A 72,089-nucleotide genomic window follows, 5' to 3' on the forward strand; every position below is an offset into this window, starting at 1 on the left:
AGTATTCCCAGGGCAATACCTCTGACTTCACATCTTCTGGTAGCTCTGGGCCATGCTAGGATCTCTTGGCCACAGAGGGTCCCCGTGGAAGGCTAAAGTCAACTCCATCATCTGATGGGCAAGGGTAGAAATCCCAGCTCTGCCGTATGTGCCATCTTGGGAATGTCACTTAACCTCTCTGAGCACTGGTATCCTCAGACAGTGATGTTCTGAATTCAGTGACATACTAAATCAAAGGTCTTAGCCCAGTACCAGTAATCCCTAACTATGGGTTATATATTTAGCAGTAGTAGTAGTGATAGTATTCTGCCTGGCTACTAGTCAGATAGTTTCCTGTTAAATAATAATCACTCAGGCAATCTAGTTCCTATAATTTTTGGAGATTTCCTAATATAGTTAGCTAAAAGCTGAAGTGTATCTTGACAAAGTCACTAGAACCCACAAGACCCACATGATGGGGCCCCAGTTACTTTTAACCTTGCAGTCCTCATTTCCTCTTAAAGTAGAAAGTCTGTAAGATGGCCACAGTGACTCCTCCAACCCCTCCAAAATGTCCCTTGCAGTGTGACTTGTCCACTTTTCCCAATAAGAGGTACAACTTACTTCTCCACCCCTTGAGTCTGTGTTGGCCTTGGGACTTGCTACGATAAGTAGAAAGTGGCAAAAGAAAGGCTGGGGGACTTGGGAGGCATGGCTCTAGAGGGCTGGAAGCACCTACTCAGGTTGCTGCTGGTGATGTCTGTGTAAAGAAGTCTGAGCTAGCTTCCTTGAAAGGGAGAGGCCACCTGGTGAGAGAGATCTGGCCAACAGTCAACACCAGCGCCAGAGCAAACCATCTCAGATCGTCTGGCTCCTGTTGAGCCATTGGTACCCATAAGATCAGTAGAAGGACTGTCCAGCTGAGCTGTGCCCAGACTGCTGACCCACAGAATCAAGAGATAACAATTGACTGGTTTTAAGCCTCTAAGATTTGGGGTGATTTGTTCCACAGAAACAGATAGCTGATACAACTCTCTTCAGGCACGATGGCCTCCTCGCAGTTTCTCAAGCACGCGAGGCTCAGTTCTAACTCAGGGCCTTTGCACTAGACTCCCTCTCCCTGCAGTGCTTTCCCCCAAAATGCCTTCTGCATGGCTAGCTCTCTCACATTCTTTAAGTGTCCAATCAAAAGTCTCTTTTCCAGTGAGCCTTCCCTGACTCCATAACTGAATTTGCAACCCTTTCCCCTGACACTTTTACCTCCCTCCCTTACCCCCTTGACCCATGTGGCACATCCCTATCTAACATAGTACATATTTAACTATTTGGGTTGTTTGCTTCTGTCTCTTGCAGTGGAAAGAGAGCCCCACGAGGGCAGTTTTCATTGGTTTGGTCCTAAAACACTACCTAGCACAGTATGCTCCATTAGCTTGTGTAAGCTTGGCTGCTGTAACAAAGAGATCCAATAACAATCCAGTGGCTTAAAACATATAAGCAGTTATTTCTCTCAGATCTGAGGTGAGCTCTCCAGGATGGCAAGTGGTTCTGTTCCACGAGAACTTTCAGAGACTTGAATTCCTCCATCTGAATTCTCCATTGCATCCCCTGCATACTTGAGTCTGGGTGGCAGGAAACCTCTCCAGCCAAACTCACAAGCAGCAAAAAGTGAACCCACTTGGGTATCTTAAGTCACAGACCTCAAGTTGGCACAAATCTCGTGAAGCCATTCATACCCACATAGGAGGCTGAGGCCAGGGTCTGTCTGGGCAGCCTTTTGCCCAGCTACAAGTCTATTACCATGGGGAGGTAAAGAAGAGACTTTGAGTACTAGCAATAGACTTGGCAACCATTCCATCAGTAATGGACAGCTTTCCCAGGAACTGCTCTTAAGGAACTTGTACCAAAATAACTAACATTGGAACTAACAAAAAAGGAGAAACAAATTATATGCACGCACCACTTTTTCTGCACCACTCTCAGGCTTAGCTGAGAGACATATGGATTAGCTGGTAGTATCCACAGCCACATACCAAGGGCTAGCTGAAAGTCAGAAGAGAATACAAGCATCTAATCTTGCGTTAAGCAGGAAATCAGATTGACAGAGAGAGCTATAATGCTGGAGAGCATACAATGGATGTGGAGCCACCATTCCTGGTTCAAGTCCAACTCTGCCTCTGGTTGGCTGGTTTGTACACTAATCAACTAACCATTCTGATCATTCAGATGATCATCTGATGATCATCTGATCATCATTATTTCTAGGGGAATAACCTAGAAAATCAGGAAATACTCTCAGAGGGTTGTTGAGGATGAAGTTAAATAGCGAATATGAAAGCAGACTGGAGGCTAGAAGGCCGCAGAAATGTTAGATGTGATCTGAACCAGACAAAGAGAGGTACCAAGCAACCAGCTTAGGGCAATTTTGGTCTTTAGGAAATCTGCACTTCTCTGAATTAGAAAATTCTCCTCTGATATGGCAGTCATACCTCTTACTACTTGGTGGTAAGGAGAAAAATAAATGTAGTGCATTTCATGACCATCTTAGAGGTAATATTTGGATTATTTTACAGTTTATTTTCTTTGTGGTGTTGCTGTAAATGTAAACACAGGCACTATATTTATTTGATGCACTCGCACAGGCCAGACTTGCTTAGAAGTCTGTGAGCCTCAGAGAAAAAAGGAACAGGGAATACATTCAAGTAGTTCTGTCCAAAAGATGGCCCAATAAATCAGAGGAGGCACAGGAATGGGGAGGACCAGCTATGCTCAATCCACTGTGTACCTTGAACCAAACTCCATGGTCCTGTTTTGAAACGGAAATGGCGAGGCCTTACCAGAGCCAGCTGGAGTGGTGACTCCCTTCATGGAAGTTTAGACTGCCCTTTGAGGTTCTCATTAATTAACTATTTTTCAGGAACTTTTAAGAGAATAACCTTGAAAATGCTTCAAAATATATTTGTTTATATGAAATTCATAACTCTACCAAGAGAACTGGCATTATTTTTAAAACAAAGCCTTACAGAAGATCTTATGCAAAGCTCAAAGCAGGGAATGGGAGAACCTTAGCTGTGTACTGCTGCCCCAGTATCATAAAGGACTTTTATAAGTCAGTCACCCTTTGTGTTGCATTATCCAGAGCTTTACTTGTAAAAAGGAAACATTGAAATGAGCCATTTTTTAACCTAAATAAGGAATGATTTGATTATCTATTACCTGGTTACATTGATATATACACATATATTGATAAAGTAAGTTTTAATATGTGTACAATAGACATCAACAATCCAAACAAAAGACTCTGAAACAAAGACATTTAAAGACTTGAAATCCAGAACAAGAAACACATTAGAATTTAATCAACATAAAAGGCTCTGCAACACTGGCTCAGTTTTTGTTTACATGCAAGGTTCTCTAACCACTCAAAAAAGACAATTTTTAAGTTTTTAGATTGAATTTGAAACTACAGATTTACCAGTGAATTTACTGCAGCACGAACCAATCACCAAGAACCTTTTCACTGATCAGCCACTGATTGCTCCCAAGTGGACCTTAAACTGACTCTGTCTCTTTCTACTCAGATTTACTGGTCTCCTCTAATTTCCCAAGTACTTGCCAGTCCCATAACATTCCTAAGTCTGGCAACACCCACATTCCCAGCCACAACAGCCAGGTTCTCGAATGCATCATCACTATCTGCAGAAAACCAATCAGTTAATGCCATAGTGATTATAAAACAGTGCTATTATTATAAAATAAAACAATTAGTAAATGATTTAGCCCTTCTCCCTTAAATCATTGATAGCAGTTGTCTTATTAACCATGTCCTCTAACATCAGTATTAGTCACACTTTGTTTCATAGATCCCCAGGTCTGAATTAAATGGTTCTGCTTCAGGGGAATCCAAAAAGACACATCGATTGTGAAGTTTCACTGTCACATAGTCAGTTGATACAATTTCCCACATGCTGGATACTTTGGGGAAAAGAAGCAGAAACAACATCAGCCTTTGTACCTTGACCTCTTGCCTACTATTACTCTTGAAGTCATGTGTATGCAATCAGACCTTTAATAAGAGACTCAGATTTGCCAAAGGAAAAACTTGACCTCAGTCAGGAACTGATTTCACTAGGGATGAACGAAGAAGAATAAAAATGCATTTGATTCCTCATAAGCTCTCCCTAACAACGTAAGGTCAACGGTGTAAAATAGATATTTTATTAAAGTAAAGAGTCTCTTGGCTCTAACTCCTCAAGTGCAGCTAAAGAAAACAGAAGACCAGTCACGCTATTTCTGTTCATTGCAAAGCTCAGTGTGGCATGTAAAAGAAAAAGGGAAGGTCTAGCTGATCTTGAGGCTGAACTGCCACCAAGGCCTAAAGACTAGACGACAAACAGCCAGAAAATTGTAGGAAACTAATTTTCTACAAATTCAAACCAAACTTTGACATGTCAAATGATGTCAGTATAACTAAAGCTCTAGTTGGGACATTTTATTGTTTAACATGAAATCTCTTTAGCACACAGGACATGATATCATCTAACAGAATACAATACAGTTCAAGGCAGGGAGATGCTCAAAAACAATAGAAATGGAAAAAAATAGAAAACTGATTTTCAAATTTTCAAGGACATCATTGAAAAGTAAACTTGAATATAAGCTAAAAAGCTGAAGGGCGTTTGATGTGCTTTTTGTAAACATTATTAAGATTATTTTTCTTGTCAGAGAGAAAACACTTCTTTCCCTTTGACAGGAAGGAAGGGTACACGGAATTGCTCAGGGTAGGATGACCTCTATTTTCTGTTTGAAGTAGGACACAAGGGTATGTGCTCAGGGGTGAGACCTCTACAGAGTATCATGATGAACAAACACACGCAGCAATAGATCTCACAAATCACCAAGAAGAATGTGCCCACTGTGAGTTATTAAATTAGAATGAGGTTTTTCTTCCTTGTTGTTATGAAGTATATTTTAAGGCAGGCTCTCAAAATAATGTCAATAACATAGAATCGTCATGTGAGTATCCTAATACCAGAATTCTGAGAAAGTAGGGGAGATGACATTGGCCCCTTCATTTATTTACTTGCTTTTAGAATGTCATGGGTGTTGCTGTTAACATATGCCTGTTTAAGTGGATTTATGAATTACATTATCTGGTTTTACTAAATTAGACCTAAGAAAAAGGACAAGTAGGTTAAAACCATTCCTTCACAAACACCCCAAGTTGAGGGTGATAACAATACAGAAGGTACAAGCCAACAAGAGAAAGGCAGTGCTGCCCCTTCTTCCTCGCCCATCGAGCTTTCTCATCCACAATATGATGAAGTACAGTCAGCAATGATCTAGTTAGATTTGTAAGAAGCTGGCCAAAAGGGAATACAAATTTATTAGTTAGATCATATGAGTTATGAGATTACAAATGAATCATTGAAGAGGAAACTTGAACTTAGTGTGTACTGTGATTTAAAATATAAACTAATGATAGCACGCTCAGTAAGAGAAATAAAAATAAGTATGCAAAATATGGAGAAATTATCTACAATTTTTAAAAGATATTTAAAGCTATGAATAGTCAACATAGTACTTTACAAATTTTAATTAACTTAATGAGAAATATGTGTAAGTCTTGCCTGCAATCTCTTGCTTAATGTTAAAAGAAAAAAATGCCAAATAGCTTTGAGAAAACACTTGTTCTTTCTACTGTAAAAAAATGTTGAAGTAATATACAGAAACAAATATGTCAACAATATATAAATCATTCATTCTTCACCAAACACTATCATAAGATGTATATAAAACAGTAAGTTTATTTAAAGCATTAAAAGATGGAGTGAATCCTGTTACGCAGTTGGGAGATTTGCTAATACCATTTTGCTATAAAGATATGTATTAGTCAAGATGGGCTATTTGTAACACGCAACCTCAAAAATCCCAATGTTGTAAAGCAATGAAGATCTATTTCTTATGCATTCAATGTCCACTGAAAGTCCTCTTGAACAGGACATTTTATTGAGTGTCTGTCCTCTAAGGATTAACTGTGGAGACCCAGGCTCATACCAGCACGTGCACAGAGGGGGAACCAAGCAGAAGATCAAGAGAGATGGAGTCTGGATGCAGCTCCTTTCATTACTGCCCATGTCCCATTGACCAGGACCCAGTTATATTGTTGCATCTTAATGCAAAGGAGCTGAGAAGTGCAGTCTCTCCACGTGACTAGGAGGAAAATTAAAAGTGTTTCAAACTGTCATGATATACTTCTAACATGTCTAAGTTTATGGTATTGATCAATTTTGTTTCAAGAGAAAAATTTTGTGAGCCTTTAAAGAATAGATATGCCAAAGAAAGGATATTCTAACACAAAAGGAAGTAAAAAATAAAAACAACATTTTATCAAAAAACTTTTATCAGAATGAAAAAACAAAAAAATCTACTGAGTAAGGCTATAGAGATAGCACCAGACATAAAATCAATCTATTGCATAATTCGTAGGCAATGTACTTCAGTAAGGAGATTAAATTCAAAGTGAACAAAGTTAGTAATGTAGTAAACATAATAAAAAAAACCAGAGCTTTAAAATGTTATCAAACCTTAACAATAATTCATAATGAGAGGGGGAGTGATTATAAACACTTTTATGCCACACTGATGTTTATTGATTAAAGCATGGCAGAGTACACAAAAGCTGTCAAATTTCATAATGAGTTGTGAATCATTTCTTCTACTAAAAGACAAGCATTCCAAATCTGTTGACATTTTCTGTGATATGTGGCTCTCATCTCATAGATACTTGTGCCACTTCTGCAATGGTGGATGAGCAATAAAAAATTCAACAACTCATTGATGATGAAAACTCTCAGGAAATTTGGAATAGAAGACAACTTCCTAATATGATATAGCTTACATCATATTTAATGGTGAAATATCAGGTATGTTCCCTCCAACATAGGAAACAAAGCAAGGACTTCTACTTTTACCACTTCTCTTCAGCATTACACTGAAAGTGGTAAAAACAGAAATTCTTGCTTTGTTCCCTGTGTTGGAGGGAATGTGCCCAATATTTCACCATTGAAGGAAGATAAAGAAAAAAAAAGCATACAGATTGGGAAAGAAGAAAGAAAACTGCCTTTATTTGTAGACATGATCATCCATGTAGAAAATCTTAAGTAATCTACGAAAAAATATCTAATAGAAGTAAACATGAGTTTAGCATGATTCCAGGATACAAGATCAATATACACAAATATCAAATACATTTTATGTACTATCAAAGAACAATTGCAATATTAAACATTGCATTCATATTAGCATCAAAAATACTTATGAATACATGTAACAAAACATGCTCTGACGTGCATGCTTAAAACCTCAAAACAATGCTAAGAGAAACTAATGAAGACCTAAGTAAATAGAGAGATATATCACGTCTATGGATCAGAAAAATCAATACTGTTAAGATGTCAATTCCACCCAAATTGCTTTATAGGTGTGATGAAATCCCAATCAAAATCTCACCAGGATTTTTTTTTCGGAAATTAACAAACTGATTCTAAAATTCATATGAAATGAAAAGGTTGTTAATCAAAACAATTTTGTAAAAGAACAGTTAAAAACTTACTATCTGATTTGAAGACTCGCTATAAAATTACAGAAATCAGCACAGTCTGATATTGATGTAAGGATAGATATAGTGATCAATGGAATGGAATAGAGTTCAAAACTAAACCCAAACATATAACAATTTGACAGAAATGCCAAGGTAATTCAATGGAAAATGGGTAGTCTTTTATCTAAATTGAATATCCTTATGAAAAACAATGAACATTAACCCTTATCTCACACATATACAAAAATTATCTGAAAGAACCAGAGAGCTAAATGTAAAAGATAAAACCATTGATCATGTAAAAAATAAAGAAAAAAATCTTTGTGGCTTTGTGTTAGGCAAAAACTTTTAGACAGGACACAAAAGCATGAGCCATAAAATTAAAATTTGATAAATTGGACTTTATCAAAATTTAAAACTTTTGCTTCTAAAAAGCCACTACTAACTAAGAGAATGAAAGTCACAGACTTGTATCTGATAAAGGTATTCCATCCATAATATATGAAGAATACTTACAACCCAATATTAAAAAGATATACAATCCACCAGTTAATAGAGAAATACAAATTTAAACCACAATGAGATATCACTACATACCCAGTAGAATGACCAAAATTAAGAAGACTGGCAATACCAGGTTGGTGAGGATTGGGAGCAAATGGAAGTCTTATATATTTCTGGTTTGAATGCAAAATGGTATGGCCATGATGAAAATCAGTTAGTAGTTCCTCATATAGTTGAATCTATACTTATCATATGACCCAGCAATCCCTCGCCTAGGTATTTACCCAAGAGAAATAAATACATATAATCTCACAGATTCACACTTGAATGTCCATAGCAGCTTTATTAGTAATAGCCAAAAACTAGAAACAGTGCTCACATCACCAATGGTGAGCCCTGATGAAGGTGGTGCATCCATACAATGAAACACTGCTCAGCAGTAAAATAAACAACTGATATATGCAACAGCATGAATGAATCTCAAAAGCATTTATGCTCAGTGAAAGCAGCCAGATTCAAAACCATAAGATGCGATTTATAGTACACTTTAGAAAAAACAAAGGGATATCATGCAGATCAGTGGTTGCCAGGGTGGTAGGGGAGAGGAGCAGGTGAGAGGGGAGCATTCTATAGCATGGTCATTGCAGACAGTCACAGGAATGGATGCATTTCAAAACGCATCAAATTATATACCTACAATTGGTGATCTTTATTTTATGTAAAGTATATCTCAATAAAACTTTTAAATATTTCTTTGGGATTTGGATGTTTATTGTTATTATAATGCAAGTTGAAGTTAAATAAATTTGAAAATGATAGTGTATTTATTTTCTATTGTTATGTTATAAATTACTACAAATTTAGCAGCTTAAAATAGACTCACAAAGTTCTGGCAGGCTTGACTGGGTTCTGTGTTCTGCATCTCACAGGTCAAAATGAAAGTGTCAGCCATCTGGAGGCTCTTGGGGAGAATCTACTTCCAGGCTCATTCAGGTCGTTGGTAGAATTAATTTCCTCATGTTGTAAGACTGAGGTTCTCATTTCCCTGACATGTAGCCCCCTCCACCTTCAAGCCAGAAATGGTATACACAGTCCTTGTGCTTTGAATTTCTCTGCTTTACCCTCTATCTTCCTCTCTGCTTTTAAGGGCTCTTGTGATTATACTAGACCCACCTGGATAATCCAGGATACTCTCCCTCTTTTAGAGTCAACTGATTAGTAACCTTAATGACATCTGCAATGCTTCTTTTGCCATCTAAAGTAACATATTCACAGTCCCAGGGATTGTTGTGTGAATCTTGGGGACCATAATGTTGTCCTCACAGACAGCCCACTACCACTGATCAAGATAAAAGTTAACTAATAGGCATTCAGGGCAGCCTACTTGAGCCAGACTGGGCTAAATGCCTCAAAGTCATCACTGCAGTTTATCTTCCCAGCTGCCTTACAAGTTGGGCACTATTTCTTTGGTCACTTTCCAGCGTGGAAAATGAGCATGGAAAGGTTTGCAAGTTACCAAGATCATTCAGCTAGTTAATAACAAGGCAGACATTAGATTTAGATCTATGTGGTTGCAAAACACTAAACTGATGGCGGCTGTATTTTGGTCACTATGTCATTCTTGCTAGCTCAATTTTATTTTAATAAAAAGTAACCACAGCCTCTCACCAATCCCTCATTCAGAATTGCTTGCATTTTTCCTTCACAATACCTTGTACAGCATGCAGTATTTTTTTGTTTGTTTTCTGGGTTTTTTATTTTTGGCAAGGAAGACTGGCCCTGAGCTAACATCTGTTGCCAATCTTCCTCTTTTTGCTTGAGAAAGAGTGGCCCTGAGCTAACACATGCACCAATCTTCCTCTATTTCGTATGTGGGATGCTGCCACAGCATGGCTTCATAAACAGTATGTAGTTCCACACCCGGGATCTGAAACTGTGAACCCCAGGCTGCCAAAGTGGAGGGCGTGAACTTAACCGTTATGTCACCAGGCCAGCCCATTATCTATTTTTTAAAATAATTTAATCAGCACCTGTCTTTTCAGCCAGCCCTAGCTGTCTAGTGGTTAAGATTCAGTGCTCTTACCACTGCAGCCTAGGTTCGTTTCTTGGTCAGGGAACCACATCACCCCTCTGTCAGTTGTCATACTGTGAGAACTGCATGTTGCTGTGATGCTGAAAGCTGTGACACCATTACTTGAAATACTAGAAGGGTCACCCATGGTGGACAGTTTTCAGTGGAGCTTCCAGACTAAGACATCTAAAAAGGGGGACTTGCCATGCACTGCTGAAAAAACTGGCCAAGAAAACCCTATAAATAGCACTTGAGCATTGTCTGATACAGCACCAGAAGGTGAGAGGATGGCCCAAAGACCAGGCAGGGTTCCGCTGTACACAGGGTTGTGCTGTACACAGGGTCACTAGGAGCTAGAATTGACTTGATGATGCTACCAACAACAAAAATCTGTCTTTTCACTAAGTGACAATTGTCCTGATGGGGACCATATCTGCCTGATTAGTATCATATCTCCATGTCCCAGTTGTTGCTTTGTTCATGGTAAAGGGCTCAATACATAGTTATTGAATGACTGACTGAATAAACGAATGAGCAAGTGATTAGCATATAAGTATACACCCCTCTTCTGTTATCCTCTCCAAATGTTGACCATTACCACCTGCCTTTAAGATGATGAGAGAGAACAATGACAGTATGAGTCAAGCTAAAGGCATGTACTTACGTCCCAGGCCTGCTCCCTCAAAAATTAATTGCAACATCCTACCAGTGCATCTCTGGAAAGGATTGCTAGGACCTGTCACCTGTCTGTTCTTCTCACTTCTGAAGAGAGCCCATTATTTTATATTAATACAGGTCATATCTTATCTCACCACTAGATTTAAATGAGTGAACAAACTGAGCTCACCCTTACTCTAGATTTTAGGAAGCATTGCCTGGACTAGCATGTCCCAGAGCTGAATTTCTTATGGCACCACACAGCACAGAGTATGGTCTGCTGGCACTAGCACACATACCAGTTTACCATGTGATTTTACAACAGAGATGGTCAAAAGCCAGGAGGTAGGAACCAGGATAATTCATGAGTACATAATTTGATGCACTGGGCACACAGTGGGCACTCAAAATATTGGCTAAATGAATGAATTCAACAAGTGCACCACATGGAATCTGATCCCATCATAAAAAAAAGTCTTTCTCCCTGAAAAAGAGTAAAGGCATATCCATAAATAAAGGGACAACGAGAAGTTGGCGTCAAGATGGAGGTGTAGGCAAATTCTAAACTCACCTCCTCCCATGAACACAACCAAGTTACAACTATTCTTGGAACAATTACCCCTGAGAGAGAACTGAAAACTGGATAAAAAGAACCCCCACAAGAAGGGACAGTCCTGACTGAGGCAGAAGAGGCAGAAATTCCTTTCTGGACAGAAAAAAGCCACCTTCACAAGCTGTGGCACTTCTTAGCCAGCCAGGAGCAATCCTAAGTTACGCAGCCTTTCCTGGAGGAGCAGGGGATCTGAGTAGGGGAACGTTACTGCCATAAGGATCCTTCAGATTTAGCACAACTGAGAGGAGTGGCATAATATCTGGCTTTGCTAGCTACTAACTACAACGGGGAACAACCCTAGAAAACCTATTGCACATAAGTGGAAAAAAAGTGAGCTCTTAAACGGCCCACACACAAACTTACCTGTTTCAAAAGAAGCAGCCTAAATTCACCAGAAAGGAAGGTGCACAGTCCTTTGGTGAAAAGAGACTCACCAGATGGGCTCTGGGTGCATCTTGGTAAGAGGTGAGACCTCTCCAGGGACTGAGACATTTGTGGCAACCATTATTGTGACCTACTATGGGAATGCTGATACAGATGCTGGCAGATGCCATTGAAGCTCTCCACCCAGGCCTGTTAGCCCAGCGTCTGCTCCACCCAATAGAGTCCCAATTTAATACAGCTTGGCCAGGGCAGGCTGCCTAGGAACTGGCCCCATCCAACAGCAAGCCCTCAGGCAACTTTCCAGCATGCATAGACTGGGCGCCTGGATCCTCTGTAGGCCGGTGAGGGGGCAAGCATCTGCGGGGCAGGGTGTGCATGAAGAGCTGGTGGAGTGGGTGGGGCATTGGTGGAATGTGAGGGCCCCTGGAGTGGGGCAAGTGGGTATGCTCCAGGGGGTCGGGATATGTGCATGGGCCAGGACTGTGTTGATGGTGTGTGTGGACCTGTGGACCATGAGGTTTATCAGCAGCAGAGGCCTGTGCTTCTATTTGAGAAATGGCCACATAGGGGATCGGCCCTGCCTTCCAAAGCCTGAAACAATTGAGTGTTCCAGTGCCTGGGGCCAGCCCCACTCAGCTGCAATCCTGAGAGAGTTGACAACAGCCTTGTAGGCTGGAAGCCTACATCAGTTGTAAGCCCTTGAGCCTAGCTGCCAGCCACACTGGGGGCCTACTCACTTAACAGAAAAACTGTAGCAGGAATGTGCTACTAGCCCTTGCAGACAACTGTACTGGGGCTCTCCAAATCCGATAAAGTGACTGAAGGGTCCACAGCAGCCACACACAGCTGTAGCACAACAACTAGCTGGCCAGGGGGATTGCCTAGACTCCCAGGGCACCTACAACAAAAGAAACCCTTCCACAACAGAAGGACACATGAAGCCCACACAGGGATCACTCCTGGAACATTTGGAACTGGTGACGAGAGAGCGGCACACTGTTGTGACTGAAAAGGCATCTCTTATGTAAGTCCACGTCTCCAACATCAGGAGACATAGCTGACCCACCCAATACACAGATATAAGCACAGAGAAAGAGGCAAAAGGAGGAGGCAAAGGAGTATGTTCCAAGCAAGGGAACAGGACAAAACCCCAGAAAAAGAACTAAACGAAACAAATAAACAATCTACCTGACAAAGAGTTCAAACAAAAAGTCATAAGGAGGCTCACTGATCCTGGGAGAAGAATGGATGAACACAGTGAGAACATCAACAAAGAATTGGAAAATATAAAGAAGAACCAATTCAATACTACAAATGAAAACTTCACTACAGGGACTCAATAACAGATTAGATGACACAAAAGAACAGATCAGTGAGGTGGACAAAAGACTAGAGGAAATCACTCAAGCTGAACAGATAAAAGAAAAAAGAATTAAAGAGAAAGAGAACAGTCTCAGGGAACTCTGGGACAACATCAAGCACACTAACATTTGTATTATAGATGGCCCAGAAGGAGACGAGAAAGACATAGGGACAGAGAATCCTTTTGAAGAAATAATAGCTGAAAAAGTTCCTAAGCTAAGGAAGGAAACAGATATCCAGCTACAGGAAGCACAGAGAGCACCAAACAAGACAAACCCTGAGAAGCCCACACCAAGACACATTATAATTAAAATATCAAGAATTAAAGATAAAGAAGGAATCCTAAAAGCCACAAGAGAAAGGCAACATACAAAGGAAACCCAATAAGGTTATCAGATGACTTCTCAGCAGAAACCTTAAAGGCTAGAAGGGAGTGATACAATATGTTTAAAGTGCTGAAAGGAAAAACCTACAGCCAAGAATACACTACCTAGTAAGGTTATCCTTCAGAATGGAAGGAGAGAGAAAGAGTTTCCCAGACACACAAAAACTAAAGGAGTCTACTGCCAAGAAACCAGTCTTACAAGAAATGTTAAAGGGACTTATTTAAGTGAGAAAGAGAAGACCACAAATATGAATAAGAAAATTATCACAGCAAAGAAAGAGGAGGATTGGCAATAGTTAACTCAGGGCTAATCTTCTTCAAAAAAAATTATCAAAAAAAGCAATAAAATCACTGATACAAGCAAAAATACAGTAAAGGTAGCAGATCAAACACCTATGAAGATAATATGGAGGTCAAAAGGTAAAAGTACTAAAATTACGTATTTCAATGATAAGAGGGTAGTAGATACACACACAAACAAAAAGAGGTTAGATGTGATATAAAAAACATAAAATGTGGGAGCAGGGGAGCAAAAGAGTAGAGCTTAGAGAAATAGGTCCAACTAAAGAGACTATCAACTCAATATAGATCGCTATATACGTAGATTATTATACATGAATTTCACGGTAATACAAACCAAAAACCTATAATAAATACACAAATAATTAAGAGAAAGGAACTCAAGCATAACACTAAATAAAGGCATCAAACCACAAGGGAAGGGAGCAAGAGAAAAAGAAAGGAACAAAGAACTACAAAAACATCCAGAAAAAAGTAACAAAATGGCAATAAGTACATATTTATCAATAGCTACTTTAAATTTCAATGGACTGCCTCCTCAAATCAAAGGGCATAGGGTGGTCAATTGGTTAAAGAAAACGACCCACATATATGCTGCATACAAGAGATATACTTCCGATCTAAAATCACTCACAAACTGAAAGTAAAGGAATGGAAAAAGATACTCCATGCAAATGGCAAAGAAAAGAAAGCTGGGGTAGAAATACTTATATTGGACAAAATAGACTTTAAAAACAAGAAACAGGGCCAGTCCCATGGCTGAGTGGTTAAGTTTGCGCGCGCTGCTTTGGCAGCTTGGGGTTTCACTGGTTCAGATTCCAGGAATGGCCATGGCACTGCTCGTCAGGCCATGGTGAGGTGGCATCCGCATAGCACAATCTGAGACACTCACAACTAGAATATACAATTATGTACAGGGGGCCTTTGGGGAGAAGAAGGGAAAAAAAGGACTGGCAACAGATGTTAGCTCAGGAGCCAATCTAAAAAGAACACAAGAAACAAAGAAGGGGACTATATAATGATAAAGGGAACAATCCAACAAGAGGATATAACACTTGTAAATATCTATGCATCCAAAATAGGAGCACCTACATATACAAAGCAATTATTAACAGACATAAAAGGAGAAATAGACAGTAAAACAATAACAGGAGGGAACTTGGACACTCCACGTACACCAATGAATAGATATCATCCAAACAGCAGACCAATAAGGAAACATTGGCCTTAAACGACACATTAGACTAGATGGACTTAGTGAATATATACAGAACATTCCATCCCCAGAATACACTTTCTTTTCAAATACACATGGAACATTCTCCAGGACTGATCACATATTAGGCCACAAAACAAGTCTCAATAAATTTAAGAAGACTGAAATAATACCAAACATCTTTTCTGACCACAACAGTATGAAACTAGAAATCAATCACAGGAAGAAAACCTGAAAAGCCACAAATAGGTGGACATTAAACAAAATGCTACTGAACAATGATTGGGTCAATGAAGAAACCGAAAGAGATATCAAAAAGTACCTGGAGACAAATGAAAATGAAAATACGACATGTCAAAAGCTATGGAATACAGCAAAAGTGGTTCTAAGAGAGAAGTTTCAGGCTTACCTCAACAAATAAGAAAAATACCACATAAACAATCTAATAGTGCACCTAAAGGAACTGGAAAAAGAAGAACAAACAAAGCCCAAAATCAGCAGAAGGAAGGAAATAATAAAAATCAAAGCAGAAATAAATGAAATAGAGACTGAAAAAAAATAGGAAAAACTCAATGAAACCAAGGGCTTATTCTTTGAAAAGATAAACAAAATTGACAAACCTTTAGCTAGACTCACAAGGAAAAAAGAGAGAAGGCTCAAATAAATAAAATCAGAAATGAAAGATGAGAAATTACAATGGATAACTCAGAAATACAAAAGATTATAAGCAAATACTATGAAAAGTTATATGCCAACAAATTGGATAATCTAGAAGAAATGGATAAATTCTTAGAATCATAGAACCTTCCAAAACTGAATAAAGAAGAAATAGAGAATTTGAATAGACCAATCACCAGTAAGGAGACTGAAACAATAATCAAAAACCTCCCCCAAAAGAAAAGTCCAGGACCAGATGGCTTCCCTGATGAATTCTACCAAACATTCAAAGAAGAGTAATACCTATCCTTCTCAAACTGTTCCACAAAATGGAAGAGGAGGGGAAGATTCCTAACTCATTCTACAAAGCCAACATAACCCTGATACCAAAACCAGACAAGGACCACACAAAAAAAGAAAATTACAGGCCAATATCACTAATGAACATCAATGCAAACATCCTCAACAAAATACTAGCAAATCAAATACAACAATACATTAAAAAGATCACACACCATGATCAAGTGGGATTTATTCCACGGATGCAGGGATGATTCAACATCCACAAATCAATCAACGTGATACACCACATTAACAAAATGAAGAATGCAAATCACATGATCATCTCAATAGATGCAGAGAAAGCATTTGAGAAGTTACAGCATCCATTTATGATAAAAACTCTAAATAAAATGGGTATAGAAGAAAAGTACCTCAACATAATAAAGGCCATATATGACAAACCCACAGTTAATATAATTCTCAATGGAGAAAAACTGAAAGCTATCCCTCTAAGAACAGAAACCAGACAAGGATGCCCACTTTCATTGCTCTTATTTAACATAGTATTGGCAGTCTTAGCCAGAGCAATCAGGCAAGAAAAAGAAATAAAAAGGAGCCAAATTGGAAAGGAAGAAGTGAAACTGTCACTATTTGCAGATGACATGATCTTATATATAGAAAACCCTAAAGAATCCACTAAAAAACTTTTAGAAATAATAAATAAATATGGTAAAGTTGTAGGATACAAAATCAACATACAAAAATCAGTTGTGTTTCTATACACTAACAACGAAGTAGCAGAAAGAAAAATTAAGAATATAATCCAATTTACAACTGCAACAAAAAGAATAAAATATCTAGGAATAAACTTAACCAAGGAGGTGAAAGATCTCTACACTGAAAACTATACAACATTGTTGAAAGAAATTGAAGATACAAAGAAATCGAAAGATATTCCATGGTCTTGGATTGGAAGAATTAACATAGTTAAAATGTCCATACTTCCTCAAGCAACATACAAATTCAATGCAATCTCTATCAAAGTTTCAACAACATTTTTCACAGAAATAGACCAAAAAATCCTAAAATTTCTATGGAACAACAAAAGACCCCGAATAGTCAAAGGATTCCTGAGAAATGAACATAGCTGGAGGTATCACACTCTCTGATTTCAAAATATACTACAAATCTATAGTAACCAAAACAGCATGGCACTGGCACAAAAATAGTCACACAGATCAATGGAACAGAACCGAGAGCCCAGAAATAAATCCACACATCTATGGACAGCTAAGTTTCAACAAGGGAGCCAAGAACATACAATGGAGAAAGGAAAGTCTCTTCAATAAACGGTGTTGGAAAACTGGACAGCCACATGCAAAAGAATGAAAGTAGACCATTATCTTACACCTACACAAAAATTAACTCAAATGTATTAAAGACTTGAATATAAGACTTGGAACTATTAAACTTCTAGAAGAAAACATAGGCAGTACACTCTTCAACATCAGTCTTAGCAGCATATTTTCAAGTACTATGTCTGACTAGGCCAGGGAAACAAGAGAAAAAATAAACAAATGAGTCTACATTAAACTGAAAAGCTTCTGCATAGCAAAGGAAACCATCAACAAAACAAAAAGACAACCTAACAATTGGGAGAAGACATGTGCAAAGAATATATCAGATAAGGGGTTAATATCCAAAATATATAAAGAACTCATACATCTCAACAACAAAAAAAACTAACAACCCTATGAAAAAATGGGCAAAAGATCTAAACATACATTTCTCTAAAGGAGATATACAGATGGCTGAGAGGCACATGAAAAGATGTTCAATATCGTCAATTATTAGGGAAATGCAAATCAAAACTACAATGAGATATCCACTCACTCCCATCTGAATGGCTATAATTAGGAAGACAGGAAACAATAAGTGTTGGAGAGGATGTGGAGAGAAGAGAACCTTCATACACTGCTGGTGGGAGTGCAAACTGGTGCAGCCACTATGGAAATAATATGGAGATTCCTCAAAAAGTTAAGAATAGATGTACCATATGATCTAGCTATTCCACTGCTGGGTACTTACCCAAAGAACACAAAAACACGAATGCATAAAGATACATGCACAACTATGTTCATCACAGCATTATTCACAATAACCAAGATGTGGAAGTAACCTAAGTGCCCATCCAGGGACAAATGGATAAAAAAAAATGGGGCATATTTACACACTGGAATACTACTCAGCCATAAGAAATGATGAAATCCAGCCATTTGTGACAACACGGATGGACCTTGAAGGTATTATGCTCAGTGAAATAAGTCAGAGGGAGAAAGTTAAATACCGTATGATCTCACTCCTAAGTAGAAGATAACAAAAATGACAAACACATACATAGAAACAGAGATTGGATTGGTGGTTACCAGAGGGAAAGAGGGGAGGGAGGAGAGTGAAAGGGCTGATTAGACACATGTGCGTGGTGTTAGATTGTAATTAGTCTTTGGGTGGTGAACATGAGGTAATCTACAGAGAAATCGAAATATATAGCAATGCACACCTGAAATTTACACAATGTTATAAACCAATGTTACCACACACAAAACACAGGATAACCATGTTGCTGAACCCTTTCTACAATTTTGAATATGGAATTTCCCTTCTTTATTTGCCTGTGTTTCTAGTATTACAAAGACAATGTCCCTTTGATGCTACTAAATTTAACCCCCTGTTAAAGATTAGATCAGAGGAGAAAGGATATTTTTAAAATATAGTTACATTTCTTAAGTGCTAAACAAAGTGTGCTCTGAGTGGCTCGGTTGGCAATTGTTATTTATTTATTTATTTTTTTGGTAAGGAAGATTGGCCCTGAGCTAATATCTGTGCCAATCTTCCTCTATTTTGTATGTAGGACACTGCCACAGCATGGCTGATGAGTAGTGTGTAGGTCTGCCTAGGATCCGAACTCGCGAACACCAGGCCATCAAAGTGGAGGATGCAAACTTAACCACTATGCCACCAGACCATCCTGGCAATTGCAATTTTAATGAAATGCCAGAAAATACATCACCAGGGTTTTCTCTGACAGTCGTCTCCAAGCAGTGAGAACAGAGCAGCACCTGCTCCAGGTACAGCCTGTCCTGGGACAGCCACTTGGTATATTCTCTGCCAATATACGAGACAAGTTAGAAGAAAAATATCCAAAGTTCCTTCCTATGGCATGTCATAAATCTAGAACAAGAATCACAGAGAATTCGAACGCCTAAAGGATAATGTAGCCACTTTGAGTTTGCAGATGGAAACATGGCTTTGCTTAGATAATTTGAAATACCGAGAAAATATAAAAAAGTATCATGACACTGTAGATTGATACGTGACCGCAGTTTTTTGTAAGTCAAACATGGTTAATTTCTAACATTTCCATAAGGTTCAACCCATTGAAGAGGCTGTGTGTAGATGGATATCGACTTTAGTTTTGTTTTCCAGAATCACAAACATGAAGGACCCTTAAAGAAAGTGAAATCCAATTTTCTCATTTTAAAGCTTGTGTTTGTAGGATTAGGTATAACCGAAAGTAATTGAAAACCCCCAAATATCAACGGGATAAATGAGATAGAAGCTTATTTCACATTGCTGTCCAGGAGTGCCCACAATGTAAGGGACACAGCCCCTTCTAGTTTACCCCTCCACTCTGAGTGGCTCCAAGTCCCCAGTGAACCTCATGGTCTAAGATGGCTGCTGGAATTCCAGCCATTAAATACACAGAAGCTGGTCAGAGAAGAGGCTTACAAACCAGGGAGAGGTCAGGTCTTGGAGAAAAGTGGAAACTGTGCTACTGGGTTTGGACATTATTTTACAGGCACTGAGAAGGCATCTCAATATTAAGCAGAAGTAAGACATAGTTGGATTTGTGTTTTAGCTAAATCACTCTGGCAACCCTTTGGGTGGCTTGAATAAGCATGAGATGGAAGAAAGCAGGCTAATGCAGCAAAGAGGACAGTTAAAATGGGAGGTGCAGCTGTGTAGGCAGTGAGCACGGCCAACACTTTCTGAGAAGGTAAATGAGAAGAAAGGATAGAAGTTAAGACAATGACAAAAAGATAATGTGAGGTCAACAGGATTTTGACTTCCTTCTGGCTGTGAATAAACAGGTATGAGAAAAAAGGTAGCCTTTCTTTGGGAATAGCTACAGAAGAAGCAATGTCTTCACGGGAGAGGCAGGTTTCAGACAAGAAAGGTGGAGAGAAGGCTCTGTGCAAAGATGGGTCACGTAAGGTAAAGGTTCGCAATTGAGGAGGGATTTGTTGAGAGCAGTTGAAAGGTGTTAGAGACATCTAGGCTAAGAAATAAAGTCTAATAAGGGGGTGAGACTACTTGGAGACAGGCAATTCTGGGAGCTTCCTTTTTCTCTAAGTAATCAAGAATGATGGAGGTGGGGAATGTGGTTATGAGAGCCTGGTCTCAAATATTCAGATGGGTACAGGTCATTTTCTGGTCAGCATTGGCTCAGAGGTCCAGGCAGTGGCCTCCGGCCTGGTATGAGAGGATAAGCCTGGTCCTGTTTGATGTAGGAGGCGTGTGACAGCTGCAGAGGGCCACAATCAGTACCAGAGTGCTATGTGGCACTCCAGACTCCCCTGGAAAGCGGCAAGCGCTACTGTCCCTGTAGTTATGCAGATAGCACGGTTTGCCATGACTTAGCCAGGGGTGCCCATGACCCAGTATTCAGTGGGAGGAGCCTGGAAGGTTCTACCAGATTTCTTGGTTGGCTCTGCAAGGCCTGGAGGAGCAGCTTCCCTATTCAACGTGCTGACATTATTGAAGTTGCAATAATTACTTACCACATGCCACATCTTAATTTATAACCTTGTAAATTACATGTAAGATATAAGAATCCTATCCTTAGTAAACCTTAGGCATTTGCCTTACCCTTCAGTCACTTGGTTACGGTTTAAGAAAAATCATCTAGAAATGTAGTAACACCAGTGAACATTGAGCACATATTTTGGGAAAAGGTATTCTTTCCCACTCAGCCTCCTTCAAAGGCCCTGCTGTATGTTCAGAAGGGCCCTCCCAGATTGGGTGCTGCAGGGGAATTCAGGGCTCATACCTGCTCAGGTGAACTCTCCTACTTCTCTCCCTTAACACAGACGATAGAACATGAACTGTGTGGTCAACCTTCAGAGGTATAGACAGATAGATGTTAGATACAGAGACAAAAATAGACATATATATCTAGGAAGAGAGAAAGAGAGACAACATGTAATTGACAGTCTAGTAGGGAGGAGAAATTAGAGAAAGAAAGTAATCACTTATTGTGACAAGTCCTAGAAAGGCAATGGTCCTGGGGCAGAGAATGAGGATGTGTAGGGACGGATTCACTCTACATAGGCAAGTCAAAACCTGTCTGAAGAGCTGCCTTTGGGGTGAGATGAAGAATATGCAGAAGTCCTGGGGCAGACAGCTGGTTGGCTGGAGGTACTGAAAGCAGCTTGTCACCACAGTGTAGCAGCACAGGGGAAAGTGGTAAGAGAGAGCCCTCAAGATTCAACCACCCAAATGGTTGGCTAAAATCACCTCCAAATTTCTCATCTCTATCTCTACAAAATAAAAATGATAAAATTGAATTTAAATTATGTAAATAACTAACCTTTATATTTGCCTTTTATTAAAATAACTTCATAATAGATTTGTAATATACTTGGAAATCAATTCTATGATATCATTTCCTAAACAGCTTCCAAATGCCTGCATCATAAAAGGTCCATATTAAGTAAAACACTTTCATTAATTCAAGGTCCAAGCTATTTATCATGGCAAAATTCCAATAAATTGTGAGTCAAAGGGAAGATTATTTTGCATATAAAATTAAAGGAAGTATTTATAGCATTAATAATCACTTTAAGGTACTTTTGTATTTACAAAAGCATCCATCACAAAATTGCTTGAATTTTGGAAAGTTCTATGATCATTTCATGCACAGTAAAAACTGTATATAGAACAAATTAAATGCAGTTTTTTATTATTCTATTATTGATTGATTTGATATGACGTAACCGTTCAGGTTTGACTTACTCTGAAAAAGCCCTGGGGAAAGCAATCCTGTCTCTGCTCAACACAAATGACTAAAAACTACAAATAGAAATCTCAATTTGCCTTGAAACATGATTAGCTGACTCTGTCAGGCCTACAGTTAGTTTCTAAAGTCTAGAAATATTAAGTTCAAAAACTCACAAGAATGTAATGAACAACTTAAAGTTTACCGGTATGTTGACAAAACATGTCCCTAATAAATACCTTGTTTTCCCTGAGAAAGCTTTGCAAGAACTTTTGTAAGGTCAACTCTGCTGCCCACTGTCTTAGAGAAGAGCGTTTCACATAGCAATGCATTTGGAAATGTTTTGCTAAAAGAATAGAGGGAAAAAAGAACTCGGGGAGAGAGAAGAACAGGAGGAGGGCACCTCACAAAGTTTTCTTATCAAGTTAAGGAATTTTTGCCTTGTAGAACAGATTTGAGTCTTGTGTAGTATTATCCTTACATCATTTTTTCCACCATAAGGGGACACAGCTGATGGATCCTAGGCCTGAAGTTTGTGAAGAACTGATTAGCTCACCTATAGGTGCTCCCCAACAAGTTCCCTGTGTATGATGTCTGCAGAGATGCCTGGACACACCCATCAATGTGCTCCCCAAGACACGCCAGCAGGGCATCCATTCAGAACACATACGATGTGGTTCTTGACAAACCTACCTGTGTGAGACACTTGGGGCCCATGGCTACTCTTGGTAACTAATGACAACTGCTCTTTCAGCTTCTTCTCTTTTGGAATGAGCACAGCAACAGTCTCTATGAATTAAACATTTGCCACAACTCTGTAACATAACAAAAGCCACTAGGGTTTTACAGGTGAGTGTAATTAGAACAGATCCAGTCCTTCTCATTTGTTCTCTGTAATCTCATTAGAAATGTCACAGCTGCTAGACAAGAGGGCATATGGGAATACTATTTAACCAGAGAACTGTTGCAAACTCATAATCACTATCGTTTCATATTGGTTATCTGTACTCAGAGAATTTGCGTTAGGATAATACAGTCCCTGTCTTCACCAAGCACCCTTGACTCTGGTTTCAAACAGCATCCAACCTTTCATTTGACAAATGAAATAAGGGAGAAAATCAGAGACCTCAACACTGGAAGTCTTTCATTTTGGATTGTTACTCATGGTTGGCAGAATTTTCCTGCCTTCAGTCTAATGATGGCAGTATGTATACTATAAAATAATTTGTATTCAAAGGTATTTTCCTCTCTGAAATAAAACGTGGACATGAAGAATACTGTAGGTTTTGTGCTCTTGGCTGAGCTAACCCATTTTATTGCTGTCTCAACTCAAATATGGTGCCCCATCTGTGTTTAAAAAGAGCAGAAAGTCGTCCCACATTAAACATGTAAACACTATCCTTTGTTTGCTGTCGCAGAACCCATCTTTCAAATAACTAAAGAATCAATTTTTCTGGGATATTTTCCAGAAAAGCAAGATTGGGCTTGCCAAATGGTAGTTGTCAGCCTGTCCCTATTTGGGAGGCTGCCTCTTTAACTAGCTTCAACATTGCCCGTGTCTTTTCCAAGATTCCACTGACAGCCTCCACTCCCACTCCCAAGAATGTATGCGGGGGGAGGGAGAAAAGAACTAATCCAAGTTCCTCTTCCTCTCAGTATAACATCACCCAAAACTTGAAGATATCTTGTTCCAGACTCCCTCCTGGCATCACAGCAAAAGGACCAAGAGTGGCTCAGCCCAAAGGTCAAGCTCCTCACCTTCCTGCACCCCGTAAAATAATCGTCTGGATAACACACCTGCTAATGCTTGAAGCTCCTCCAAGTTCCCCCAGATCTCCCTGAAGCTTAAGGCTCGCTGGTGTAACATCCCTCACACAGCGTGCACAACATACTTTTATATCTTAATGATTCACGGTGCAGTCCACCCAAGGGGCTGTGAGCCCAAAAGACAGAAACCACTGAAAATCAAAACTCCGACATCAGCAATCAGAACACAGACTGTAAGGAGCTTAGGCCGGACTGCCAAGTGGGGACCTCGCACCCCCACCCCAGGAGCCAATAGGCGGCCGGCCCAGTCGTTGCCATGGCCACGCCTTGTGTTAGGGCCACGTACGCACCCCGCGGGCGCCCGGAAGCCAATCGGCGGCCCGCGGAGGCGTTGCCATGGCCGCTCAGTGTTAGGGACCCCGCGCTCGCGGTGGAGACCCGGCCCGGCTGCTCTGGCCCACGGCTCGTGATGGTCCGGATCTCTGCGCGCCCCTAGTCGCCGGCCGCTGCCTGATTCCCTGAGCGCCAGGCATGAATCGCAAGAAGCTGCAGAAGTTGACGGAAACCTTAACTAAAAATTGCAAGCACTGTAAGTAAGAATCAAGTGCTGGACGAGCGGAGACTCGGTCAGGTCTCGTGTCCTGCCGGGTCCTAATGTCCGGTCGCAGTCTGCTTCCCGCCTCCCGAGTCTGTGTGCTGCTGGAGTTCCGTCCACACCCACGCCTTCAAGAAAAGTCTGGAAGGAATTCTCGGGGGTTAGTGCCCCGGGGCAGGCACCAAGCCCTCCCATGATCCCAAGGACCAATATCCAGGCATCTAGTACCGCACTCCCACGCAGGCAGTTGCTTCTTAAACCCTCTGTGTAACTTACTTTTCCATTATAGAAACGTGATTTCTACACCTACGAGACACAAGTGGTTTTAGCCTCAGACACAGGTGTAAAATAAGTACTAAAATCCACCAGACTCAAGAAAAGTAGCACAACCAAATACACCTGCTTTCTAGCTCTTTTCAGATCAAATAAACTGGCAGAGTCCAAGTTCTGGAAACTTAGCAAGAGATCCATAAGGAAAATGGTTATCAATGGCTGAGTGTCCTTAGGAAAGATGAGTTGAAGTGGCACAGAAACCTGTATCTCAGAGCAAAGAGATTTGTTTGGAAACCAAAGACCTCAGCAAAGCTAAACACATGGTGGAGAATCTTCCCCACTCTAGACTTCCACTTTCCGATTGCTTGTGGGGTTGCAAGGTAAAGGAGACTTTGCAGACGACAAGATCAGCACTTATTAAAGCTATCTGCTCCAATCGCACACCCTAAAAGGCAGTCCTAGAATTTAATAGTTAACTTTAGGATTGTATTCAGACTGAAAAACAGAATTGTACTTGGGCAAGGAAGCTATGGATATGGTTTAGATGAGGAAGATGTTGTCTGATGAGCAAGCTTTTAAGTTATGTGCTGATTGCAAAACCACTGGCTACTTCAGGAGATAGGAGAAGCCCTATTTCCTGGAATATCCACATTGAGCAAAGAAGGAGGAACAAACATGTTTTAAGGTAGTTCTAGAGATTATTGGATCTGGTGCCTTCTAATCATCTTTAGTATCTAATGTAGTGAGTGGTAGGAAATGCTGTAAATAAAAGTTATGATGTGTATAGCATCTTAAACTTCTTAGAAAAAAGGCATCCTATAATTTAAGGTATTATTATGGTTATTATAATCTGATGAGAATTTTGTTCTGTTGTTATTTTTCTTAAGATACTTCCACGGGGCTGGCTACGTGGCTGAGTGGTTAAGTTCGTGCACTCTGCTGTGGCTGCCCAGGGTTTGGATCCTGGGCACGGACATGGCGCTGCTCGTCAGGCCACACTGAGGTGGCGTCCCACATCCCACAACTAGAAGGACCTGCAACTAACATATACAACTGTGTACAGGGGGGTTTGGGGAGATAAAGCAGGAAAAACAAAAAAAGATTGGCAACAGTCGTTAGCCCAGGTGCCAATCCTTAAAAAAAAATCAAAGATACTACCATTTCTGGGAAAAGACCAGATCTTCTTAAAATATCTAGTTAAAATTTTGAATAAACAATACAATAACTGCTATACACAATGCTGAATTTTATTTAGTCCCTGTTCAGTTAGTTAGCAACATATTGCAAGCAGACATTCTGTGAATAATCAAAAAGTGAATGCATTAAAAGATAAGTGAAAATGTGTCAGGAAAAACAGTCAACTCTTTTGATTTTTGTCCTTACATAAAATTTTTAGAGTGAGCCTTAAAAACCTTGATGATTACAAGTTGAATTCTATAGAAATAGTTACAAGTCATGGACATTATAATTTTAAATTTCTTTAAACAGAGGACCTTTCCTGTAATGTCAGATTTCCCTTTAGTTGTCAGATGATAAACCCACCAGGATGAAATCGATAAATTTTGTAGAATTTTTTTTTTTTTCGGAGAAGAAGAAAGTATCTTAAGTGATTGTCTAGTTAACCCACCATTCTGCAGATATGGTCCACAGAACACACTTAGACCAATCCAAGAAGATGAAAATCCATTCTTGAATTTCTCTTGATTTCATTTAGTATTGTACTCTAGAATTTAAGAAACATTTCAGCAAAAAAAGTTTTCTTATGGCTGATCTATGATCTTTCAGATAATAAATTAATCTAATATTCTTTACTTTTTATTTCAGCTGAGATGGAAAAATGGCTTATCAACATCTCCACTGCTAGCATCTCATATATATGAACAGAGTGCACCGTTTTTCATGCAGACATTTTTCCCCAATTACTAACAGCTCGTTTTCTTTTTAGAGTTTTTTTGTGTGTGTGTGGTTAAATATATAGAACACAAAACTTACCATTTTAAGTGTACAGCTCTGTGGCATTAAGTACAAACATTTTATTGTGCAACCATTACCACCATCCATCTCCAGAACTTTTTCATCCATCCTTTTCAGCTGGAACTCTGTACCCAGTAAACAGTAACTCCTCTTTTCCCTCTTCCCCAAGCCCCTGGCAGCCACCGTTCTACTTTCATGTAAGTGAAATCAAACAATATTTGCCCCTTTTTGTCTGACTTATTTCACTCAGCATAATGTCTTCAGGGTTCATCCATGTTCTACCATGTGTCAAAATTTCCTTCCTTTTTAAGGCTGAATAATATTCCCTTGTATGCATATACCACACTTTGTTTATCCCTTCGTCCATCGATGGAAACTTGGGTTGCTTTAACCTTTTGGCTACTGTGAATAATGTTGCTATGAACAATGTCATACAAGTATCTTGAGTCCCTGCTTTCACTTCTTCTGGGTGTGTGTATACCCAGAAGTGGAATCACTGGATCACATAGTGTTCCTATATTTAAATTTTTGAGAAATTGACATACCATTTTCTACAGGAACTACTATTTTTAAAATTATAACTGTTATATTCCTTTCTACTATTTAATCAATTTATTTACTAATCATTTAATTTCTAGAATTTTCAGTGTTCCTCTTAAATTGTGGTACCCAAAACCGGAAATCACACTCAAGCCTGTCCTGATCTGTAGGATTAGTTGTGATTTCTTTGTTCTTATGCTGTCTTCTTTTATATGCACACAGGTTTTGTCCTTGTTTTTAAAAGTACGCAGCCATAATTTTGTCTTGTTTTGAAATAATATCTTCCCAATCTTCCATCTATACTTCATATTTAAACTTACTTTTATGTTTTTAATGCCAGTCAATAATGCTTCCACCTACAAACCTCAGATGTGGATTGGAACACAAATAATTAGCTCAAGTATTTAAAACATCACCCTTTATGCAATTATGTGTATGGGCAAGTATGCATGTGTGTGTATATCCTATAAGTAAAGATTTCCTTCCTCCAGAGTACTACTGAATAGTTAAGAACCATAATGGGTGCTGTAATATGCCTAAACACTTCTTTGTTGGAAAATAGGTGATTCTCATTTCCAAAATCTGGGTTATGAATTAACTAAGGCTAATGTGAAATGAAATTTTTGCCTGGTTTTCAGAAGCCTGTATCTATTCCCAAGGAAAAGTTAAGTTGTAAATTTCATGAATACCTATAATCAAAATGCTGGGAAAAAAGTTACCATTCTTGAACATTACCATGCTTACTTTGAATCATACTTCTACTGCCTGGTAAAGTTTAAGACCTGACTCCATAATCATTATTCAGGTAACTTGGCTAATATTATCTTCTTTTTTTCCTAAATGTGACTCAACTTACATGTGTTTAATATTCAGCTCCTGTTTAAGGGAAGGCTGTTTCTCTCATTTTAGTGGAGAGTCCTCTGTAGTGGCCATCCTCTATTGACTTAAGGATCATGTGTCTCAAAACAGGGTATTCTGTTGAAAACTACATATTTGATGGCTTTGCTGTTGTTTGTCTATAAATTCATTACTGCAAAATTTAAGTTGGAAATTAAAGATTAAAATGTGTTTTTGTTATATCTTACTTTTACTCTTTCACAGTTGATAAATTTGAAGTGAAATGTCTTATAAACCTTTTCTATACCTTGGTGGGAGATGTAACAGAGCGGCAAGGTGTGGTCATTGGACTAGATCGTAATGCATTTCGAAACATCCTGCACGTGACATTTGGAATGACAGATGACATGATTATGGACAGAGGTAAGAAGAAATACAATATTCAAATGGGCCAAATCCAGCCATGACTCAAAAAAAAAGTTTGGAGTTTGGACATATTCTTGATAGGAAGCTTAATGTTCTGTAGTCCCAATTTCACTTGAATATAAAAATTTAATTTTTATATTTATATAAATTTATATTTTATATAAATATATATTCATATTTTGTATTTAAGAAGAGGACAAAGTCAGCTTGAATAACTAGGTTTCCCTTACTTTATATCAGAAAACCCAAAATATTTTTATTTATTTCAATAAAAATTAAGATATCATCCCGTCTATCATGTAATAGCATTACTTTTCTTGAATGAGAAAAATATAAAATTTTATATTAATATAAATTTAATATACCAATATATTTTTTAATATTTATTGATTAATATATTTAGAGTCTCAGAATTTACTTTGTTCCCACAAAATATGAAGGGAAAATGTGTAAGTTTAAATAAAAGCTTTTCAGTGTTACACTATTTTAGTTTCCTCCTTTGTCAAATGAGAATGTTGGACTATATGATCCGAAAGTTTTGTCTAAATTTTAAAAGTGAATAGTATCAATGTAGATATATTACTCAAAGTAAAAATGCAGCACAAGTGTTGTATTTTACTTCTCTCTTTTTAGTATTCCGAGGATTTGATAAAGACAACGATGGTTGTGTAAACGTATCAGAGTGGATTTATGGATTATCACTGTTTCTTCGAGGAACTTTGGAAGAAAAAATGAAATGTAAGGTTTCAATTTACCCTATTGGCTTGTATATTATGATTAACATATCTAAAGAATTTAAATCAGTGTTCTCTAACACCACCAAGGAAGTAGATTTGTCTGTTGGTTGGTTGGTTTGAATCCTCATTAGCCTCTTTTGTAGAGCAAATTCAAGTCAATGATAAGGGTTGAAAAAAATTAATGAAAAGGAAAATCAAGAGATTCTGAGAAGTAATTCATGCCAAGCAAGACTGCATAGGCATAAATTACACATGCTAATTATACGCATATACATTTACATACTAAGGTATTAAGTATTTTACATATTTCATTACTTGCATTGTAGCCATAAAAGCAGAGAAAATTGATTCAAATGTTCTGATTTTTAATTAATTCCAACGAACTCTGTTCAAGAGTCATATTTCAATCAGTTTTCCAAGAGTTTCAAGGTGAAAATGTTCAAGTATTATTCTTTGGCATGCTTTTTCATAGCTGAGCGTAAAGAGACTTTTTCTAAGGATTGGTGAATATATTCAATAGGTATACATTAAGCATTTACTATGGATATTAGATTGCACTAAGGCCTGTGGGGTTGATAAGAGCATCAACAAGGTAGACCTTGGCCTTGAAAACTTTATCAGAGCAAATGTTACCCTAGTGATGGTATCACATTCATAATTGGTTATTTTTTTAAAAGATTGCTTTGAAGTGTTTGATTTGAATGGTGATGGATTCATTTCAAAGGAGGAAATGTTCCACATGTTGAAGAACAGCCTTCTCAAACAGCCATCTGAAGAAGACCCTGATGAAGGAATTAAAGATTTGGTTGAAATAACACTTAAGAAGATGGTAAATATGGGTAATTTAGAGTTTTATATTGAAATTTGCAGGCAAGATATGGCATAGAAAATTCAAATTATTGTAACTGTCAGTTTCCTGCTTGGTGAAATAAAACACCTCCATTGTGCTCTTTTATTACAATGTTAAAAGTTCTTTTCAGTTTCACTATTTAGTCTCTTGTTTGCTAACACCTTTCTTCTATTAACATTTGACCATGAAAAAGACAGTACGTATTTGCACTAAGTATTTTACATGTTGACTGACATATGACTGGTCACCTCCTAGGACCATGACCATGATGGGAAGCTGTCTTTCGCAGACTATGAACAAGCTGTGAGAGAAGAGACTCTTCTACTGGAAGCTTTTGGACCATGTCTACCTGATCCAAAGGTAATGATAGTACTTTCACTGAACAGTGACCAAAATATAATGTAGGATCAACAACCCAGGACTACTTGGTTTGGTGAGTTATGGGTCAGATGACTCACATTCACCCACAGAGAACAGCTTCTTTTTTTTTTTTAAGTGTATTTTATTTTATTTATTTTTTGTTTATTTATTTTTTTTGAGGAAGATTAGCCCTGAGCTAACTACTGCCAATCCTCCTCTTTTTGTTGAGGAAGCATGGCCCTGAGCTAACATTCTGCCCATCTTCCTCTACTTTATATGTGGGATGCCTACCACAGCATGGCGTGCCAAGCAGTGCCATGTCCACACCCGGGATCTGAACCAGCGAACCCCCGGCCACTGAGAAGCGGAACGTGCGAACTTAACCGCTGTGCCACCGGGCTGGCCCCGAGAATAGCTTCTAAATAGAGAAAGCCCACTGAAGAAGAACCTGGTGGTTCATTTCATAGTACTATTGTAGCCCAGTGCTGTTTCTTTTCATTCATTAACTTATTCATTCATGTAAGAAACAATTATTGAAGCTTAATGTGTGCCAGAAACACGGATGAAAGGCTCAATGACTGCACTCAAGGGCTAATATTTTCCTGGGAAAAGCCAACAGGAAAATAATTACACAACAGGGTGATAAATATTACTATAATAATAGTTAATGACTTGTACAATGCTTCATCTATGCTAGGCAGTGTCATAAGCACTAAGCCATATTGCCTCATTTAATCCCCCTAACAGCCCTATGAAGTAGGTAGTATTATTATCCTCATTTTGTAGGTGAGGAACTTCAGAGAAGCTCAGAGAGTTTAGGCAACTTGCCCAAGTACACTCACCAATTATGGAGTACTCTGGGTACCCTGGTGCTAGGTCCATAGTAATATGTATAGAGTGTGGTGGTGTAATCAAGAAGAGAGCAACTAAACCAGCGTATGGAATGGCTGGTAGGACAGGGAAGGCTTACTTAGGTTTTTAAGGACATAATAGTCAGCCAGGTCAAAATGGATAAGAACAGTCTAAACAAAGGGAATGACATATGCATGAGAGAAAGAGAGAGAGAGAGAGAGCAAGAGATACAAATGAATCTGTATTGGAAGAGTGTTTGGTGTGTATGAAACTGATGATGAGGTTGGAGAAGCACAGAAGGGCCAAGTCCTTTGGATCATGGGGCTTTGATTTTGTCTTGAACGTAATGAGGATTCATTGGAAGATTTTAAGCAGGTGTAGTGATGTGATGTATAAATATCACCATATACCCACCCCCAATCTCTAGTCTGTATCTCCAGCTGCCTATTCAACATGTCCAAAAGGTAATAAACTCTTGGTTTTCCCCCAAAACTTGCCCTTCACCCAGTGTTTCCTATTTCAAAAAATGACAGCCCCGTACACTCAGTTGTTCAATCAAAAACCTAGCAGTCATTCCTAATTTGTGTCTTATAACACTATTAGCTACTCCTTCAAAATATATCTTTAAATGTAGCCTCTTCTCCACATGTCCATTGGCCACCAACCTAAATCAAGCTGTCATCATCTGTCACCTAGCCTAGATCATTAGCTTTCTTGCTTCCACTGTTGTCACTCTAATGACTATTCTCCACAGTATCTAGTATATTTAAAAAAACATAAATGCTATCACGCCCCTCTGCTTACTCAAAGCCCTCCAGTGGGTTCTGAAGTCTGTACGGTGGCCCCTTTGTCTCTGTCCAACCACATCTCCTACTATCTCCCATTTCTCTTGCCCCTGGAGCTACCCCAGCTGCCTCACTGTTCCTCCCTAGGTACCTTTACACTTACTGTAGCCTTGGTCTAGAACGTCCCTTCCCTAGACATTCACATGCCTCAGATGCTCACTTCATTCAGTCTCTGCTCAGATGCCATTGACCATCTTAATTACTCCTCCCCCCGATCCCCTAACCCTGCTTCTTTTTTCTTCATTGTTCTTATCACTACATAGAATATATTTACTTATTGTCTTTCTCAACACAAAGATGTAAGCACCCTGAGGGCAGGAAGTTGGTCTTTTTTTCTGCCATATCCCCATATACCTTGTATAGCACATCGTAGGTGCCTAGTAAATGTTGAGTGGATGGATGGATAGATGGATGGATGGATGGAAGGACAGCTAGGTGGCTAGATCTCAGAAGTGCCTGATGGAGAGTTCTGGATGTCTCTCCTCCCATCTGCTCAGGAACTGATTCATCATTTGCCTTTATCTTTGCCCTCTATCTTCAACCTTTTCTCTCACTACTAAAACTTTCCTATCAGAATTTAAACAGGTTGAAACCTGTCCTATCTGAAAAACAGAACAGAAGGAAGAAAGAGAGAAAAAGGGGAGAGAGAAAGAGAGAGAAATAAGGGAGGGAGGGAGGGAGGGAGGAAGAACAGGAAAAGAAAGGAAGGAAGGAAAGAAAAGGAGAAAACTTAAGGTAATTCCACACCTATTTCTATTTCCTATCCAATGACTTTCTTTTTCAAGACAGCTAAGTATCTTGAAAGAATTGTTCATATTTGTGACCTACACTACCATTGCTTCTTCCTGTTCACCTCTGAAACTGCTCTTTCAGTGGTCGCTCCCCCACCCCCACCCCACCTTGTTAATAAATCCCAAGGGTTCAGCTCTTGGGTTCTTGTCTTACTGAACCTCTTCTCTTCCCTAACTCCGGCTCTCAGTCCAGCTTCTCCTGCTTCAGGAAGCATCTCTGCTGCCCACTGCAGCCTGGCTCTGACATAATTAGTCCTTCTGGACTCCCCAAATCCACTGTGTGCTTACCCTATTGCAGCCCTCATTGCAGTGAATTAAGCTCTCCAGTTTCTACCACTGGGCTGGAGGCTCCTGGAGAGCTGGGTCACATGGTCTTGCTCATCTTTGTCCACTCAGACCAACATTGTGTTTGGAATATAGTCAGAACTATCCCTGTCTGTGAGTGAAAAATGCATGAGCATCACAAGTTCTTGATTCCTACCCTTCTTCAGTTATCTTGTGTCTCTTTGAATATTAAGAGTTTGCTTTGTTATTCCTTTTTTTGGAAGTCTGTACTAATTTGAGCACTTTTATTTTACAGAGCCGGATGGAATTTGAAACCCAAGTATTCAAAGATCCAAATGAATTCAATGATATGTGAATACCTAAGTGTCTGTGTTGTCTCAAGTGAGTAAATAAGGAGGCGTACACGAATTGTGTATTTTTTCTACTTAGCTCAGAAAGATGGTGTTAAATGTTTGGGAGTGTTTAGGGTTAGGGGATGGGGTTCACTTATATATATCATTCAACTTTAGTATAAGATACAAGTAAAATAGATGGAAGACAAGAAGTTCCTTATTAGATGCTGTTGGGTTTGGCAAGACAAGTTAGCATTGCTAGAGATATTTTATCATGTAAACTATTGAAGCACATAGCTGTCATAAAAATGTTTGTATTAATGGAATGAATAGAAAGATTATAAAATCATGAATTATTAGGGCAAATATTCATGTCAGAAAGATGTTGGGTTTTATGTTTAACAATCATTGAAACTCCTGAATTTCCTTTGGAGCAATAAATAATTAAGATGCCCTCAAAAGAATAATGAAGTGGGCATTTAGCATTTAAACACCTTTCTGCTAGGCATTGAGGGGGATTCAGAGAGATGAAAGAAACATGGAACCTGTTTTAATATGATCTATATTATTGTTTGAGACTTTGCCATCACCGTGTGTCTAGACTTGAAAGATCTGAAGACAGGGGTCTCAGCATACCCATCTGTCTGTTTGTCATGGCAGTTAGTACTGTCCTCTGCACAGAGTGGGCCTTCAATAAATACTGTGGATTGAAAAGCACAAAGTACCACAAGATCAGTCTAAACTCTCAGTGAGCAGAGGAAGTCTAAATTCTCGGTGAGCAGAAGAGGAAATTGCTGTTTATGGGGTTTAATGGATAACACACGGGTACAGCTTTCAGTTTATCTCTGGAGTCATCTCAGTTGCCTTCTCCCATTGCAGTTGGTTGGAGAGACCCCTCTCTGTTCTGGCTCCCTCTGTCTCTCCACCTCAATCCCACTCTTCATCCCCATGCCCCCACCTGGATGCACCTCAGTGGCACCCACTCCCCCAATCTGGGATTGCCATTGTTCCCTCCTTATAGGGATCTATCACACTGTGCTCCACCGGCTATTAGCTCATGAAGATAGACCTGCCTTCCCCTCTGCTTCCCACTATCGAGCAGGTGCCTCTGGGCATAGGATGGAAGTGTGAGAAAGAGAAGGCCTAGTTATGTTCCTCTGAGCTCCTATTTACCTCCTTAGTAAACACATGCAAGCAGCTAAGAGTGGTTGTACTCAGACATCTCTTCTGTCCATATGGAAACATTGAAAGGCTGCTTAAAATCCCTTTTGTTACTAGAAACATATTATTAAGTTCAAACAAAAGAGTACATATATGTAAAAAAAAATGGACTGTTACAAATAAAGGGAGTAAGCAATTCCATGAAATAAAGGATGTTTTACATCCAAATATTTTCTTAAAATTTTAGATTCTTACATAGATGGACTTTGACACAATTTTTCTATCTTGAATAAGTATAAATAATGCAACATACAATGCTTTTGATTTTTTAAATTTTGTTTTTCTCATTACAAAATAATAGAGGTTCACTGAAGAATATTTCAGAAGTTTAGGAAATTAAAAAATAAAATTAAAATATTCATTAATATTCTGGTATAGATTCTTTCAGGCTTAATGCACTTGTAAATATACCTATATTTATGCACAGAGTATCCCTATATTTTTTAGTTGATTACACTGAAAATGCTCTATTGTAAGCAGCTTTTTTATGTACCACTCTCTCAAGAACATTTTCTCAGGTCATGGAATATTTGTCTACAGCCTGACTTGTAATGGCTATGTGGTGTTCCATCATGACAGACCATTAAACCACTTCCCCGCCATTGGCATTTCTGTTGTTCTCACATTTTTGCTGTTATAAGCAATTCCCAAAATGAACCCTCCTTGTGGATAAATCTTTTCACATGCATCATTGCTTGCTTGCTTACATGTAAGTTTGTAAAAGTAGGAATGTTGGGTTAGAGGCCTGCATAATTTTGAGAATTCCAGCATATGTTGCCAGATTACCCTCTGGGAAGGCCTACTGTGTCTGATGCATGAGAACGCTGACTTCCCTTCCCTGTGGTGCCCCTTCCTTTGACTTCTTTGCCAATATCATGGACCATAATTGACCATGGTTTTAATTTGTCATTTAAAGAATTAATCTTATACAGTTGTATCTAAACTTTTTATTGTAGGTTGAGTAAAAATTGACTTCCGTGTGAATAACTGTTTGTTACTTGATGTTATTTAAAACTAAAAGATCTGTTTTGAAAAAATTCTGAATATTTTTTGTGAAACTTAAGATAATGTCTGTACATGAACATAAGGACTTGTGAGCTCTGTTCAAGAGCTTCCCCTATATTATAGAACACACCCCCTCTGCTGCTCCTCCTCCTAATCTGCCCAAATCATTTCCTTCTGCTGCTATATCTAGATTTCCGGAGTCTCTTAATTTCACTACTGTAGCAACTCATGAATGATTTTAACACTAAAAATTCACTCAACTTAATAGCAAGGTCATCTGAGTACCTTTGAGGAAGAATTTTCCTCCCTCTTACTCTGAGCTCAGTAGCTGCTCTAGGCCTCAGCTCCCCGCTGCCAGGCTCGCCCTGACTCTTCCTCCCTCTGAGTACAGCCAACTGTGCTCAGCCCTGTTTCTGCCTGCCTTTGGGGCAGCTGGGTTAGGACTACAGATGAGCAGGTATAATTTGGAAGATTGAGCATAGCCTCCCTCTCACTGGCTCCTCAAAGAATTGGCTTCGCCTTCTCCTTCCAGCATGCAGAAAGCCTCTGGGCCCCTCTGGGAGAGGTGAGCATTGCCCTGCAAGCAGCATGGAGAGATTCTGTTTGGGAAACAATCAAGTCCTTTTTTTAACTACAGGATTTAAAAACTACCACTGAAAACTGGTAGTCCTGCATTCTTAACATGTGAATATCTTTGGGTACAAGATTGCACTTGTAAGAAGCCAAGCCTGAAATTGCTCGCATCATAAAATCATCCAAAATATTCACTAAGTTCTCACTTTGTGCTAAGCCATGGGGGTTAATATATTCTAAGTCAGTTGCCCTGCCATTGCCTCCTTCATAAAGTAGAATGAGGACTCTATGCCATGCGATGGCTCTGTCACCACCTATCACTGCTTGGATTTACTGTGACAGTCCCTCTCCTGCCCTTCTCTACCCCCAGAAAAAAACCTTATATCATTTTTAATTAATGGATATTGTTGAAGAGAATATAGTTTCAAAGTCAAATACACTTTGAAACTATAAAGACGGCCATGTCTGGAAAATGTTCCTCTGAGCTGCTCCTTAGATTGTCCATTTTTCCTGACAGCATTTTATCTAATTGTGTCCGTTTCCTCACAGAATCATCCCCTAACTCTCCCACAGTCATCCAGAGCTGATGGTTAATTCTCACCAAATGTGGCCAAGAAAGGGTGGGAATTGCATTTGACATGGAGAGACTGTAATAGATACATAATAAAATAGAAATTTAACCCATACATGTGTTAACCACAATTCATCAAATTGTGAGGATTGGTTGGTAATATTTCAAAATGAGGCAGAGGTAATCTATTTGTCTTTTCTGGTTTAGTGACCACCCTCTCTGTTAGAGTGAAGAAGATGACCTCTTGAAGTGTTTTCCAGTCTCAGTTACCACTGAAGGAGGAGCCAACCCAAATATATACCAAAGTAAATCAAAGCCCCTTTCTCATGAGATATATGTATCTCAAGGAAACTTGCTCAGTTTCACAGGGAGAGCAGAAAAGGAAGGAAGTCTAACCATGAAATATCCTGAGTGAAACAGCATTCTTCTCCATTGGAAATGTCTTATCAGAGTGCCGTTACTCTGCACAGCAATTCACTGCTCACAGTTCCATCACTGGTAATTTGTGGCTTTATGTGTACCTCATGTCTCCTACCTAATCCATCAGGAAAATATTCCTCCCCCTAAGACACACATCCTCTTGTTTATTTTTACCTCCCTCCTGCCTCTTCAGCTCCACACTGCCCCTATTATGTGGTCCCAGCCTGACTCACTCAGAGTTCGCTGCATGAGAGGCTTGTCAACTTAAACGGTATTTGAATAAATTGGGCGAAATGCAGGCCATCCTCCCCCTAACCTGAGGTGCACCTTCCTGTCTCCTGTCCCCATCTCCAAAGTCTTCATGTGGACCAAGGGACAACAGTGAGCCTGAAGATGGAAAATAGCATACAGGGAAGCAGAAGAATTTACAGATTCTCTCTGCAAATGGCATTCAGTCACTACCTCCTGGTCGGAGCAATTAGCCCCAAAGCACAGGGCAGTCCAGAAGATTAATTAAAACTATTCAGTCAAATCTTCTTAGTGAATCCTTCAGAAATATGGTAGAGTCAGAAAGTGGAATAAAATAATCCCCATAATCTCAACAATACATTATTCAAAAATCCAGGGAACACTTTTGTTCAAGGTATTATGCTAAACACTACCTTCATTATCTGGCTCATTTCTCACAACTATCCTAAGACGTAAATGTAAGCATTACTTACCATTTTCATCCTACAGACTGAGGAAATTCCTCAATGTCCCAAACTGTTAAAGAGCAAAGCCAAGATTCAGACCTCATCTAGTGCTAATGTTAAAGACCTTTCTCTGAAGCAATATCTGTTCTTCTTGCCATCCATACTCCCTGAAGCCTGGAGTAATTGAGAGCTCCAGCTTCCTGAAAAATATTCAGATAGCCCCTTGAAGACTACCTGGTGGTGCTAGGTAATTGATACGTATGTGAGTGACACCATTGATAACTCTCTCCAGGGCACTCTTTTCATCTGAAACACCTTGGAATTTTATTTCTTTAGTTAATGTTTCCAGTTTGGATGTAAAGGTATCCATCCATACCAACAGGAATCTGGATGTTCAGCTGGGACCTTGTCTTGCCAAGAGTCCAGATGTTCACGAATGGTGGCTAGGCTGTCAGACTCTGTGGCTCCAGGGTCAGCATGGGGGCAGGAGAAGTGAGATGATCTTCACGTGACCATGGAAGGAGAGAGGAGAGGCTGAAACTGCTGACAGTTTGTGAGGAGAATGGCAGAAGTCCTTCAGGGAGAAGGGAAAAAGCCTGGACTCCTCAAATGGAGAAGGACAAGGAATGTTTCTTTGGGCCATCTTAGGCAGTGTCAGAGAAAGACTTCTGTGTGGAGAAGAAGGAGATGCCAGTGATAAGAGGCCATGTGATCAAGCGGCAAACACAAGATATTATGATATAGCACTTACTAGGTGCCAGTAACTAGCCCAAGGATGCACAACTAGCAAAGGGGTAGCTTGGATTTGCTGCCCAAGCCCCTAACCATGTTCTCACTCTGACTGCCTCTTATTTTCACAAAATATCACATGGCCTTGCACAAATCACATGAACTTTGAAGTTTGATATAAGTGAAAAGTGATTTATAGATTGGTGGAAACCATAGTTTCCAAACTGGGATGATATTGAGAGTAGAAGAAAATGCTAATAATTACATCAGTGCGACATAGTCTGGGGTTGTCTCAGGCAAAGCAGTACATATAGTCACCGTGTTCATAGGCTTTAAATTATTCCACAAATCACAGTTCATGTAAAATGGGAATAATACATACTCTCTTTGCCTCCATCTCACAGGGTTTTTGTAAGAATTGAATGAGATAATGTCTATGATACCATTTTGTGAACTGTAAAGTATAATATAAATACACAGATTAATATATGTGTGTGTTAGACAGTGAAGTGTGTGCCCTATCTTGGAGTGTGCTTGGGTTCTTAATAGGAGCTCATATGTAAGGATTAAATAAGAACATCAACACCCTAGAATTGAAAAACCTTGGCTTCTGGGTCCTTCCTTGTGACCAAATGTGCTATATTGTTTACGTTACTTAGCCAGTCAAAGGAAGTTGGAGGATATCTCTAAAAATATCTTTAATAATCTAATGTATTCAGAGAAATGAATCTCATGAAACTATGATAAAACCCCAATGTAAACATTACTAGAATTTTCCTAAATATTAGACTCTTGGAGTTAGTATTACTGAAGTTACCCCTCCTATTAACACACGCACGTACACACACACAGATCTCCCTCACCACAAACTCACAGACATGCACATGGTAGTTTATTCCATTTAACAGACACTTTGGAGTTCTTTAATTTCTCTCTTCTCCCATCAAGATACCACTAATTCTGAAGTAATCGGCGCCATTCTACTAATAACTATGGTCCTGCCCAACCACATTCAAGTCTTAATGTGTCTGCTGTGCTGGCTCTAAGATGCTAAAATATTAAAGAGAAATTAACAGGATACATGGTTTGTATGAAAGCACAGAAGTCTAAAATCCCATTGAGTAAACATTAACTTCTATCCAAGTTATATGAGCTCCAACTAGCCAAATTCATAGCTTGGTCGACTTGCTGTGTTCTTAAATTGGATAGTGTAAATTTGACCAAGTGAAAGCATGCTGCTTGCCTCTTTGAATGTCTAAATATTACTTGGTGCTGTACTTTGATTCATGTAAATACAGAAAAGAACACCGCAGCCCTAGGAATTATACTCAGTCATTAACTAGGAAGCGAGTGCACCCTCCTTATTTCCAAGGACCCTGAGAGTCATCCTGTTTGAATTTATACATGATCTGTGCATGCTATGACATCCACTATCTGCAGAACATATATAGACGTCAAAAGGATATGCAAAAAATGGCATTGTCCCTACCTACAAGAAGCTCAAAATTTAGAGACCAGAATTGCTGTTGTCTTGTAAAAAAGAAGAAGAAGGAAAAGGAGGAGGAGAGGAGAAAAGAAAAAGATTAACTGAGTAGGGGCAAAAGTTTGCATGGCATGAATTTTTTTTAAAACAGAGAAGTAAGTGGGAAGTTAAGGGGCGACAGAGCTTTTTTCCCTGTTTTCATATTATTACAGACAATCAAATGGCAGATGTAAGAGTGACAGCCTCCCTTTGCAGAGTCTATTGAGAAGTCAGTGGAGTGGAGGAGATCTCTTCCCGGGCAGAGCAGGATGTGGAGCAGGCCAGGGCCTGCACACCCAGCATGAGGTATGTGACTGAAAGGCAAGGAGCTGGCCTGCGGCAGGTGCAACGCAGCCAGTGCCCGTCAGCCCCAGGAAAAGAAAACCTGCAGGTGCAGTTGGGACATGTCCTGAGTCTCCAAAGCCACGCGTTTTTCTGAATAGTTGTCCTATCTTCATTGTCTGCCTGCAAGATTATGGTTTGCAGTGGGAGGGGATGAGAGGGAGGGAGTGGTTTGGTGGAGTCTCCAGTTTTGGCGGCTTTGATGACACACACAGGCAGCTCCAGAAGTGAGGTGCAGTCCTAGGAGACTGAGACTCTGCAAGGGGAGCGGAAGTGGTGGGGATGGGCCCACCAACCCCACACAGCCCCTTGACCCCCTGAGAGGGCTCTCCTGTCTCCAGAGGCCGTCATGGACACATGGAGTTTGTTGGCCCCAATTCAGCACTGCCCTCCTGTCCTCCACACTGGGCATCTTTTTCCCTCCACCTTCATCCATTCTTGGGCAGAGTGAATAGCTATGCATCCCAACTCAGTGCTCGAAAGCCCCAGGACTTAAAAATGCTACCCAGATTGTCTTGGCACATCCCAGGAACCAACGGGGTCTCATACACACTGTCAGTACTCAGTAGTTCTTTGTTAAAGGACCTCTTGGCGCCTCTCATGATCTGTAATGAGAGGCAGTTTGCAAATAGGAAACTGTTTTGTTCAGCTGGAAATGAGAGAGAAGTGGAGCCGTGTGTCTTCTGTAAGCTCCCAACACTTGGTCAAACGGAACTCCCATCCCATTCAGAAAAGACTGTCAGAGACTGGGAGTGGGAGGACAGGATGTGGGAAATACTTTTATATTTTATTTAGCGTATTTTATGGTTTTAGAAATTTAATTCAAGGTTTTAGTAGTTGCTATAGCAATGACTATGATCAAAGTAGAGGAGTAATGGACATAAGGGTGAGGAATTGTTCTATGGCTTGATGTTGAACCAGAGAAAAGATCTACTGAGCCAGAAAAGAAAGTGCTGGGCATGAAGAAAGCTCCAAAAAAATTAGAGAAGACAGCAAGAAACAATCTAGTTCTTTCAAAACAGTACCCCAAAGAGCAGGGCAGGTCATGGCACACCCCAGAGACTCCATCTGGAGAGAATCCAGAGGGCGAGGAGGTGAGGAGGTATGGAGGGGCAGCTGGAGGGGTTGAGGGAGGGCTGGGCAGAGGAGGCCAGTACAAGAGGAGGCAGGGCAGACCCAAGCTTATCACCAGATCCCAGATGTCCTGTGAAGCTACATGCTGGGGAGAGGCTCTGCACATTTGCTTGGATCTCCTCTGACATCCAGGTCTATGGAGCTCCTGGAGGGCAGACAGCATCTGGGTGGGGTGGGGAGAGATGCACCTATGTGAAGAGGGTGAGGGATTATTCCGCATTGAATTCCTCCTTTCTCAGGTGACTGGATTCTGGCCACCCCGTGCCTCCCCCTCTCATTCTTGGCCTGCCTCAGTCCACCTGAGGCATGCAGGCAGCTGCTCCAACCACATGCCCTGTCAGGACCTGTTGCTTTGTGAGGAAGAATGCAAGAATATCAAATCCCTTCAAATGCTGAAAGGGAGAGTCCTGCTTTGTGGAGGTATGGGGGTGTGAATAGTTATAGTACAGAATCAGAATATAGAACAATTAAAGAATGGACCCCAGGACCCAGAATAAGAGAGAGAGAGAATTGAGTCTTTTTGCTCCTTGAGTGCATGAAACCAGAGGTAGCGGAAGTCCTCTGTCTCCTAGCTCCTGGTGAGTAGGTGTAGCACCGCCCCCACCCCCACCCCAGCAAGGCTGCTGCTGCCTTTCTGAGCTGGAGGGCCCCAAGACCTGAGATTTGCCCAACCGCCAGCACCCACAACTGCATCCCCCAAACGAGCAAACACACGTTCTGGTAAGGCCACTAGGCAAGAACTCCTAAGCACCTTGCCAGGAGATGGGGTGCCCTCCTTCAGAACCCATCTGGACACACAGCACCACCTAGAAGCCTTTGTATATGCCCAGAGGGGCAGCACAGTTAGGGTTAGGGGTGAGCTCTGCAACCAGGCAGGACAGGATTACTGCTCTCACTGTCTGCAGCGTGGCCCCAGACAGGTGCCTTGACCACTCTGCATGCCTCACTTTAACAACTGCCATGTGCAGCCCTCAGAGTATCTGCCACATGGGGTTGTGAAGACTTGAGTAAGTGCCTAGATAGAAAGCAGTTAGAGTGGTGCCTGGCACATAGTAGTAGATTCTTAGTAAATGTTAGCTCTTACCACTATCACATGCAGATGACTTATCATGCAAATATTTGTATGCTTTGGCTGCATTTCAGGGACTTTGAACCTGTCTTCTCATTCAGTGTCACATCCTCAAGAATAGCTGTGATATTGGTTGCTCCTTGGGTCATCCCTACAGCATTCAAATGGCATTCATAAGTGCCCCTGACTTCCAGCCTGCTGCAGCTCCTCAACAGGACTGGAATTCCTCCAGGATCTATGTCCTAAATGGGCATGCCCAGAAGGAGCCAAGGCAGGAGCAGTTCAGCTGCTGTGAGGTGATTAAGAGAGTCCTCATTATATGCGGCAAAAATATCTTCCCTGCAAAAATGCTCAGCTAGGAATGCAATAGTTTACTTTCATAGGATGCTGACTCTTGGTCAACTTGGAATCCCTGTTGGTTGAGCATCCAGCGGCTTTCTCCTTATAAAAATAGTGTCCTAGAAGTGCGCAAGTTACTTCGAAAGAATCCTTTCTTAGACCTGTTATTAACCACCAAATTGTAATCCATTGCTATGTGAGTTTTAGAGTGTTTTGTTATCTGGGCTTAATTTAAGCTATGGTTGTGTATTTGTGCATGTGAGTATGTGTACACACACATACATGAACTCACACTTACACCCAGTGGGACTTTCTCCTCTCCAATTTCTGTCTTCACTCCTCAGCTCCACCTGTTTTTGCACTTACTTGCATGTCTTGCCTATGAAGCCTCCAGATGTGTGCACATGATCTTCTGCTCCTACATGAAGGAGATGACCTCTCTTTCATTGTTGACTATTTCTAGTCCCTACACAGAAGACTATGGGAAAATAGAAACCATGTGGGCTCAGATAATAAAGGAGAGCTGGACACAGTCTTGGGATCACAGGTAACAGATAGGCCTCTGGGTCTTTGAATGCAACCTTCAGCCCAAAGGCTGCCCCTGAGCACTGCATCCTTACGCCAGTCTGCAGGAGCAGCACTCTGCCCATTTATGAAGGCAGCAGGCACAGGAGAGTAAGCTGGCACATGCCGACTGCCGAGAGGATGGAAGAGTAAACTCTGAGTCAGCTAGGCCACACAGACTCTACATGGTCATACTAAGTTGGTTCCTTAATTTTCTCCACTGGGAAGAACACATAACCTCGAAAAATATAAACAGTTGAAGTAAGTGCTGATATGATATGACCCACAATAGTAATCACTATAGGAGCCCGTATAGAAGCTCATATAGCTGTCGTTTCATGGATAACATCAAGCTAGATAAATGTGAGGGAAAGAGGGAGGTAGATAGGGAAAGTAAAGAAAAAGAAAAAAGAGAAGAGGCAAGAGGGGAAAAATTAAATGCTGAGAAAGAGGAAGAAGAGCATGAACTTCACCCTTGTCTCGAGATGGCCAGGTGTGTCGTACAGCAAAATAAAGAGCTGTGTTTACCTTCTCTTTAGGAAAACACCACTTCTGATGGATATGAAGGGGGAAGTAGCTGAGCACAGGCTCCAGGAATAATAAACAAATCAAGACTTCAGGCTCTATGGGGAGCAGGAAAGGGCTGCCTTGCTCACAGTAGTGTCCCTGTGCATCCCATTCTTGTGGCCCATGGCCAAGCCTGACAAATCTGAGGGTAGAGTAGGATGATAAAGAGCTCTTAGGATTGGACTACATGCTTTCAGGCTCACCTTTTCCCTCTGGTTATGACATAAATAACAAGTAGCTGGGGGAAGTAAGCATGGAGTGAGCACCTTGACCTCAGAATGGAATGAAGGCCACTGTAGGGGTCCAAGAGTATAGTCCATGTTTCAGTGGAAGTGAGAGCATGTACTCATCCAAGGCAGTTCCCTTCTCTCTGGAAGGTAAATTTTGGTGTACTGATGGCACTGTCTGAGAGCACCAACAGTTCAGGGGAAGCTGGCTAGAATACAGAGTCTCAGGCCCCCAGTCATGCTGAATTAGAACTCTCAATTCACTAGATCTTACAGTGACACATAGGTATATGTGAGGAGTTCAGCTCTAGATGGCCTGGAAACCAACCAAGCATGGCCCTCAACGTAGTAAAGACTTTACAATCACATCACACATTGCAAAAAGAAATCACTTATTTGACCTGGAGAAATGAAAACTAAGGTTTGATTTAATTGCACTGAGTCCTAAAAGAACAACAAAAAAAAATGGGAGTTGTTTTAATCCAAATCCTAACCTAATTTTACCCATACTCAAAGAAATTTAAAAAGAAAAAGGAAATGGTCTTTATTGGAGCCAGAAATAATTTGGTAAGCCATAATAAGGAAGAACATCTTGATAGACTGTGAGTCCAGCAATAGGATACATTATTTCTTTATTGGATTATGAGAAGATGGCCTAAGTAAGCAGCAGTCCTGGAGAGTTGAGTAGATCATGGACTTATTGACTAGGAAGGAGTAGAACTGATGTGCTTTTGAGGGCCTGCTAGTAAATCAAATATTTAAAAGAAATTTTACCTCACTATGTACATCAAATGGATGAAGTCTCCCTAGTTGCCTTTCACTCATGTGTCCATTCACATACAGAGGCACATGTACAGAAACATCAGGAGCAACATGGGAGTGTGAAGATGTACCAGAAATCCCCTTGGTATGTCATTATATCTTCACGCCATCACTGACATCCTTTGGGTGCTGAACAGCATGGCCCTCATCCTTAGTAATTTGTGGCTTGCTTTGTACTCATGCCGAGATTTAATCCCTCAAGAAAATATTCCTCCCCCAAGACACACATCCTCTTGTTGATCTTCACCTCCCCCTGCCTGTTCAGCCTACACTGCCCCTATTATGTGGCCCAGCCACACACATACACAGAGTACCCTGCCTGAGGGGGTGTCAGGCAAAAGGACATTTAAATAAATAGGTAAAATATGGGCTCTTCTTTCTCCCCTTTGCCTGAAGCACACTTTCACAACCTCCCCTCTCTGTGCCACCAACACCCACTAACAGTCTCCACTGCCAATCACCTGGCAATAGTTTTCTCCCAGTCCTACACAAAATGGAGTTTGAAGGAAATACATATGCCTGGGTGAAAAATTCCAGTAAAGAAGGAAACAAGACTTTTAAATTCCTGTCATTGGAGAATCTTTTGAGTACGTCAATCACTGTTTTGATCAAAAAAGTAGTGCGTGCTTAATCATTAATAGCAAAATCTTCTCATTGTTCCAGCACTGAGTAACAAATCACAAAAGTAATATTATTGAAAACTATCAAGTCAAATCCTCATTAATGAGTCAGAGAGACAGTTAATAGAGCTCGAAGGAGTGGGACCATCTGTGCATTAGCAGAAAAATGTACCACTCCTTCTCTCATCCATGAACATTGCTAATGGGATCATACTGCTACTTATTTCTTAATGTATCTCTCCTTGTCTTTCTGAACAAATCCATCCTGTAGATGTCTCTCAGAGCTGGAAGAAAATTATTCAGATTTTCAGGGTCCAGTAACAAATAGCATTTGGTTTTACAAGAAGCTTATGTGTTGATTCTGATAGAAAAGAACAACTAGCCACCTCCTTAAAAGGGCCTTCTAATCTTAACAAATCCCTGTTTCCATGAATGATTGGTTTTCTCTCTCTCCCAAGATCACCCACTGGTTTATACACAGCTTGAACCCGTATATGTCAGATCAGTTTGCTTCTTGAAAACCATAATAAGGAAAAGAATTCACAACCAACAGACTGAATGAAGACAGCCGAGGTCTCACCATGGCCTGTGGCAGGGAGGGAGAGGTAAAAAGTGTGGTGTTTGTCTCTCTCTTTTCATAGCCATGTTATTATAGACAATCAAATGGCGGATGTAAGAGTGATAGCCTCCCTTTGCAGAGTCTGTTGTGAAGTCAGTGGAGTGGAGGAGATCTCTTCCCGGGCAGAGCAGGATGTGGAGCAGGCCAGGGCCTGCACACCCAGCACGAGGTATGTGACTGAAAGGCAAGGAGCTGGCCTGCGGCAGGTGCAACGCAGCCAGTGCCCGTCAGCCCCAGGAAAAGAAAACCTGCAGGTGCAGTTGGGACATGTCCTGAGTCTCCAAAGCCACGCGTTTTTCTGAATAGTTGTCCTATCTTCATTGTCTGCCTGCAAGATTATGGTTTGCAGTGGGAGGGGATGAGAGGGAGGGAGTGGTTTGGTGGAGTCTCCAGTTTTGGCGGCTTTGATGACACACACAGGCAGCTCCAGAAGTGAGGTGCAGTCCTAGGAGACTGAGACTCTGCAAGGGGAGCGGAAGTGGTGGGGATGGGCCCACCAACCCCACACAGCCCCTTGACCCCCTGAGAGGGCTCTCCTGTCTCCAGAGGCCGTCATGGACACATGGAGTTTGTTGGCCCCAATTCAGCACTGCCCTCCTGTCCTCCACACTGGGCATCTTTTTCCCTCCACCTTCAGCCATCCTTGGGCAGAGTGACTAGTTAAGCTAGTCTCAACTCAGTGCTCGAAAGCCCCAGGACTTAAAAATGCTACCCAGATTGTCTTGGCACATCCCAGGAACCAACGGGGTCTCATACACACTGTCAGTACTCAGTAGTTCTGTGTTAAAGGACCTCTCGGCCCCTCTGGGAGGACTCCCCTCTCTCCTGATATCTGGGTGCCATCAAAAACTTAGACTGGGATCCACGCATTTGAATCTAACCCTCTACATTCTCCAAAAGACTTTGATCCTTAGTGTCTAATATTTCTGTCCGTAATTTCATGAGAAAATGGGAGACTCTGTACTAAGCTAAGCTATCAAAGCTTTAGAAGATAAATGTAAAATTCAACAACAACATCATTGTGGTTTAGTCTATTAAACCACCTCAGTACTATTACAGGGAAGACAGGGCTTATGATCTAAGTCCACAGAGGGGAGCCTGGGGCGTGGCCTCCCACAAGATGCGGTTACCACTCAAAGTCTCACATCCCCCTGCTGTCACTATCTATCTGCTTTTTTTTTTTTTTAATTTTCTATTTATTTGTTTCATGAGTTTTTTCTTTCTGCCAGAATGTAAATCCATGGATGCACAGACCTTGCCAATCTTATTCACTATTGACTTCTCTGACCTTGCGTGCAGTAAGCACTCAATAAATATTTCCTGAGTGAGTGCATGACTCCATCTCAAGGCATGCATTATTGGAAAACCTCTTTTTCTCATTGAGTCTCAACAGAGTTTGTGTGCTCATGGTAGTGTTGTTTTTTGAGAAAGTTGATATGATACCACTCCTGTCCAGTAGTTTCCACACAGACATCTTTGCCACATAACTTATTGGCCATAAGGCAACTTTGCCATAAAAGATAAAATCATGAAAAATTAAAGAGGGGCATTAATTAAAAAAGACATAATGAAACATGAAAAAATGAATAACAAAATTAAAAAGACTTTATAGCAAAATACAAAATATTTGAAAACATTTAAACTGTGTGCATGTAGATTCATGGTGATACTGTGCAAAAAAATGATTTTATTTTTGTTTGTGGATTGTACCTAACTAAGCACTTTTCTTTGTTCTATGGGAAATGTAGGTCCAACTCTGGGCCCTCTTTTCTCCTCCAATGTAGTGCGTTTCAGAGTAAGAAAGCAACTGTTGGGGCAAATCATCCTTACCTGTTGGCTTGATAAAGCCATCAATAACTGGAAGAAATGCTAACTGTTTTAAGACTACCACGTCTACTTGTCACTGTATTGACCATTATAAGGGCTAGCTAAGATTTATGTTACTTGAAAATGCGAGTAACTGTGAGAACTTTGAATGAAGAAATGAAACCAAACTGACAATGAAAACCAAAAACAGTCAACCAGTAATTTTATTTTTTGTGGCAAAATTGTCTTATGGCCAACTAGTTATGTGGTGAAAATGCTTGCAGCAAAGATATCTGCAGTAAAACTATCTGAACTGACACCATCGTGTAGTCAACAGTATACAGGGAGGGGCTGACTGAGTTTTCCACAGTCCAGGGCAGCCCCGATGGCCTGTGTATGAAATCAAGAGCAGGAGTCAATGTTTTTATTCTACCCAATATTTCAAGGGCCTCAGTGACATCCTGTTCATTTTGGTCACCAAACAAAATTGAAAACAGCCCCTTAGAGAACAAAAAGGAGTTACCCAGGGACACCTGTACACCTGGAAAAGTTACTAGGATAAATATTTCTTTGCCTAGAGAAGAGTAAGAGCGGTTCAATGCCTTTACTTGAACTCGTACACATGTAAGTTTCTTACATGGAATAGATCTCCAAAAATGGAGCAAAATTAAATAGACTCCAATTGAAGTGTATAGTAAGGTTGTTTTGACTTAAATAAAGATTATTCTATTGATAAAACTAAAACAAGCTATGACACTCTTTAAGAAACTAACATCATTGTGAAACGTAAAAATTAAACTATAAAATATTTTATTATTCCTAAGATGAGCCCCTGCAGGGCTGGGTAACTGAAGGATTCCTTTAGGATGATCATTCTGTTGATCTTCAGGCCCTGGGTAAAATTAAAATGTTGAGAGTTTCAGAACTCATAGGTTTTTAACACATGGCTAGCCACAAAATCTTAACTTTTAAAATTAGTGAATGTGCAGGTCAACAGAATAATAAACTACATGGTAAAAGTTACCCTGACTGAGAAAAATCTTCCTTCCTTAGCAAGTATATGTTACATTCTTAGAAATGGACAATGTCTGTGCCAGTTAGGAGAAGGTGTTACAGCAATTTGATGCTTCTGAAAGGTTGCCCAGATTCTCAGCACACACTAGAACACTTTAACAAGACAGTGGACTTCTGGAGTTTCTCCAAGTCACTTTTGCCATGATGCTCACATACCTGGCCTGCCCACGTCCTCTCACACCTCCACACCTTTTTCAGAAACAGCCTTCCTTCTACCCTCTCTCGCCTGAAAAACTCCTACTCTCTCTTCACATCAAATTTCACCTCCACTATAAACCTTGCTGGTCCCTGTCAAGCAGTCTGGCCCCTAAGCCCATTGTCCAGACCTCTCTTACACCATCAGATAGCATTGCACTCATTTATCAACTTTGATTTCACTGAGACCAGGATTATAATTCACCTCAGTGCCCTTGTCTGGCATATAATAATTCCCCATTAAAATGATGGATATATGAAGAGTGTTCTCAAACTGAACTCATAGGCTCTAGAGGACTCTAAAATTTCCCCCAAACATTCCCAGAATTCAGATCTTCTACCCTTGTGAATGACAAATGTCTATGTAGATAATCCATTCTATACTAGCCTCATGGTACCTAACCCTCTCAACAAGCATGCCACAGCACAGGCCTGCTCATCACTGGAACATTCTCCTCCAAAGTTTTCATCTGATTATTTTAAACTTTGAACATAGCCTCCTAAATTTCTACCTCTCAGTCTCCAGTCTCATTTCATCTTCCATGTCATAAACACCTCCACTACCTTAATCCCTATATTTTCTTCCAAATTATCAACTTGCATTGACCTTATTTTCTTCTCTTTCCCCAGCATTCCTTGTCCCTTTTCTTCATCTGGGTAACTCCTCCTCATGCACCAGACTTGCTTCTGGCCTTGCCTCTTTCAAGAAACTCTCTCTGGTGGCCCTTGGTGAGATGTTAATACATCCTCTTGTCACCCCATTGCTGTATTCAGCCTTTTATAATACAATTTCCTGTCAGTGTATCTTTATAGTCTACAAAAGATAAGCTCATCAAGGGGCAAAATATACCTTATTCATATGCAATACCATGTCAATAAATGACTGTTAATCTCTCACCTTGTGTAAAAATTCTATAAACAGCCTGGTCAGGGTCTGTAAAGCTGAAGGATTTGCAGAGGAGAGAAAGTTTTCTGGATCCTTGGAAAGTTAGAGCATCCTAGGAGTATTGTTAAGATCCAATATGTCCAAACCTATTCAGGTCTTTCTCTACAGGCTTAAAATTCCAAATGAGAGAACAAAATACTTCTTCATTCAGGAGCTGACATAGGTGAAGAAGTTTACTTTCCATTTCCCCTTTTGCCCACAGTGCAATGCAACCACCAGCTTCTTGAAGACTTCTGTCTGTCTCAGGTTAATCTTGGGTTTTTCTACAATTGACAGTTGACATGAACACTCAGCACATGTACTGTGGGGTGCACAGCCACATAAGAAAACAGTAGGTAGTTGAGTATCTTAGGGGAAATTTCAAAATATTATTCACCCCAGTACTCTCGGTGAATTACATTATGAGTCCATCCTTCCTTCCTCTGCCAACTAGGAGTCTATTCATCCTTGAAGGTGTACGTCAAACTCTACTTCCATGGCACACCTCTTACCCTAGATTCATTAATAAAAAACAAAAATTGAAAATGACAGAGGTATGCAAGAATTCCTATCCTGTCTTTTGGGTCCTTGATGCCATCCTTGTCCTTATCACCAATTTGGTACAGTTTTGTAGATTTAAGATACCAGAGAGACTACCACTACCCCAACACGTATTCATATTTCAGCATCAACCAGCACAGTATCTACCATGCTATAGGTGTTCCATAAATATTTATCAGTTGGTTGATAAAAAGAATACACTAATCACTGATATAAAAGGAAACATCTCCCAGGAAGCTAAAGGTCAGAGATTCTAGTAAACAGGACTGCCATTTTTTAGAGTTATCCTGGTCACCCATGAAAAAAAAAAACCTATTTCTCGGAAGTATTTGTTCAAGAACCACATACTGAGTCAAATGGTTGGCAGTGCTGGTTAAATAGTATCTATGTGCTAACCTGGGTAACTGCAGGATTTTTATTATTTGTGTGGTCTTTTTGTACTTTGCAAATCACTTTTATATCCATGACTTCATTTAATCTTTGTGACCGTCCTGGAAGTGGATGGGGTAGATGTTATGATTAATGGATGAATAAACTGAGGCACAGAGAGGCCAGGAGACTTCAGCCCCAAAGTCTTCATAAGAGAAATTAATATGGGCAAGATTGCAATGCTGGCCCAGAGTGATCCTGCAGCTTAGTAGGATAAATAAAATTTACATGCACCCAAATAGAAGAGTGGATAAATGCTGAAACAGAGGTCTGACTAAAGTGTTATGAAACACGAATAGAGATACAAAGACCAACTTCTCTGACATGCGCTCTCTACCCCAAAAGAGGCCCTCATCCAGAAGGGGCCTGATTTCACAGGACCTGAGAAAGCACTCCAGCATGCAGACCTTCCCAAATGCTGCAGGTTCTGAAAGGATGAAAGGGGCCTTGAATGTGTGCACTACAATAATTATGTTTGTTTTAATGGAGCAATGAGTGCTTCTGTTGTGCTGTGGTGCAAAGGCCTAATTATTCAAACACAGCCATTAGTTCCCACACAGCAAAGATGACAGCAGATGTTATAAAGATAGCATCTCTTGGCCATTTGCCCACCGGGCCCAGCCACAAGGACACTTCAAAAGCAATAGCAGCTCCTGCCAGGAGCATCCCACCACATGTCCTAAGACATCAGAGCCCAAAGTGGACTTGAGACATCTGGAGGGAGAAAGGGGTCAACATGGCAGTAACAGCCATTCCTGCTACAGGTCTCAGGTAGATGAGGCAGCAGCTGGGCCTGGTTAGAACTGAGTGATCTGGGTTTCCTGGAGCCCTGTGTCCCACTGGCTGTTTTCACGCAGACAAGCAGCTCCCATCAGGACACACAGCCTGTGTCAGGAACTCATTTCAAACTTACAAAGCTGAAAGCAAATCATTCATTTGACTGGAGAACAAGATGTACCCAGAAACCCATCCAAATTCTTGCTGCCACCACCAGGAAAAAATATATATATAACTAGCTGAATTTGTGTGGTATACTATTGCTCAAACTTGAGTACTCAGAAGCAGGCACAGGCCTGCCTGCATTTTTCCTATCCCAGCCCTATGAGTAACAGTTAGGAAAACACAAAGGGCTTTAAAAAGTTCAAAGAACTAAAAAAAAAAAAAAAAAAGTGACTGCATCATTATCACCACAAAACTGCTGAATGTTTAGACTTCTATAAACTGAAATAATTTTTAAGTTGAGAGACAATCAGGGGTTAGTTTTTCTCTGCATCAACCATAGCAAGGAGATTTCCTGGAAGTGGAATCCCTTAAGGCTTTAGTTTCTTTGTTTCCTATGCATGCATGTGCATAAGTGCATGCAAACACACATACACATCCCTGTCTCTAATAAGCAAGCTGCCTGGAAACAAGAGACCTGGAAAGAAGGAGAGAGCTCTAAGGAAATACTCCTCTTGAAAAGATTTCTGCCACCTTGTTCCTGAATCACATTTCACTCTGGCTTTTCATCTCACTTCCACCAAACCATAGAAAGAATATCTCCCAGAAAAATTGCAGTGTGAAGGGTTCTCAGTTTAAAAATAAAAAAGTAGAAAAACTGCCATAACAATGAGGGAAACAACACTCCATTCCTGCTAGTACAGACTCTGAACAGAGCAAAGATCTGCCATCATGTGGAGACTTCTGAAGGAGTGGAAGGAGGAGGTGAAAAGTGCTAAGGTCCTACAGGATGCCCCTCCACAGCAGCATGTTGTTAAAAAGTCCTTTTTGGTGAAGGATTTCCCAGGTTCAATGCATTGCTCTTCTTTTTTCCATGTAGAAACGGAAAGAAAAATCTAGCTAGGAATGAAGTTAAAGAACTTGCTTTTTAGCTCAGGAGGAGGAATATGAACTCCAGAAAGACCCACAGAACTCAGAAGGGCTCTGGAAGTATACGATTAAAAAAAAAAATAAGCACACAGTAGAAACATTATAAATAACAGTCGAAATATTAACTACAAGAAGTAGCAATGAGCACATTGGCATGGCTGGCTTTGTACCAGCTGAAGCAGAGGAAGGTCAATCATGGCTCTTTACTAAGAACAGAAAGAATTTTACACATCTGAAAAGAATCTGGAGATAGCACTTAAACATATATTTTAACACTAAAGCAATAAAATACCAAGAAATCACTAAGTGCCATCCTGGGAGGTCAGGTTGAGTGGAGACAGTGGAGACCATGTAAATCAAAGGTTGGTCCTGTAGATGAAAGTGGGGCCCAGGCAGCTCTCAGTCCTCGCAGCTCGCTTGTGGGTGTAGGACTGAGAATCAAATGAGGGAAGGTTCTGTTACTACTCCATTTAACAGATAAGGAAACTGGGGCCAAGTAACAGGTAATTTAGCAAATAAATAGCACAGAAGAGCTCTGACCCACAGCTTGCCGTCTTCAGGCCCAGCACCCTCAACTTCTGCACAAAACAGCTTTGTGAACCAACGACCTCAGACCTGGAATCACAAATGGAAGATGAACTAATGGAACTAGGTGAGTCTTAGGTCTACATTTGCAAATACCTCCTAGAAAAGTGGCCTCCCTCTCTCACCCGGTCACGGTCTATGTCCCATGGCATAGCTGGGAGCCCAGGGACAGGGTTGTGGGTGGGACGATGCCACTGTCTTTAGTAGGTTGATGCCCTGTGTGCAGAGAAAAGCTCAAATCGCTAATGCCACCCTACAAAGTCAGTACTTGATTTCCCTGACATGTTTCTTCTGAACAAATACCATATTCTACATTTTTCTCTTCACTTTCAACAGGAAAAACACTAAAGCAAAAGCAGGGTAGCTTTAGCTTCCACAGGCAGCAATATAGCAATGGGTGACATTGAGCTACAGATTTTTTAAGACCTTGATGAAAAGAGACTGAAAAAGATGTTCCAACAATCGACACAGCCCATCCAGACTTGGTATGTGGGTCCAACTGGCACTATTCTTAAAGGCTGGAGTGCTCAGCCCCCAAGAAGCAGGACCCAAATAATCATACAACTGCTCTTTAAGACCAAAGGCCAACCCATGCTCCCGTGCAGGACGCAGGATTCCTTTAGCAGAAAGGAATATTTTCCACTGTCGATCTTTGTAGGAAGAGGCCATTCTCAGAGTGGGTTGAAGTGAGGGAGCATGTCTCCTTTGTGGGGCCAGCTATCAGAACTGAGGTTTTCTGGGATGGGGAGTAGGTGGAGGTTGAGAGGAGGCAGTAAACAAAGGGATGGTGGTGTTTGGTGACACTTATGGAGAGCACCCTGGCCAGGGTTCTTACCTATCTTTGTGCACGCACTGCTTTTGCTTCTATGAGGCCTATAAACTGCCTTCTCAGAATAACGTTATAATACACAAAATTAAATATGATTAAAGAAAAGCAATTATATCGAAAGAGGTTGTATCCATACTCCCATTGGTTAAGAACTCATAAGGGAGCTCAAGTGATCTAAATTTCAGCATAAAAAGTACATGTGGAAGAAAAGGTATTATGTGGTCTGATTTTGTAGTCTCAGTCTGTCATAGGCCATTTGGCTTGCCGCTTCTGGCTCCTACAGGATTCGGGAGTCAGAGCATCCGAGTCACACTACCAAAGCCACTTAGATTCTGTATCACACTGGAATGCCAAAGGATAGGCTCAAAAAACTAATGAAGCTATGATCTCCAAGTACAAAGATATTTATATAGAATCATGTTTTTAATAAATTGTATTGAATAGGTTTGTTTTTATAAGACATTAACACATTATTATTTTATATTGCTTTTCTTATGAGATACTCAAATCATAAATAAACCCAAGGATATTCTCTCAGGGACAGATAAATATAGGATATCCAGGATTCGGTGTTAATTTTGTTTTATACATCTTCAGAGTGGTGTTCTAATGACAAACACCTGCTGTTACTTAGAAGTTTTGAAATGGAACCTGAGAGCGGCCCTATGCACCCTGGGGCCCCAGGGTCAAGAGGAAGCACATTCAGCAGGCTCACACACCTGCTTACCTTCTCCTGTGGAGCTCTACATCCTGAGAAGGGCATCCGCACATTTGGAGGCACTGTCATTACCCACAGAGCTAAGTACACAAGCAAGACTGGGCCTGCCACTAGTTGCCTCCAGTAATCATAGACCCAGACACACGACTCTGGAGGAGCCAGGAGACAGCCATCACCCACTTGCAGTCCCACAACCACCATCAGGACCCTGGCATGCCTTGACCCACCCCACTCCATCCCCACCCCACCCTGAGTCCCAGGGTCCAGTCAAACTGCCAGCCAGAAGGTGCAACCTCCTCTTCCCTACCTGTAGCCCTGGTCTTCACTCTCCACACTCTGTGGACCACAGTCCTCTCTACCATCACCACCCTAATATATGAAGATAAGAGAAAGAGAGCTGTGGAGAAGGGGCTGACCTAATGTTCAAGGCCTTCCCTGGATCCTAGCCAAGTGAGAGCTGAGGTCTCATACAATGGCTTCTCTGCAGCAGCTCTTTAAAAGAGGCTTTTGCAATTTATGGTAATGTTTCTCGTTTTTATATTCAGTCAGTTCTTCCCAGGTTAACGGGCAGCTCTGATTGCCGTGAAGCCCAAGGTCCAACGGTAAGTCACAGTGTGAACTCACTTCCTAGTAGCACCTGGGGAAGACCTGAACCATTCTGAGCCTCCTCTGTGGCCAGGAGGGCAGTGCTGGCCCACACTCTTCTTTACATCTAGTTTTCAGAGTGTGCACAAGCCCACTTTTCTCCTTACTCCTTCAGCCTATTTTCTCCTTACTGACTTCTCACACACAGTGGCTTCTGCTCTGTGGGGGATTGCATGAGGATTTCTCTGCTCCTTTCATGAGCCCCAAAGATTTTTATACCCAAGCAAACCCTTTGTAAGGTCTATTCCAGTTCCTAGTCAAAGCATCGGGGGTTCATATACTCAAGAACTTAGGAAGAAGTGCTGGAAGGAAAAATCTCCAGATAATAAAGTCTAAGCAATGTTTAAGCATCAAACCCATCACTTCTTTTCTTTTGGAGCTGCCAAATGGAAATAATATTCCGAAGGCAAGAGAATAAATTTCTCATCTCTATGAAAATCAAGCTTCCAAGAAAGAGAAAAAGAATAATGAAAGAAAAGAATCTAAGACCAGGTAAACTCAGGAAGATATTCTACCTTATGCATCTTATTCTTCTGCAGAATGCCATCATGTCATCCACCTCTTCAGGAGAAGAAAGCCCTACAGAGAATGCTAACATCTCATTTTCCTATTGCTAATTTTTACAATGCAGGAGCATTTGATCAAGGCAGTCCTAACCAAGAGCTGGAATGGATGCTTATCTCTGGCTCCTGACACTGTCCTGCAGGCTCACGGCCCCAGGTGAAGCCCAGACACCTGAGGTGCCTTTGAGTAGTGAAGACGCTAATCCTTCCCTAAAACCGCAGCTCTAAAACCCTGGCAGAGTGCACTTGGCTTTAAAACATTCTTTTGTATGTCAAACCTCTGGCCTAATGCTTTGAAAGGACACCCACACCAAGCTATTTGTGGCAGTTCTTGTGGCTGAGCACTTTGCAAGACACTAAAGAAACTAATCTCCTCCCCTCCCAAAATACACAGGCAAAAGTGTGTGGATATGCTGCAAAGAACATGGGAATACAGGTACCTCTTCAAGATCCTGATATCAGTTCTTTTGCATAAATACTCAGATTTCTGGATCATATCGTAATTCTATTTTTACTTGCGGAAATGATCTAATATTCATCAACAGATAAAGAAGTTCCATACAGTGGAATATTTTTCAGCCTTGGAAAAGATGCTCCTGGCATATGCAACAACATAGACAAACTTTGAGGACACTAAGCTAAGTGAAATAGGCCAGTCACATACTGCATAATTCCACTTATTTGATGTGTCTAAAGTCGTCAAACTCATAGAGAAAGTAGACAGGTGGTTGCCAGGGTTTGGAGGAAGGGGAAATGAGGAGTGTTCAATGGGTATAAAGTTTCAGTTGTGCAAGACGAATAAGTTCCAGAAATCTGCTGTACAACGTTGTACTTATGGTTAACAATATGTACTGTACACTTAAAAATTTGTTAAGAGGGTAGATCTCACGTTATCTATTCTTATCACAATTTTTTAAAAAAGCAAGCATGTGGAATGACAGCTCCCAGCATTCCCTCTGCAGCCTTGTAGAACGTGAAGCCTTTGCTCACACCACAAACTCTGTCTGGAAGATAATTTTCTCCTCAATCCTCTTCCTGCACTTGTGAGGTGAATGGGCCCTATTCCTCTGTTATAAGGAGAAGGCCACTGAGGCTGTCAGATGCTGCATCTCGAAGACCCTTTCTCTGCCACATCATACTGAGCACAGCAAGCATGCGTGGCATCCTCCCTGTGGTTACAGACCCTCAGGTCCCTGGCTTGGGGAAGACGGTGTTAATTTGTGATGGTGGTTTTGAGGAGTAAAAGAGTTATTTATATTAGTGTGGTATGTACTTAGAACAGTATCTAGTGTTAGCTATTATTTGTATTGTCATTAATATTATATCATTTCTTAAAAACATTTTCTCTGGTATGTTTTGGTTCCCTTAGACATTTCTATAAGTTTATGTTGTTTTCCATAGGAAGGCTTGGTTAATTCTATGTTGGGCCTGAGTTTAAATAATCAAACTTCCTTTTTACTGGTCTCACTTAAAAACCACAGTCATTGAATGAAATTTGTTGAAATGTGGCAACTGCCCTGTGAAATGGATACTGCAAGGGTGTGGTGACCCTGCATGTATCCTGGTGCCAATACTTGTGTGTGATTATTTTATTTGTTTTTGTGGTGTGTTTTGTTTCTGGCTAGAAGGGAGGTGGGTTTGAAGAGGTTAGCAATCAGGATCGTTTTCCAGGAGTCATTCTTCTGGAACTGGATCTTGTTCCTACAAAAGTTTCCAAGTTTCTCTTCCTATTGCAATAACTGGAATGTATATTCTCTCTATATACAGATCAATTAAAGGAACCTACAGGAATCACTATGGTAGAGTCAGTCTGGGAACCCCATTTACAGCATGGGAACTGAGCAATCAAGCTTTTCACAGTGACTGAAGCTGCAGGTTTAACAATGCCAAGGAGGGTTGGGCCCAGTCTTCCCATGAATTCATTAATTGTGTTTATTATACATATTGTCTACCTATGTCTTTGAGGAATGGGATCAAAAAGTATGAGTGACAACACCTTGAATACAGAACTGTGGTTCCTGCTCAGTCCAGGTTAAAGGGAATTCTGTTTCTGGCACAGCTACTGGGGTCCTAGCTCTTCCTAACAGTCTAACCAGCCCAGAGAAAATCTAAGCAGTACATTCCACCCTACTGGTGAAGCTTAAAGTCAATTTTATAAATATACATAGATCACCTAGAGAAAAAAGTAATTTAAGTAGGGAGAAAATTATTTATCTTTGTTTGAAAAAAAGTCCTGTAAATATTTAAATCTGACTGTGGAAGACAGTTGCACAAATGAGTGGACGTGGCCAGGTTGCAGAGCAGCTATGCTTCCCTGTCACTGCTCCATTAGAGACTGAAGGGCTGCTTCCCAGCATGACGATAGCTCCCATGGCCCCAATACCTGGCCTGGTCCCAGAAGGAGTTTGGGAAGGGCCTGGCCCAGTTTGTGGGGAAATCTCTGCCCCAGCATTGGGATTCTCCTTTGTCTATCCTCCAGCAACAGCTACTGGAGTACATCCCCTTCAGACACTATTTGTTTATCCAGTCTTTACTTCCTGTCATTTGGACAGTCTCACATATATATGCAGACCAGCAGTGCCATGCACTAGGGCTTTTACACACAGACCCAAGTGGTCATCTAATTCATAATTAAGTAGCAAATGCTTTATAAGGGAGCATAACAAAAAAAAAGTGCATATTGAAAGAACTATTTTGTTCACTTCACTTGAATTTCACTTGAATAATTACACTTGAATAACTACACTTGAATTTCACTTGAATAATTACAAAATCCCCTAGAAAACTTGAAAAGTAGCCTACAGCCTCAAAGATTCACACTAAGGTAATGTTTTTTGTACTGTCTTCATATCTGTATTTATCCATTGACTGGAATTTACTCAATAATCACTACTTGAGTCCAAGGTCTACTTTTTATTATTAACCTCGTGGTTGGTTTTACCTGTGTTAACTGGTTTGAATCCGGATGACACTTTATCATAATGATAGACTATAATAATTTTAGATACAAATTACCAAGAATAATACGTGTTATTTTACAAGAATTTAGAAGGGCCCAGTCCCCATACCCATGGAATTTACAATCTACTTTTTGTGTAATGCCATGTTCACTGTCAATATACAACCCACAATATCTACTATTAATAATTAGGTCAATTAATTGTCTCACTATTGCAATATGTACACCTATTTTGATATATGTCAAAAAAAGTCACCACATACATTATGAGTTTCAAAGGTAATTCCATGAAAAGGAATCAAGTAACTGATCTTGTTAGGAGCCACTGTCAACATGTTCTTCAAGTAAAATATTACAACTTCTTAAAAGGCTTTTTCTAAAACTATACTTATATTTAATTTTAATTGGTGAGCCATTCACCAAACTCAATTGGGTAATTAACAAGTGGAAAATACATGTTTTGCCAACAGCAGTGGTGTGCTGAACAAGCTCATAGTAGCTCCACAAGAAACACTTGTCAAATTTTTAGAAGTTTTTTTACCTGTTTGTTAACCTTTACCGTTTTAAATATTAAATTATATAAACTTACAACTTCATAAATTATATTAAATGCAAAAGTAATAACTCACAGTTCATCAATTCCTAAACATTTTATCCCATTTTACCATGTCCTGTGCTCTTAATCATGTTGGTGTGGTGGAAGTACGACATGATGGTGAGCTGACATGCAACTAGTCCTAACTCCATGTTCTGTCTATCCCATTGGTAGCACGAGATGGGCCATGGTAGGGGTATTATTGCCACAGAAATCAGCAAACATCACCAACCAGGGCTTGATTTATTGCTTTGTTGACTGCATGGGCTTAAAAAAATGAGGAAGAAAATGTTTATAATGCAGATTAAATTTAAAAGTGTGTTGTGTATATAGCTGTTACATTATGAAGTAGGGCTCCAAAATGAGGAAATATTCTTCCAGTGTACAAAACCTATTATCTGATTTAGCAAAGAAGTCACTTACCTCACTGAAAGCACGTCAAATTCCAACATCCATCTTCATTGTTTACTTTCTCCTTACTCGCTAGCATAATTATGAAAATATCAACCCATAGTCATGTCAGAATCACATTTGTACATCTGCTGCAGTGCTAGGTTGGCTACAGATAGGAGATTTCAGCAAAAATCAACAAAAGCATTCTTTGAGAATCAAATGGAATTTATAATAGAGAGTAATGTGTATTTTATTATTATTTGTAAATTGTGTGCAATGTATCTTTATACCAGGATGGTTGATAATAAAGTTATGTGTGTATTATATGCACATGTTTTTTTTTTTATTGGGAGCTGGTTGCTAAACATTTACCAGTCCATCACTGGCTAAGTATCTGTATTAGATTTTCTCTGTGTGTATGAAAATTCTAGCCAATCTAAAGGAGATCTATTTGCTTAAATATTTTCCCAAAGGAGGCAATAAATGATATTTTGTGTTTATAGAAAGAAATAGCTCCAATTAAGAAATAAATTTCTTTGGAGATAATTACCAAAAGACAATTTACCAAAATGCTAGTGCTCAAAAACGATTTAGATACCCCCATTCCAGTATCATTGTGAATCAAAAAATATTGTCCATGTTTGTCCATTTAAATTATATTCTCATCTAAACATGTAATGATGGTATAACCCTCATGATTTAAACTGTTGCTTAAATAGATATTTTTCTCCTAACGTTTTCATTATCTTTTTTAATTTGCACACACACACACATATCCTTTGCTTTTTTGGAGGAGAGACCAGGGATACACCAACACACTTAATGTCCAGCTTCTTCCCACGAGCTCAGACTGGAAGATCAACCCAAAGGGGCAGTGAAGAGGTACACGGTCCCGTCCCTGGCTCTAGTGCCAATCCAGAGGGGCATTGCCTAAGAAAGCCAATAGCATGGTCCAAAAACAGAGACAAAGCTGCAGTGAGAGGAATCACTGAGATCATGCCAAACTGAAACAAGATATAGATGATGCCAAGTAGGCAAGGTACAGCTTAAACGCTGTTCCATAAATATCTGGAAGACAGAAGAGACAACTGAAGTGAAATAATGAGCAACATACTCCTGTGGACAAGTTTCTCAAGACCAATAATGAAAATGAAGTTACATTTCTGTGATTGTTTCTTTTTTTGCACCTAGAAAAGTGCTTCGCCATAGGAGGGTTCAATATCATGGAGTAAATGAATGAATGAATGATATGCTGGGCCTGCCACCAGGGAAAGCATAGTTGCTTGAAAGCTTTATGTTTAGAAAACACGCGGTATGAAAATTTGCTTATGGTACTGAATTTAAAACGTGTGAGGTCTGTGCAACCCTTAAAGCAGGAATAGGAAACCATAGCCTCTGCACCCAGTCTGGCCTACCACCCGTTTTTGTAAATTAAATTCTACTGGAACATAGCCATGCTCACGTGTTTATGTGTGTCTATGGCTGCTTTTGGAATGTAATTGCAGAGTTGAGTACAGTTGTTGTTACAGAGACAGTATGGCCTGCAAAGCCTAAATATTTACTATCTGACCCTTTAGAGAAAAAGTTTGCTGATCCCTGCCTTCGAAGAAGTAACTAATATTTATTGAATGCCTATTGTATGTCATTGGAAATAAATAAGACATCTTCCCCCTGCCCCCTACCTGGCCAGCCAGGAGTTGTAGTTGGGAAGACAGAAACATAGATGCTGAATGTCAGGCCTAGGACTTGGCCATAAACTTGAAGAAGATATCCTGCTCAGGATATTGCAAGTGAGGTCTCAGGTTTCACAAGGAAATGCTGTCACTCATCTCTCTGCTTCTTTGATGTGACTGGGGTCCTGCTGTCTCAGAATGGGGGTGAGAGACTAAGGATGACCCCAACATACCTCTGCAGTAGGAGAAGTTAGGGTTAGGGTGCCAGCTCAGACTACAATGTATCTTGTTTCTCATTTGACGATTGACCCTGGTCCATGTAGTCCCTGGTGCAGGGAAGGGGTAAGTGGTACCTAATACTATAACGTATACCAGGCACTGTGCTAAGCACTTCAGGATAATCACTTCATGTAATCCTTGCAGCAAGTCCTCCGGATTTCTTGCACTGCAGTGGGGACATTGAGGCTCAGTGTAGGAAAGGTATCCAGTATCCCACTAACAATAGGTGGTAGAGTGGGGATTGCGTCACTCTGACTTCAAAGCCAATACATTAGGCATTCTGCTCGACTCTGAAGCCTCAGGAAGGAGGGATTTTTCCAGAAGTAGGAAATAGGGAGTAGTAGATGTAGTCAAAAGTAGCGTAAAAGTGGAGGGAAGTGATCAATCGACCCTGGATGTCACCACTTTGGCATTACTGGTGACCTTAAGTGTAGGAAGAGACCCTCACTTTCTTCTGGTGTCTGCCCCTGATGCTTCCTTCAGTCAGGTGGTTTTGAAGAGTAGGCATTCTGGACTCTGTCTCATTCTTTGTGTCAAGATCCGTCTTCAAGGCAAAAAGAGTCATAAATGGGCAGTCTGCAAAAATGAAGCATATACATTCAGGTAAGAACTGAGAAAGGAAGAGTTACTCAAAGACATCCAAAGAGTATATTTCCAGGGCAAAAACTATGCATTTATGTAGAACTCCCATTCCCTAATTAGTGAATCAGGTAGACCTGGGTGTGAGGCTGACTCCATCAATTAATAATTGCTCAATGTTGAGCAAGTTTCATATCCTCTTAGAACCTCTGTTTCCTAATCCACAAAACAGGGATAATAAGGCCTAATTCCCAGGGTGGTTGTGACAATAAAATGAGGTCACGCTTGTAAAACAATTCAGGATGGTGCTTGGCGTATAGCAGGCTATCAATAATGCTGTTGTTCCTGTCACTAATATTATTAGGACTAATAATACTAATTATTATTGGTATCACAGTGGGTCAAATTCAATGCTAAGAAATCAAGATATAAAGGTGAATAAGGTGCAGCCTCTGCGCACAGGGAGTTCATGGATGTCGGCAGAGTCACGGACAGCAGGAGGGAGACATGAGCCGCAGAATTCCTCCTTCAGTTCAGCTGCCTATGAAGGTTCAACTCAGCACATTTGTGCTGCTTCAGTTTATCATTTATAAAAAGGGATAGATAGTAACGCTTATCACAATTCTTTCCTAATTCTCTTCTCCTGGTCCCTTGTGTTTCTAGGGCTACAGACAACGCCCACTGTGCTGCCATGCGCAGCTCTCCATCTAGGCATCCCTGCCAACTCTCCCTCACCAAAATTCACCTCTCTTGAGTATTTGCACAGATGTTCTAATGGGTGGCACTGGCTGAACAGATCCAAAGCACATGTTTCAAGACTATTGACACCTTACCCACATAAGCAACATATGTGTGGATTTCCAATAAAGTGTTAAGCTAGTGGGGCCCAGAGGGCAGGTTTGATGGTCACCTACTTTATGTAGCCATCCCAAATGGATAGAGGACTCTCAACTCTGATAGAGAGATTCAGACAGTGAATCCAGAGGCCTTCCATTTATTCTGATCAAACCAGCGCCTGCTCCATGAGAACCATCAGATCACATTTCCATTTTGTTCACTGGCCTACAAATGTTAAATATTAAAAACTCAATACATTTGTGTTGCTTCAGTTTGTTTTTTATAAAAAGGAAAGGATGGGGCCGGCCTGGTGGCACAGCAGTTAAGTTTGCTGGTTCTGCCCTGGCAGCCCAGGTTCTACCGGTTGGGATCCCAGGTGCAGACATGGCACCACTCATCAAGCCATGCTGTGGTAGCATCCCACATATAAAAAAAGCAGAGGAAGAGGTGCATGGATCTTAGCTCAGGGCTGATCTTCCTCAAAACAATGAAAAAAAGAATTAAAAAGAAAAAAAGGAAAGGATAGTAATACTTACCACAAGAGTAAATTCCAAGGTGGTTTGAAGCTGATCAGAGGAAATATGCTCTTTAAATAAAACATATGATTATACTACCTACTGATGAAGATGAATGCTTTGTGCACAATCTATGTGCCCATTTGTGGAAATTGCAAACAACCTCCAAGAGAGGTAAATTTAGAAATATTGGAAATTTTATTTTCTATACACCTATTAAATCCCAACCTGCTAAAAAATATGGGTCAGTAAAGAGGAAACAGCTTACTTGTATTTAACCAGCTGTACCAACAAACATATATAGATTTAGTTTTAACCAGTAGCGTGCTAGTAAATGTTTAACAGTAAGTTTTTTGAGGGGCAAAAGAGTGAATCCCTGGTCTGGAGCATTTGCCCATTTCTGTAGTGTAAATACTCCCACCAGAGCTCAAGTCACTGATCACAAAATTGAGAGAGAGCCCCAATCAAACTCTTTAGAGCTGGTGCAAGTGGCTCCAGCCACCACTGAAACTATAAGCTCGGCCCACTTTAGGCTCAGTAGCATGGCAGAATGGAAAAAAACTCTGGACTAGGTACTGGAAGACGTGGCTCATATCCCAGTTCTGGATTACTATGAACCCACGTAAGTCACTCACTCTTGGAACCTGAGTTTTCTCATCTGTAAAATGAGTAATAACAGCTGTCCTAGAACTTTCATGAGGTTGTTATAAGGATGAAAGAAGTTTATTGAGGTAATTTAAATTCTGAAGTTCTATGCCATTGTAAAGATTTTGCTATTATTATCAAAGCATTCGGCACATAGCATGGCAACCACTATACATATCTTAATTGGAGTGCTAAGAAACCTAGAACTTCCACTGACACCTCAAGACGTTTGCTGAGTGTCCAGAGCAGTGATCTAGCCTAGTTCTAGTATTTTTTCAATAGTAAAATTTGAAACCACTCATTAATCTAATTATTATAGAAAATTCAGGATTATTCTAGAGTTGCTCTAAAAGCCCCACAATCATTTGAAAGGATAGCCCCATACTGTCATGTGGGGAAGAATGCTTAATGCCCAATTGCATGAAAGCTCTTAGGATAAAAGGTACTGCTCATGAAAAGACAGAGCTAGAGCTGTCTCCAAACTTCAGTGACTGATAAAGCAGATTATTGTAACCTTTCTCCTGGAGCTCAATTTAAGAACAGTACATTATATGAAAAAGTTGAACCCCAGATCCCATTAACACATTTCAATTAAGACCTTAAAAACATTCTGGAAATTGAATCTGGATTCCTACTGGGCATGTGATCTTTAAAACTTTATATTCTATAACCTGGGAAGAATGAAATAAACCTGGTTCGCAAGACACCCAGGAACTGTTGAGTCAACCAACCTTAAAACTGTTTTTTTTCTGGACTTCTTTTTTGTGAGATCACAAATTCCTTTATTGTTAGAGTTTTCCCTTACTTGCAGCTCAATGAATCTTTACTAATCCCTTTCCTTATGTCAAAGATCTTAAAGATAATATAAGCAGTAGTCTAAGCTCATCTAAAAATATATGTTGCATCTCGAATAATTTACTGTGAGACAAAGTGCTATCATCATGTACAGCATGAAAGTTAAGTAAGTAGGATCTCTTACACACTGAAAATGATGTCACCTACAGCTCCAGGGGCAGCATAGCTGGTGGTCCAAAGTGCCTATGGGCACTAGAACATGCTGAAGAGCTGTCTAATCTCTCATCTGTAACTACCTGAGAAAAGTTCTAAGCAAAATATATTTCTATCTCCTTGGTTTATCTTTAACTCCATCTGAGTGTATTTTTCTAAATTAATAAAACTCTAAATAAGAAACAGGAAAATGAGGTCAGGAAAATGATGTCACTTGCAGTGCTTGCCTGGTACAGATGTGGACTAACCCATCAGGATGACCTCTCTAGATAAGAATCCGCCAATAAAATGACCTCAAGGTGCTCTATCATGTTTAATAATGATATTTGATGAGGATGACTTCATGTGTCTCATAAATACAATTAATTATGTTATTCTACTTGTAAAATATAGTGGGGTTGGGGACGTGTCAGGAAAGCTTCAGCTTCACACCAGAGGCCAGAGGTTCAAAAGTGCAGGCAAAAATGACAAATGTATTTTTTTAATAATGAAAAATACAGTGTCAAGATAAATTCAAATAAACATATCAAGAAACATCTATTGATATAATAAAACTTTGAGGAATATAAAGAACGCAGTGATAAAGCATCTAGGAGAAACGTTTCCATGTTCCCAAGATGCAGGAGAAATTGAACGCAGTTCATCTATATAAAACATGGCCCTGTGAGTATCGCCAAGGTCAATGAGACCTAGAACAATTAGCCTGATCTAAAACTGGGTTTGTTCATTTTTCTTATTTGTGCTAGTTCCTCCCTTTCTTGTATATCTGCCACTTACTTTTTTTTTTTTTTTAAAGATTTTATTTTTTCCTTTTTCTCCCCAAAGCCCCCCCGTACATAGTTGTGCATTCTTCCTTGTGGGTTCTTCTAGTTGTGGCATGTGGGACGCCACCTCAGCGTGGTCTGACGAGCAGTGCCATGTCCGCGCCCAGGATTCGAACTAACGAAACACTGGGCCGCCTGCAGCGGAGCGCGTGACCTTAACCACTCGGCCACGGGGCCAGCCCCTATCTGCCACTTACTTTTACTTCCCTACTATCCCTCTAACTTTATCTCCCTAGCACATACTTTATAATTGTCCCAGAAGATAAACAACACATATGTTATCAAGCCCTATTTTTAGGAACTAGTTCTTCTGAATTCCTGTTTCTTAATTAGACCTCAACATCTTGGTTTCTTTATGCCTTGACTTTCAGTGGTAGTATGCAGGACAGATGCAAGTTTAGATGCAGGTCATCTAAATCATTTTGTTATAAATTAGTCAAATGTTCCCTGACTATGACTTGTCTTTCTGTATTCCTATTTCCTTCACAATTTTCCACAAGCTGTTGTGTTTCCACAGGTGAAATTCTCACACAGAAGAAAGTTCATTGGTAAGTTATAGAGTATATAGTTCTGACTGAAGGTTAAAATTGCATGTTCAGGATTGAGGATATAAAAATATAAGTCTTTTAGTGAATTAATAGATTTTAAAATCTACGGGCAAATATTAAGGTATTTTAAGCTTCAAATCATCTCTTGAAACAATAATCATAATTGTTCCCTAGGTGTGCAATTGAAAATACTGTATGACTTTCAGAAATACTGATACTTTTTAAAAAACAACTTATGTAGTCATAGAAACAGGAATAGGTTAATAAGAAAGAGACTTTTTAAATCTTTTAATACAAAATAAAGCAGAGTTTCAAGTCAGAAACAAATGAGCACATACTGTAGTTTCTGATGACCAAAATTTCAAAAGCAGGATTTGCGAAAGGTTAAAGCAGCATTATTACAGTACTACTAGGAAGAAAATGTTATAATTAAAGTTGCATAAATATTTTCATCATAACTCCCATTTATCTTATTTTCCTTCATGTATAATTTTCTGAAAAACAAAGTATTTTCTCCTAAAATCTTTCCATGCTATAATTTTCCCTTTCTCCAGGGGTCACTTATTTACATTTTGGAAAAGTCTGAGTAACATCTGTTCAAGGACTTTGACTTTGAGGGACGAATGAAGCGGAAGAAGCACAAAATAGTACACACATGTCTAAAAAGTATCCACTCATTTTAACTTCAGATCACTAATTAATAAAGAGAAAGAGCTGGATTTATTCACAGACCTCAATAAGAAAGGTAATTATGTAAAATAATTGAGCCTACATGGAAAACTATTTGTATGAGACAGTGAGTTTTTCTCCAGACACATTATACTCTTTATGAATCACTCCCCAGAAACGTGTGTTTGGGTGCTCTATCTTTTCTTCATATCTTTAATTTAAGATAATGTATTAATTCCCTGAAAATAAATACTGAGAGACAGCTATATTGTCTTGATGTAACATTAGGCCACGTAATTATTAGCAATACCTTGAATTTTTATAGCTTTTCATCCTCTGAGGACTCAGAGTTCGTTCACTTTATATTACTGCACTGACTCCTGGTAACGCAAAGAAGCGCTGCGGTAGTTGGAGAAGAGGCTGCACAACAAGCTTAAGACAGCTGGCAAAGAGCATCAACAGTCACTGGGGCTCAGAAATGAAATCCTGTGTGTCTCAATTGCTGCCCTCTTTCTGCATTCATTGGGCTCCATTTAACCTGTATTTCCTTTTAGAACATCCTAGAACCAGGAGACTCAGGGGAGTCAATGAATACGATTTACTGACCTTACCAAAATGTCACCTGCATTTTTAATGTCTTAAAATTGGGGAATTACTCTGCCTAGTGGCTTGATACCAGAGATCACTGCCAAGCCTATTAAAAGAGTTCAATTCTACTACTTCCCTACAGCATCCATCTGACTGAAAACACTGCACTTGTTTTCCTCAATAATTTTCAACAAATTTGAATATTAATTCTAAATTCTAAGCTATGTATAAACTCATGACTGTAATCAACTATACATTTCCTATATAGAGTGTCAATCCATTGCTGTCATTGGTTTGTAAACAGCTGGCAGAAAAGCATTCCTATGAATGCTGGAAGTGTGCATAGGAATGACCCTCAGGCATAACACAGTGGAACAACTAATGTAGGCTGGAGAAGAGCTGTGCAGTCACAAGAGGTGGCACAGTCATAGTGGAGGGCTTTCTTTGTAGCTAGCCCACATCCTGTAGCTGCCATCCATGTTTTAGGGGTGAGTACAAGGTGTTTGGGAGCTCATGAAAGGGAAAACTGATGCAGGATTGAAGGGTCAGGAAAGGCCCAAAGGAAATAGCTTCCAAGTTTAGACATGATGGACTGGCTAGTCTGCTAGGGAAAGACTGAAGGGAAAGCTTTGCAGGGAGGCAAAAGTAGCAGCAAAGATAAAGGATTACATATTAGACAACTGGCACCAAGAATTGTCGGTAGCTCACTATTAATTCTGAAGACTAGTTCAAAAGGACAGCAAAAGATGAGACTGGAGAGTTAAACAGAGATCATTATTTGTTGAATAAATAAATGAATGATGGGCCGGCCCTGTGGCCAAATAAAGTTCCAAGCACTCTGCATTGGCAGCCTGGGTTTGCCGGTTCAGATCCCTGGCACAGACCTACTACACACATCAGCCATGCTGTGGAGGCATCCCACATACAAAAAATGGAGAACTGGCACAGATGTTAGCTCAGGGCTAATCTTCCTCAAGCAAAAAAAGAGGAGGATTGGCAGCAGATGTTAGCTCAGAACAAATCTTCCTCACCAAACAAAAAAAAGAATGACATCTCTAAAATGTTCCTGATGTGTGATTCTAAGCAAAAACTTAAAATTTCTTCATATAGTAACAAAAAAAGGTCCAACTATGAAACCAGTCATCTATTCCTAAATTAGTAGGCAAAAACATATTACCCACAGTCTCCCTTCCTCTTGTGGAAGAGGCTTCACTTCCCTTCATTAACAGGATAGAGGTTCCCTTTGCACCAAAACCAATCACCTCCTTGCCCAAGGGCCAGTGTTTACACAATAAGTACAATTTCTTTTCATTGGTGATTTTGGGCCCTGGGGTCATATTTCTTATACTCACAATGTTTTGAATGTGATATTTAAACCTAACTTAGGCCTTTTCTTCCAAAGCTAAATTAATATACTAGAAGGCTGAACAGACAATCCAGGCAGAAATGCCTGAGAAAGTTCACTCAAGTGCTGCAAAAATGTAAACTGTTTTCCTCTGAGTATGGGGATTTAGTGTTATTACAATTTCAGATTTTTATGAGCACTTAAAATTTTTGATCTGAATGGCATCTGGGCTCCTAAAAACTTATTTAAAATTATTGAAATATCCATGATCTAGCTAAAATAAAAAAGGTTACCAAATCAGAACCATTAAGAGCATGGCATGAAGGAAGAGTAAGTTTTTGGATATGTTAAGAAATAATCATGAAATTACCAAGGAAAACTAATCAAAATATATGGATGTAGGTGGGACCAAAATAATCTGATTGTATCAAATAATGCTAATAACATTGCATGATACAGTTGAAGGAATAGCATCATTTCTTATGCCACTTCTATCCCATTAGCACCTAGAACTAGTGGTTTTAGAAACCAGAGCCCATCCCAGGTGTCTCAGCCCTAGCAAGTTTGCACTGATCAAGATAATAGTAATTTTCTGATCTTGTGGTGCGTGTAGACACAGGCATGTTGAAGTTTTGCAAGAAGACTATATTTATTTTTCCCAGTAGGCCTTCTAATTTAGGGGCTAAAAATGAAAGTGGTTATAAGCGAGCCTCCAGCTCTCCCTCTGCATCATCTTCAAGTCTCCACAGATGCCCAGGTCCTGCAAAAATTGGGCCCTGGCCTCTAACATTGAGACATTATTTTATTACCACCACATGTTTTTTAAAAAAGTTAAGAAACACTATACTCAGATTCTCTAGAGCATGGGAAACACATATTAAGGAATCAGAAAATCTGTTCCAAAAAACCCAATATTTTCGTCTTTCTTGGCATTAAGAATACCTGATGTTCTATTGATTAATAAATTTGAGTATAAAATTTCATACAAATAAAATATAATTTTTTAAGTCACTGCCTTGTTTTAAGTCTAGACTTTACAGAAGGTTTTTCTTTTTCTGCTCTTAGCTACTTCTTCTCCTTCCATTCAGTGTCTTGGCTTATAACCTGTTCCCTAGGCCTTCCTCACAACAGAGAACTTCTAACTCTTCCAGTGGAATAACCAAGACCAAGCTCACATGCTCCAAATCATAAATCTGTTTCCATATTCAAATCCTCTGTTTGACCCAGATTAAGATTTGACAGATAAATCAAGTCTAATTTGATCATACTTTCTAAACATGCAAGAAGAAAAACAAGTATTCTTACTAAAAATGGGAACAGTTGAAAACCTGCATCTTCAGATATAACCATGAGGGAGCCGAGATTCCAGGACTCTGTTGGATGAGAAAATGGGATGAACTCATGACAGGTTCTGAAGTAGAAGCTCCAATCCTTCCAGGCTGAGGGTGGAATCTGAAGAAGGAAGCATCTTGGTGGGTTATTCTTCCACGTGGGGATGTTGGAAAGTTGAAAGGTTTTCTAAAAACTTAAGGATAAAGGACACGTGAATCCAACATCTCTGTCACTTTTAACAATTTTAATAAATAATTTTTATGGATTTTCTACCAGCTTTCAGTTATATAGATTAAATTACAGGATTAGTTCAATCAAAATTTCAGAGAAACAGCTAAAAGCACAGGCAGTCAGCCAGCAAGAGTGCAAGCTAATCAACCTGTTTTTCATTTCTTCTTTTTTACTATTCATAGACTATAAAACATGTAGGCAGGAGGCTGAGAGTTGGAAAATGTATTCTACTGCTCTGAAAAATGTCAAGAAATGCTTCCTTTGTAAAGTATATTAGTAGCCAAGACATTAATTACTTT

General features: G+C 40.1%; 1 protein-coding gene across 7 annotated transcripts; it reads left to right on the plus strand.

Moving 5' to 3' along the window:
- The first annotated feature begins 24,188 nt into the window (after window positions 1-24,188).
- On the plus strand, window positions 24,189-58,676 carry CLXN (calaxin). 7 transcript variants are annotated; one of them, XR_011493232.1, is made up of 9 exons: window positions 24,200-24,424; window positions 28,319-28,477; window positions 29,114-29,218; window positions 29,895-30,046; window positions 30,323-30,427; window positions 33,496-33,581; window positions 40,442-54,082; window positions 56,108-56,164; window positions 58,538-58,676. XR_011493232.1 is itself a non-coding variant. In XM_070481304.1 (7 exons), exons 1-6 carry the CDS (start codon window positions 24,367-24,369, stop codon window positions 33,553-33,555), a joined length of 639 nt encoding a protein of 212 aa, XP_070337405.1. In that variant the 5' UTR covers window positions 24,200-24,366; the 3' UTR covers window positions 33,556-33,581; window positions 37,110-37,142. The 7 variants fall into 7 exon arrangements, 2 of the variants coding, with proteins under 2 accessions (XP_070337404.1, XP_070337405.1); XR_011493229.1 differs by lacking the exon at window positions 58,538-58,676 and adding an exon at window positions 56,747-56,883; XR_011493231.1 differs by having other exon boundaries at window positions 40,442-56,164.
- Window positions 58,677-72,089: the final 13,413 nt, after the last annotated feature.

Source organism: Equus asinus, chromosome 12, assembly GCF_041296235.1.
Source record: "Equus asinus isolate D_3611 breed Donkey chromosome 12, EquAss-T2T_v2, whole genome shotgun sequence".
Taxonomy (NCBI): Eukaryota; Metazoa; Chordata; class Mammalia; order Perissodactyla; family Equidae; genus Equus; species Equus asinus.

Bases quoted from the DNA above. Each gene is read 5' to 3' on its own strand.
- CLXN (XM_070481303.1), top strand. From the start codon at position 24,367: ATGAATCGCAAGAAGCTGCAGAAGTTGACGGAAACCTTAACTAAAAAT. The intron at 28,478-29,113 runs GTAAGAAGAAAT...CTCTCTTTTTAG, and splicing joins TGACATGATTATGGACAGAG to TATTCCGAGGATTTGATAAA. The intron at 30,047-30,322 runs GTAAATATGGGT...GTCACCTCCTAG, and splicing joins AAATAACACTTAAGAAGATG to GACCATGACCATGATGGGAA.